Source organism: Eulemur rufifrons, chromosome 7 (assembly GCF_041146395.1).
Source record: "Eulemur rufifrons isolate Redbay chromosome 7, OSU_ERuf_1, whole genome shotgun sequence".
NCBI classification, from domain to species: domain Eukaryota; kingdom Metazoa; phylum Chordata; class Mammalia; order Primates; family Lemuridae; genus Eulemur; species Eulemur rufifrons.
Genome location: NC_090989.1, coordinates 117,505,574 through 117,577,483, shown reverse-complemented (window position 1 = coordinate 117,577,483; position 71,910 = coordinate 117,505,574). Strand labels below are relative to the sequence as shown.

The 71,910-nt window shown below is 41.8% G+C and overlaps 3 protein-coding genes and 1 pseudogene across 3 annotated transcripts; all 4 read right to left on the bottom strand.

Annotated features, from left to right (window-relative positions):
- Positions 1-18,054: 18,054 nt before the first annotated feature.
- Positions 18,055-18,846, bottom strand: LOC138385793 (proline-rich protein 23B-like). The gene has a single exon (XM_069472013.1). It carries the CDS (start codon positions 18,844-18,846, stop codon positions 18,055-18,057), a length of 792 nt encoding a protein of 263 aa, XP_069328114.1.
- Positions 18,847-29,512: 10,666 nt separating this feature from the next.
- On the bottom strand, positions 29,513-30,241 carry LOC138385792 (proline-rich protein 23B-like). Its single transcript, XM_069472012.1, has one exon. The coding sequence runs from the start codon at positions 30,239-30,241 to the stop codon at positions 29,513-29,515; it is 729 nt and encodes a 242-aa protein (XP_069328113.1).
- A 1,565-nt stretch (positions 30,242-31,806) lies between these two features.
- LOC138386640 (large ribosomal subunit protein uL23-like) lies at positions 31,807-32,820 on the bottom strand (annotated as a pseudogene).
- A 20,842-nt stretch (positions 32,821-53,662) lies between these two features.
- LOC138386639 (proline-rich protein 23B-like) lies at positions 53,663-54,454 on the bottom strand. Its single transcript, XM_069473167.1, has one exon. It carries the CDS (start codon positions 54,452-54,454, stop codon positions 53,663-53,665), a length of 792 nt encoding a protein of 263 aa, XP_069329268.1.
- Between the last annotated feature and the right edge of the window lie 17,456 nt (positions 54,455-71,910).

The window sequence follows — 71,910 nt, the reverse complement described above, 5'->3', positions numbered from 1 at the left end:
CAATCAAACAATTAAAATACAGCTAGCCATAGACCCCACCGTGCCCTATTCTATCCCACCAAGCTTTTATCCCTTGTTTACGTTACCTGTCTGCCTTTGAAGGTATTTGAGCAGCAGTCCCTGCTCAGCATGCTGCCTGTGCCCAGCTTTGTCCGGGGTGCTGTGCAGGGTACAGGGGAAGGTGGAGTGTTTTCTGACCCCATGGAGTGGACAGCCAGACGTGCCCTCCAAGAGAGCAGCCTACAATCCTGGGTATACCATCAGGAGGCCACGTGATGCCAGGCCTGAGGGTGCTGAGCCGGGCCCTGAATTGGACCTCCACAGGGGACTTGGCGAGGCTGACAGCAGGGAGGGCATTCCAGTACGGAGTCTACGACAGCAAGTATGGAGAATAAAGAAGGTGTTAGGGTTTCATGGGATGGAGAGAAGGCCTTTCTGTGTAGAGGGAATTTTGGAGGTTCATAGCTTTGAATCTATTCATACTTCAAATGCTTACTGAGAGCCTGTGAATGTCAGACACCAACTAGGCACTCTATGCACCTTATCTAATTTCATCCTTGTTACAGCCATGGAGATAGACATTTTCCTCATTTTACAGATATGCAAGTATGAGTACACAGATGAAGTATATTGAAGTTAAATGACTTTCTCAAGCCCAGTATGACTCCAAAACCCATGCTCTTCCCATACAGAAGGCTTCTGGGAAGGTGAGTTTTGGGTATACATGGGGCAGATGAGAGGCTGAGCCTCAGGAGGCATTGGAGGTGGTCGGAACTGCATAGGCAAAGGCAAGGAGGCAGGACCAAATTGGCCGTGCGTGGCAGTCAGGGAGGCAGAGATTTGATTGATGCAGAACTTCCTGCTCAGCCCCTAATACCTCCATCAGGGGCCTTGTTTGGACCACTCAAGGGCCGAGCAGCTGTTTGATATGCCTGGCTTTAGCAACATGCTGAACTCTGCTCCAGCTGGGCCCATCTGCAGACTTTCTGCTGCTGCTGGGCTCTTTTCTGGCTCTCCACCTCTGCTGCTCCCCACACCTGAGCATCATCCCCTATCCTCTCTACCTATCCGAATCCTGCCCATTCCCTATGGTCCACTAGAAATTTTAGCTCCTCCTGGAAACCCTTCCTGACCACTCCAGTTGCCCCGGTTCTTAGTTAAGGACGCTTGGGCCCCTTTCTGAAGTCTGTCTCATCTCCCCAGTTTGTAAGCTCCGCCTGTAAAGGCAGGGGCCACAAATCCTACCCACCCTCCACAAGCCCCACAGGCATCTTAGGCAGTGGTAGCCTGTTGATGAAGCATTTACTGTGGGCTGGGCAAGGGGCCAAGCCCTTGAACATATTTCCTGATTTAGTTCTCACAGTAACCCTATGATGCAGCAACAAGGCAACTATTCCCTTTTGAAGACGAGGCAACTAGAGACTTAGAGGCTAAATAGCCTGCCTGGAGGTGGAGACCACCCTTGACTCAGTCCTACTCCAGAGCCTATGCTCTTGACCTCTCTGCTTGCCTTGAGAGGTGGAACAAGCGTTGGATCTGAACCAGCCCTGGATACAGAGGTGACTTGACCAAGGTCCCTGCTCGCAGGTACCCATGGTAAGAGATGTAAATGCAGGGCAGTGTGGGCCCAGCAAGGTGGCTGGCCTCTTTGCAGATGCTCTATAGCACACCCTCCTGTTTTTCTGTTCTTTCTTTTGTATGCTGGTGGTGTGTGTGTGTGTGTGTGTGTGTGTGTGGGTTCCTATAAATCCAGCGTTGCCTTTAATCAATTTCCACTTGGAAAGTGAGCCAGGGTGGCCACAGTTTGAGGAGGGTCAAAATAAGCCCAACTGGGGTAATGAGGAGAGTTTGGGGCTCTTTCAGCAGCCCCTGCTGCCCACAGCTCAAGGGTCCTGGCCCCACTGAGGCCTTGAGGCCCCCATCCTCCTGCCCAGGCAGGATGAGTCATCCTGGAGGCAGGCGGCTGCCAGGAATGCAGCCCTCTGGCCAGCTCCTACCAGGTAACTCTGGGAGGCCCCCCAGTTCCTCCAGGCCATGGCTCTGCTGTGGAAGCTGGGGATTAGGGGCCTAATTCCACCGAGAATCCTGTTTTTCTTAGCCTCACACAGATTGCTTTTTAGGAAAGGCCCCTCATCTAATTAGCCTGAGTCAACAGCTCCATTTATTTGGACACGTGATGTTATGAAACGGGCTGCTGCCCGTGTGTTTTCGTACCGCATATCTGGGCTGCCGCTCCAGGATGGCATCAGGAGAGAGGCACTGCAGGCTGCCTGGCTGGCGACAGCCCAGCCTGAGAGGGGCTCCAGCAGAGGCCGGAAGGGAAGCCATAGGTTGCTGGGGGTGGCGGGGAACTGTGCTCTCTCAGATTTCATAACAATAAAGTGACCCACCAAGTGTGCACATATCCAGCTTCCTCTCCCATTGGTGTTTCTGAACCGAAATAAAGAAGAGATTAGGGGTCCTTTGACCAAAACGCCTTCCTCTGTTCCCTATCAGAATCAAAAGAGACTTCCACAAGGGGCTTTACTACATCCATAGGCACCTAGGACTTTTTGAGAAAAGAAAAGCAACAATAGTGACTATGATAGTATTAACCATTTACTAAGAACAATGTGTTAAACACATTACGTATTAAATCTCTCTCTCTCTCCCTCTCTCATACACACACACACACACACACACACATACATACTCACACGCACAGATACACACACACATGGTTTCCCTCTCTCTCTCTTCCCGACTCTGCTATACTTATCTGCCTGGTGAAAGTGGAAGCCCCTCTCCCCTCTCCTATGTTCAATCCCCTCCTCACTTTCTTCCTTTCCCCAACTTTGGTGTTTATCCTTCCAGACTATTTTCTATGCATCTCTATGCATACACATCATATATTATTTCTAACCCTAAAAATATTCCTTCAAGGAAGGTATTAATATCCCCATTTTACAGATGAGAAAATGAAGCAAAGAGAGGCTAAGTAACTTGTCCAAGGTCACACAGCCAGGAAGGAGCTGAGCTGGGTTTGAAATCCAGGCCTAAGTGATTGCAGAGACTGATGGGCCAGCCCTGTCCCTCTGGCACCACCCTGACCCCAGCAGGTCCTGGGCTTTGGCCTTAATGAATTGTAGTGTGCTTCTTACCTGTGTCTCCTCTTGCTGCCTCTCTCCATATGGTTATTATTTTTGCCAAATGGGTCAGTCAAGGTGGGCATTCAGTACAGTTATGCCACATGGAAGTCACCCTCTGCCCTGCCTCTGCCCTTCCCCTGACCTGGACTCGTGGCCAACCTAACAGTTTTCCTTAGACCACTTCTGCTTTGTGCATCCAGGGGCAGATGGAAATAAATGTCAGCAAGGGTGACCTTGCCACTATTTCCCCAGAGTGTGGTTGATCACTGTGCACACACCCCAAACCACTGAGCACTTGAGGCTGAGTGTTCATCCCTATTTGGCCAAATAGGACATTGCTGTGAAGAGCAACAGTTCAGCACAAAGTTTTGGGGGCACCTACCACAAGTAGGGAGTCTGGGAAGGTAACTAGTCATTGCTTACTCCTGCCTGGGAGATAAGTCCGGTAGGAGGAATGGGCTCCTAAATGTTTTCCTTTTTATAATGGGGGTTCTTGACCAGGAACTGCAATGTGTGTGTAAGATACTAAAATTCATTCTCACAACTGTTGTAGGCTGAAAAAGTGGAGGACCAGGAGAGGCAGGAGTCAAAGGCATTGCTGGATGGATTGGAAAAACAAATTCCAGTGCTGGGCCTGGAAGCTTCTTAAAAAGGTAATGGGACCTTTTTTCCTGTTGAACTTTCAAACCTTCTGACCCTGTACTTTCTGCTCTGGAGTTTATCAGGGACACAGGGGCCAGGAGTGTAGCACGACTAAAGTTACTGGGACAAAGCTGGAGGTAGGTCAGCGCTCCACAGGGGAGTCCCAAGGGCCTGCAGGCAGCCACTGCCACCAAGAACTTCTAAGGCCAAAGAAGGGAAGCCCTGAAACCAAACATCCCTGCATAGTTCCAGGCAAATGTGTTCCTCATCAAGGCAGATACAAACAAAGTTTATTAAAAAGCCTTCTAAAGGGACATTCCAAATCACCAGCAGGCCTCCTCGAGGTGACTGTCCATTCTTTGGCGAACTCTCATTTCAGCCTAGCTGGAGCTTTTCAAACACCGAGTCACCAATGTACCCGGGAAGGAAAATAAACAGGGGGCTCAGGGTGACCTGGCTCTCAGCACAAGCCTGCACTTTCTGACACCACAGCCGGCGGGGTTGATAGGAATGACCCGGGAATCGAGCACAAACAGGGCAGTGAGGCCTCTTGGCCTGTGGGGGTGGGTGCCCCCCTCTTTGTGTCCTAATGGCAGCCCACCAGGAAGAGGAAGGGCTCCCGTGGTTGCAAAAATGGTGGCTTCGTACAGTGGAATGAGCTCTGGTCCGAGAAAGTCACACGCCTTTTGCATTCTGGGAGGAGGAGAGGGCTCTGCCGCCAATCGACTGGAATTTCCTCATCTATAAAATTGGTGGATTTCCCAATAAATGGGAGTGGGGTCACTCTGGTTGGAGTGGGGCATAGGGGCCCACAGCATGTAGGGGTGCCCCGTGGATCACTAGGGCCTTGCAGAATGCAGTTTAATACCCCCCTCCCAGGATTTAAGATTCCATGATTTTAAAATAATCTGAGTGTACAAATGGACCAATAAGCAAGTTGTGAACCAGAACTCTCCATCTTCACTGCCACCCCAGCAGCCAAGCTATCGTCATCTTTGGTAATTGCTTCTTTTTATTTTTTGGTAGTTTATTCTTGCTTACATAATTGTTTGTACACTGTGTAAGGGCAGGGACTAGATTTTTTTGTATCCTCAGCATGCATCTTATCTGGCCCTCAATAAATGCTTGTTGAATATCTGAGTGAATAACTCTATTTTGAACTTTTTACTCATTTTTAGGGCTGTCAATATAATGGCTGGAGGCTCCATTCTAGCTTGCTGCTTTCCAAGCCGAAATCAGGGATGACGTGCTCAGATGACTCTGCATTCCATGAAGTCTGGGGGCATAGAGGTCTGGTCTATGCAGGCTGAATGAGGGGGTCTGAGGGAACCACATGCTCTGAGATGAGATACGGATGTGTAGCAGGGCAGGCGAGTGTACACACACCTCTGACCATCCTTGGTCAGCTCTGGCTTCCTTACTCAACAGACATTATCTTTATTTGGAGAATCAATTATGAAATCAATCCCTTACTATTTCTCCAATAATGTAGCTAATAAAAAGAAAAGCTATTTTGATGGTGTCTGGTTTTCAGCTAAAAGGAGGGTCAAAATAGCAATTTTATCAGCTGCCCTTTGAAAGTGCTTCTCTTGGTCACAGCAGTTCACAGGGGGAAACATGATGATTCCAACCCTGTTCTTGATATTGGCTCCTGCCCAAGGTGACAGATTGTGTTACCTCTGGACCAGGACATCCGTGGGTAGCCAGCAAGGTCAAGTCAAGGTTGCATCATGCTGCCTCTGTCATCAGAACATGGCCCAGTCCTCCCCCATCACCTGTTCTAGTGAATTGCCACTCAGAATAGTGGGTTCTGGGATTCTGGCAGAAGTGGGCCATGGGAAGAAGCCCCATGTCCTGGGCTCTTGATGCAAGCTCCTCTTTCAGAATCTCCTCTCCTAAGATGCTTCTCCAAGAAAACTACACCAGCCCATTGGTGGCAACTCTGACTGTTGTTCCTACCCCCAGGTAGATGGGAAGACCCTTGAGTGCAGAAATCATGGATCTTCCATTTCCCACCCTCCTCCGTCTGGGCCTTCATGGGTTCTTAGAACTTCTCTGGTGGGGCAGAGGTATGACCATGACATTGTTAGAAATTAAGTATTGGGCCAGGCATGGTGGTTCATGCCTGTAATCCCAGCACCTTGGGAAGCCAAGATGGGAGGATCACTTGAGGTCAGAAGTTCGAGACCAGCCTGAGCAAGAGTGAGACCCCATCTCTACAAAAAATAGAAAATTAGCTGGGTGTGGTGGCACATGCCTGTAGTCCCAGCTACTCGGGAGGCTGAGGCAGGAGGATCACTTGAGCCTAGGAGTTTGAGGTTGCTGTGAGCTATGATGACACCACTGCACTCTATCCTGGACAACAGTGTGAGACCCTGTTTCAAGAAAAAAAAAGTCTGGCTAAGAACTGTAGACAAGTTACTTAATATTGCTGAGCCTTGGTTTTCTCATCTATAAGTCAGGGATCATAACAGTAGTTATATTACTTGCATCAGGTTTTGTGAGGCAGATTCAATGAAATAATGCATGTAAAGCTTTCAGTTCAGTGCATGGCAAAAGGAGATGCACAATAAATACCAATTTATGGAGCTAATGGAGGGTCAAAGTGTCCCTCCTTCCTGGATTAAGGGGTCAGGGGAGATGCTGGCACACAGTGGAACCCATTGGAAGTGAGTTCTCAGATCTTCTGAGTTCACCAGTCCTTTGGATCTGATTTCCAAAAATGGAAAATAGACACCATTGTCTTTTACTGCCATCTTATTGACATGGCCCAGATTTAGAACCTACGTACATATTTTGCAGGTTAAATGTCATAAGAAGACGTAAAACAGATTGCCATGTTTCTAGCCAGCAGCCCCTTATTTGCATATGTATCACAGCTACAAGTAGTTAATTTTATTTGTTGTCCCCTTTACTAACCCTTTTTGTTTAAGTGTATTTTTTGAGACTCTTAGTCCATCAAAGAGGTGTTTAAAAGGAACTCATTAATTGTTCTTGGGCACCTAAGAGTGAACAAAAGCACAGATGCCTCATTTTCTTAGGCTAAAACTCCAACCACCCTGCTTTGATGTGCTAACAATCCCTGAAGAGTTCAGGAAAACAGCATGTGCTCCAAAGAAGTTCTTGTGCACAGGCAGGCCATCGGCCACTTGTGTGAACAAGACTGGGAGAGAGACCCTGCTGATGGAGAAGCCCAGGGCGTGGCCGGGCTCAGAAGAGCTCTGCGATTTATGGCTACTTCTTAGGCTGCCATCTTGTGGCAGTTGCTCTGAGGTGAGTCTGCCTGTGGCTAACAGGGCTCCTAACATCTCCAAAGATGCGCTCTCCTGTGATTATGTGTGCTTGCTTGATTATGTGTACGTTCCCCTGTGTGTATGTGGACTTGTGTACATTTGCATGTGTACTAAATCCAGCTGTAGGAAAAGCGAAATGAACCAGAGGAACTCAGAATAGGGCCTTCTCCAAGTGGGACCTTCAGGCCAGCGTGGTATGATAGGTATCCGGGTGGTATGTCCAGGGCAGTGTAGTGTCAGGGCAATAGTAAGAGCTACCATATATTGAGCATTCACTATGTGCTAGGTGTGGTTGAGCACTTCCCATATATTATTTCATTTAATCCAAACAATAACCTTCTTTTTTTTTTTTTGAGACAGCGTCTCACTCTGTTGCCCGGGCTAGAGTGCCGTGGCGTCTGCCTAGCTCACAGCAAGCTCAAACTCTTGGGCTCAAGTGATCCTCCTGCCTCAGCCTCCCGAGTAGCTGGGACTACAGGCATGTGCCACCATGCCCGGCTAATTTTTTCTATATATATTTTTAGTTGTCCAGCTAATTTCTTTCTATTTTTAGTAGAGATGGGGTCTCATTCTTGCTCAGGCTGGTCTCGAAATCCTGAGCTCAAACAATCCACCTGCCTCAGCTTCCCAGAGTGCTAGGATTACAGGCATGAGCCACTGCGCCTGCCTCAAACAATAACCTTCTGAGCTAAGCCCTGTTACTCCCCCATTTTACAGATGAAGAAACCAAGGACGGAGAGCTTAAGGTATCTGCCAAAGTGACAGAGGTAGTATGTGGTAGAGTTTGAACCTAAAATAAGGCCTTTTGACCCCAAAGCCCATGCTCTAAACCCCCTCTGTGCAGCCCTGGGTGGGATGTGGAGCCACGAAAACCTGGGAGCCTGTCCTGGCTTAGCCACTTGGGTTGTGTGAGCCTGGCTCACCTAACCTTTCCCACCCTGTCTGCTCATTTGCAAAATGAAGCTTCCACACAGCATAGTTGCAAGGATTAAATGAGATCACTAATATATTTAGCACAATGTTTGGCACAGGTGAGGGCTTAGTAATGTGACTTTCTTCCTCCCCCGCCCCTTGGTTTGTGAGGGAAGAAACGGGAGGGCTGCCTCTCTAGTTGGTCCTCCTACCATTTCAGCCTCTGTTCCCTACCCTGGGCTCCACAGCGCCTTTTGCACAAACACCAGAAGGTCCTTGCCCCCTGGCAGTGTGATCCATTTCTTAGTTTGCTCATCTTGGCTGCATGGAAAAGGCAGCACTGGGTAGTACAAAGAGCCCTTGACTAGAATTTAGGATTTTTTTTTTTCTAGTCCATTCCCAACTCTGAGACTTGGGTGACTTCTCTCTCTCTGGGCCTCAGTTTCTCCATCAATAAAAAGGAGGATTTGTCTATATACAGGACCAACATGCATATGCGGCACATACGCAGCCACTCCCTGGTTCTGTACCCACTGCAGAGGTGATTCATCAACTGCAGCATCTTGGTTGGTGATCCTGGATGTGGCTGTAGAGCCCTCCCCGACACATGGAGGCAATCGCTATCAACTGGTTGGAGTTGAAATGATGATTAGAACCCCTTGGATAGTTCTGGAAAAGTCTGTTGTCTAAGGACCCTTCCAGCTCTGTTATGGTGACTCTACTACCTGAATCTTTAATGATCTGGGGGGCGGTGCAAAGAGCATGGGTCTGAAATGAGAGGAATTGCTTCTAGCTCTAGTCGCATCTCCTAGCAGCTGTGTGACCTTGGTCAAGATTCTTATACTCTCTGAGCCCTGTTTTCTAATTTGTGAAAAGAGAGGACTAACATATCCTCTGGCCTCTGGCACTGTTGTGAGACTGAAATCACTGTAGCCTCCCTAAAGGTAGGGGCCGGGTCCCTGTCATTGCTGTACTCCCTGTACTTCGACTAGGGCCCAGTCTGAAGCAGGCCCTCCCTGAATTCTTGTTGAATTCAAGCACAGTAGCATATTAAACCTGCAGAGATGGAAGGAACTACAGCCCAGCAAATTACGTCTCTAGAAAGTGGTTCTCAGGCTTTACGGAGCGTAATGCTGATCAGGGGAGCCTTTTCAACATGCAGATTCCTGGGCTCCATTCCAGGGAGCTGATCCAGGATGCCTGGGATAGGACCCAGGAATCCTCAATTTCAACAGGCTTTCTTGGGAATTCTGCTGCAGGTGATCCAGCATCCACTCCGTGAGAAACATGGCTCCAGAGCTGGGAGGCTCAGAGTAAAAGTTAGAGTAAATAGAGCACAACCTAAGTGTCCATCAACAGATTAATGGATAAAGAAAATGTGGTATATATGCACAATGGAATCCTACTCAGCCATAAAAAAGTATGAAATCCTGTTATTTCAGCAACATGGGTGGAACTGGAGATCATTATGTTAAGTGAAGTAAGCCAGGCACAGAAAGACAGATATTGCATGTTCTCACTTGTAAGTGAGAGCTAAAAAAATTGATCTCATGGAGATAGAAAGTAGAATGATACTTACCAGAGGCTGCGAATGGGAGCAGGGAGAGGGAGATAAAGGGGGTTGGTTAATGGGTGCAAAAATACAGTTAGTAGGAATAAGATCTAGTGTTCTGTAGCACAATAGAATGATTATAGTTAACGATAATTTATTGTATATTTTGCAATAACAGAGGAGTGGATTTGGAATGATCCCAACACAAAGAAATGGTAACTATTTGAGGTGATGGATTTCCCAATTACACATTGTATGCTTGTAACAAAATATCACAAGTACCCCATAAATATGTACAACTATTATGTACCCATAAAAATTAAAAATTAAAAAATAAACAGAGTTCTCAGTTTGCTGCTAGTTGTTCCCCAGGAGTAGAATAGAGCAGCATTTTGGAGTTTCCAGAGCCTCTGCACCAGTAAGGGAGTCACCAAGAAGTCGCTTTCCCTCTTATCCCAGTAAATGGGAGTGTCGTGGGTGTAAATTGCCAATGCTGCTCATCCCTAACTATCCTGTGTGGACCATGTGTAGCTCTCCCCAGCTCCATCCAGGAGTCTCAGACAGGGATCCTTGAGGAAGGGCAACCAGCAGGTGGCTGGCTGGGGCTCAGCCAGGGTTCTCCAGCTCAGGTGGAATGTGTGAGTGTGTGGTGGTGGTGGTGGGGGACAGAGAGATAGAGAGACAGAGACAGGGAGAGAGAGAGGGAGAGAGAGGGAGAGAGAGAGAGAGCACTTGCTTTCTGGTGTTTTTGCCTGTCTATGCGCTTCCCAAATCAACTGAGTAGAAAGTATAAAACAAATGTAATGTTTGGGATCCTTTTTTCTGCATGTTGCTAAACATAGAGATTTTTGCAAACACTCGTGTGTAAGACGGAAATGAAAATGTTTCATCTCATGTTTCAATGTGTAATGACGCAGCTTGAATGTAGACAACTGGCAAAAAATACTTTTGGATGATGTTATTTTACTTTATAGTCATAATCATCATTGTTGTCACCATCATCCTCAGCATTCAGGCTGAATTCATGACTTAATGAGAGATAGCTGGATTTTGAATTCCCATTAAAAATCCAAAATAAATCCAAATTTTGAAAAATTATGCTTCCTTTCATTTCCTTTTTTCCCATAGCCAACAAGTTCTGTTAACTTTATGGGCTTCTTATGAGGATGAAATGAGTTAACATGTGAACTTACAATAGTGCTGTAAATTCTGATAAAATGATGTCCATTCTTCTTAACTACGACTACTACTACAGATACAATCATGTTAACATAAACCCAACTAGAGCAAGTTCCTGAATTATCCCAAACCAGTGGGGACTTCTGTCCTACAGACATTAAATTCTCAGCCAACTGAACACTTACACTTTAAGAGAGGAGACTTGTGTACCTTTAGCCATGTGGGAAGGAGGCCATGCTGGACTCTCCTGCCTTCCGAAACAGGGCTTGATGGGCACAGCCTAATTTCTCCCTGGTCTTCAGGAGTCAGAATTTATTTTATTTATTTTATTTTTTTTGAGACAGAGTCTCACTCTGTTGCCTGGGTGAGTACCGTGGCATCAGCCTAGCTCATAGCAACCTCAAAGTCCTGGGCTCAAGCAATCCTACTGCCTTAGCCTCCTGAGTAGCTGGGACTACAAGCATGTGCCACCACGCCTGACTAACTTTTTCTATATATTTTTAGTTGTCCAGATAATTTCTTTCTATTTTTTAGTGGGGGGAGGGTCTTGCTCTTGCTCAGGCTGGTCTCGAACTCCTGACCTCGAGCGATCCTCCGCCTCGGCCTCCCAGAGTGCTTAGGATTACAGGCGTGAGCCACCATGCCTGGTCAGGAGTCAGAATTTAGATCAACTGATGGTGGTTGGACAACTACATGGCCCACAGGTGCTGCTTGAGTTCTTTTTCTCCATGTTTTTGGTGATGCCCCTTCCCATTCAGATACTCAATTGTCTTTGCTTCAGAGAATTCTGCTTGCTTTTCCTTCTCATTTGCTGCACCAAATCCATCAGGCCCCAGGGACAAGCAAGACACCGTTAAAGTGGTATGAAAAGTAGCAGTAAGTATATCCTATGCCAGAGGCTGCTCGTGCTTAGTCCTAGCTTAATGATGTTCTGGACAGTTATGGCTGTCATACAGACACCTTCCAGAGAAGTGTTACCTGGGCATTGCACTCCGCTAGGACACGCTGATTTAATACCCAGCCTGTTGAACACTCTAACCAGCCTCCTCTCTTGAGCTGCCCGCCGCCCTAGCTCGTGCGCCTTTCTCACAAGTGAAACCAGATGGCCAGGGTGGGCAGCGAGGGAGACCCACAAAAAGACTCAGGGAAAACTGAGCTCCTGGTCCCACCCACTGCCCCAAACTGCTTCTGAATCGGTTCATCCGTGAACAAACCCCAGAATTCCTTTTATCTCCCAATCACCAAGAATTCGATCCTTTATTTAGTCCTGAAACTCGGAAACTAATCTTTTATTTATCTCTACCGTAATCCCACTTCAGGCTGTGTATGGAATACACCACTTGGGAACAAACCTCTAGGATTTCAGAAGGACCCTTGGTTGGGGAAGCGTAAGGGCTTATGAGGGAAAGTAAAACCAGGCCCAGGATGTTTTTGTTCCATGTGTGAACTGGAGGAAGAATGCAGCTCATTTGGGCTTGTGTGATGGGGAATGAGCCACAGGCAAGCTCCCTAATCACTAACCACAGCAGAGGGTGGGAAATGGGCTGGCATGATGTCAGGCAAGGCAAGCTGGTAGAAATGACTTCCCAGGCTCCCTTGAATGCTGGCTTGGCCCTCCAGCCAGGGCGAAGAATCATTGACAAAGAATCATTGCTGCCTCGAGTGTGCCGAGCAGCCTCAAACAGCCCTCCTGCAGCCTGATTTCCCCCTCTCTGGTGGATCGGGAGATGAGCGCATGGTCGGTGTGGCAGACGGGTGCCAGCCAGCGTGCCCAGCCGGCTCTCCCCACCTGCCCCTCCTCAGCAGACCGACTCCCGCTGGGCCCCGGAAAGGACCATCTGGCCTCTGGAGGTCTTCCCCCTCTGCTTGGATTCAAGAAATATTTTCTGAGTGTTTCCAATGTGCCAGGCCCAGGGCTGGGTCTGGCCATTCAGTGCTGAACAGACACTGTCCCTACTGTCACAGAGCTCATAGACCCTGTAGGGAAAGCAATCAGGAGGTGAATAAACTGTCATTTGATTAAAATTATGATGGAAGGAGGGGAGAGGCCACATTGGGGCTTTGGGAGATGGTAATGGGGAAATGGGCAAGCAGAGGCAAGCAAGCCAACTGTTGGGTAATGGCAGGCTTCGGCAAAGTACAGAGCTGGGGGCCCACGGAGCCTTCACAGACTCCTCCACTCTCTGTGGTTTTTTGGCTTCTCTGTGCTTCCCTCCAAACCTTAGCTCCTGACTTAGGCACTTGGCATGCATTCGGGACTCCACTTCTAGAACCTGCCTCTGGACTCCAGCCCCTGGAACCACCTCCAGAACTAGCCAGATGCTCTGTCCCTTCCCAACCCCCCTTCTGGGGAGGTGGCTGCCCAGGCTTGGTTCTTCTTTCACCAGCTCACTCTCTCATGTGTTCATACATCATTGATTCACACGCCACGTCAGCCCAATCCTATGAGGCTTTCCTAGAACCTGCTGGCCCCCAGGGGCTGCGGCCCACTTTGTTCATGCATTCTCTCTCCCAAAGCGTGCTCCTTCACTTCACTGACACTCAGCTACGGCCAGGCACTGCTCTGGGAACTGGCTGAGTGGTAAAGGGGGCCAGAAGAGGGCCTGGTGGTGGGGTGGGGGAAGTCAGCCAGGTGCATTGCCCTTCTGTCTGCTTCTACCTCTCTTGCTCTTTCCCGTGGGTTTTCTACCCTCTCCTCTGGCCTGTCATAGGTGTTTCTGGGCTTTAGCTTCAAGACATAGAGCTGAGAGAGCCCTTGAAGATCTTCTAGTCTGATACCTGCCCATTTGACAGTTGGAGATAATGAGGTCCCCAGAGGAGGAGGGATTTGCTCAGAGTGCCACAGCTCAAGGAAGTGACAGCTAGTTACTTCTGTTGTTCCAGAGTCTATGTGCCTATGGCTTACTCCTTCCCAGCCATAAAGGCTTTCTTGAAAGCTTACGCTAGTTCTCTTCTTAGTGGGACCCTGGGGCCCTCCTGACCACTCTGTCCTTCCCTACCCTTTCACTTGGTGTTGCCTGATGGTCTTCAGGGAGGGTTTTGCGGGAAGTCTTAATGTCTTCCTGCCCTTGGGCAGGGGAGCCTGGAGGGGATGTGTACCAAGATCCTCAGAGGACTGTCTCCAGAGTGGGCCCTTCTGGGCTGCTGTCCTTTGGGGCCTCACCAGAGACAGCGGCTTAGTCCATCCAGGCTGCTGTAAGAAAATACCTGAGACTGGGTGGCTTATAAACAACAGAATTTATTTCTCACAGTTCTAGAGGCTGGGGAGTCTGAGAGCCTGTTTCCTTCTTCATAGATGGCACTTTCTCACTGTGTCCTTACATGGGGGAAGTGTTGAGGAAGCTCTCTGGGGCCTCATTTATAAGGGTACTAATCCCATTCATGTGAGTTCTGTCTTCATAATCTCACCGACTCCCAGAAGCCCCCATCTCCTAGTGTCACATGGGGGTGAGGATTTCAATATGAATTTTGGGGACATACAAGCATTCAAACCATAGCAGGCAGTGAAGCTCCACTGTTAGGAGCAGTCAGATCTGGGGCACTCCACTTTAACATCCCGTGAGCCTCAGTTTTATCATCAACAAAACAAAGTGAGGCTAAGAATAGGGTTAGCAGCAGCTTGAATGAAATCATGTTGAGAAGTGCTGGGTACATAGCAGGTGCCCATCATCAATTGCTGTTATTGCAGTTCTCTGTTCAGCCCTGGCATGTATAGTCATGGCTAGAGGTCAGGGAAGGCATAAAAGCTTCTGGAATGCTGTGTCCAGAGCTTGGAGGTAGGGGGCAGAATAGGCTGATGGGCCAGGCCTCTAACAAAACCTCTGGGGAAATAGGTCTTCTCCCTCCTACCTGACAGGTACATGGAGGGTGGAGTGGAATTAGAGGGCCACAGGTTAATAAGCAATAACCTGGAGTCTTTGACAATTTGACTGGAAAAGGAAGAAAACTCCAGTAAATGTCTGAAGGGCCCTTCTACTGAACATGGCAGATACTGATGGTTCTGGTTTGTGGACAGGACTTCCATGTCCATGAAGGCATGACTCACAGGGCTTCGAGATTGTCATGACAGTAGGGTCTAGCCCTCAGCCTGATGAATAGATTTGAAAGGAACTCAGCTCAGAACAGTTCCTATTAGAGCAAGGTCTCTGTGGAAACAGGGGGACAAATGATTCCATGGCTGGATTTCCCTGGTCACACACACTGGCTAATGAACCTGCCCAGAGAAGCAGTCTCCCATATAATGTCCCATTAGAGCAGGGGAAACTAAGGCACAGAAAGCTTGGTTGACACCTAGTCTGTGAGTGGAGCAGCTTGGACTAGACTCGAAGTTTGTGAACCCATATTTTCTCCCTTTCTTTTTGTTTTTGGTAAGAAATTTGACTTTTATTCTAAAAACACTGAAAAGCCACTATCGTAAGTTGGAGAGCAATATGATCTGATTTACATTTTATTTTATTTTATTTTTTTTGAGACAGAGTCTCACTCTGTTGCCCGGGCTAGAGCGCCATGGCATCTGCCTAGCTCACAGCAACCTCAAACTCCTGGGCTCAAGCGATCCTACTGCCTCAGCCTCCCGAGTAGCTGGGACTACAGGCATGTGCCACCATGCCCAGCTAATTTTCTCTCTCTCTCTCTCTCTCTCTATATATACATATATATATTTTTTTTAGCTGTCCAAATCATTTCTTTCTATTTTTAGTAGAGACGGGGATTCGCTCTTGCTCAGGCTGGTCTTGAACTCCTGACCTAGAGTGATCCTCCTGCCTCGGCCTCCCAGAATGCTAGGATTACAGGTGTGAGCCACTATGCCCGGCCGGCAGGTTTTCAAGTTTCATCCGTGCTGTAGCATGTATCATTGCGTCACTCCTTTTCACTGCTTAATATTCTGTTGTATGGCTAAAGCACATTTTGTTTATCCATTCATTAGTTATGGACATTTGTGTTTCCACTTTTTGGCTATTATAAATATTTGTGCACAGGTTTTTGTGAGAACCTGGGTTCATTTCTTTTGGGTATATACCTAGAAGTGAAATAGCTGGATCATGTGGTAACTCTGCTTAACATTTTGAGGAACTGCCAAACTGTTTTCTAAGGTGGCCATATCATTTTACAACCCCACCAGCTTCTCTACGTTCTCACCAACACTTGTTGACTATCTTTTTAGCGTTAGCCATCCTAGTGGGTGTGAAGTAGTATCTCATTGTGATTTGGATTTGTAGACTACTTCTCTAATTACTAATGATGTTGAACATCTTTTTATGAGCTTATTGGTCATTTATATGTCTTCTTTGGAGAAATGTCTATTAAAATTCTTTGCCCATTTTTAAATCGGGTTACTGTTGTTCTCATCTTTTCTTTATTTTTTGATTGACACAGGGTCTCGCTCTGTTGTCCTAGCTAGAGTGCAGTGATGTCATCATAGCTCACTGCAAACTCAAACTCCTAGGCTCAAGTGAACCTCCTGCATCAGCCTCCTGAGTAGCTGGGACTACAGGTGCATGCCACCACGCCTGGCTAATTTTTCTATTTTTTGGAGAGATGGGGTCTCGTCATGTTGCTTAGCCTGGGCTAAAAAGAGTCAGCTATGAGACTGCAGGCTGAAAAGTAACTGTTTTAATCTAGTCTAGGTTATACTTGTCCTCTCCATTGAAAAGGTTAAAGCCATTAGATTTGATGTATGGTAAGCTGAAAGATAGTAAGATTTATAATGTATGAAAATATATAAAATTATTAAAAAAGTTACCCCTGGCACATATGAAAAATTGCATCATCTTACTAGTAATTAGAAAAGGCAAAATTTTAAAAGGAGATACTATTGGCAAATAATTTTAAGTCTGGTGGTATGATGTGGTGAAAGACTGCTAGAAATTGTTTGAACTGTTGCAATCATCCCGGACAACAAATTGGCAGTATCTAGCCAAACTGTCATGTACATATGCCACCCATCAATACAACTTCCAGGTATATTTTCTAGAGAACCCTTCCCCAGATGCCCAAGACAAGTGCAAGGATGTTTATTACAGCATTTTTTGTAATAGTAAAAATTGTAGACAAATACCCATTAATAAATCAATGACTAAATCAAATATGGCATATTCATATGATGGAAACTAAAATCTTTAGGCGAAATGAACTATACATATTTATAAGTCATAATCTCAAAAATAAAGTTGAGGAGAAAGTAAACTGGAGAATATGATGTTAGTTATGTAAAGTTTATTGTTCACAAAACAACATAAATACTGTTTATTTACGTCTATACACATGTATATGTAGCATTCATGTATTGACTGGAATGATATCTGCCAACTTCATCTTATGATGTGAATCCTCTGGGAATGGGGGAGAGCAATGGAGATCAAAGGATACGACATTATCTATAATAATTTCCTTATAGTAAAAAAAAAAAAGACATTAAGGAAATAGTATTAACAACTGCCAATTCAAGGTGGTGGACTCATGAGCATGACAAATTCCCAAAAACAAATTAGACCAAATGTCCACGCTGTGAAACTGAGTGTGTCCTAGTGAGTAGCTGCACATCTTATCATCCTGAGGGGAAATCAAGGTGATGCCTAAACTGCCCTGAAGTTCAGGAATACCTATTTGGTTGTTAAAGTACATGCAGAATATGGCATTGCACAAGCTGCTTTGGAATGAAACAGTGTCACAGCTTGTTCCCTTCCTTCCCCCATTAAATATTGCTTTCACCATTTTTTAACCCTAATGTTAGAAACATTTCCAAAAGGTCAAGTGCATTACATTTGTGTGTCATTTATTCATTTATTTATTCTATATGCATTTGTCTTGATTGACCAGGTCCAGGAAAGGTGTCAAGGAAAACAAAAAGAAGAGGAAAATAAAATTGGTAATCGGAAGCATCTCAGAGGATATTGGGGAAAATCACACAGGTAAATCCGTAATTACAAAAAGAAGAAAAAACAACAACCTGGGTTGGAGAGAACATATAGATGCATGGAGAGGTGATGAAGAAAACGGATAAATCTGAAAGAAAATGGAGATGAGTTTGAGGCAAGAGTATGGGCGAAAGTGAGAACAGAGTTGGCTGAAGGTAACAAAGGCAGAGGAAACAGCTCCTGCAGCAGGGGCAAGGGATCTCAAAATCCACCATTGGCTATCTGTGGTCTACTCTCCCTGCCGAATCTGCTTTTCTTTTTGAAGCCCTCGCCGGAAGAAACAAACACACCAAGCCAAAACAAAAAAATGCAGCTGCTCACTGTTCACAAATGAAGATGTTACCTTTCTAAGTGGTGGTATGTGCTCATAGCGGGTCTTGGAGGATCCACCAGAACCCACAGCTGGTTGGTGAGGGACTGCAGGAGGCGATTCATTCCCGGAACAGGCATCTCCGGGCCTTGCACGGAGGGCGGGCAGAGCGCGCCGGGCGAGCATGAGGACCTAGACTTGGGGAGGGAGGTAGAGGTTGGAGCGGTGAGCTAGGGAAGGGCTCCAGAAGGTGGAATTCCAGGTCGAAGATGGGGCGTGGACAGCGTCTCCCTGGAGTAGGGTTGGAGACCAGAAGACTGGGCTCTGGGACCGGGCCCTGAGGGTCGGGGCTGGCCGCCCTGCTAGCGGAGGGCTGGAGCTCAGCGCCTAAGCTGGCGGGAGGGGCCATCCAGGGTGCCAGGAACTCGGGCTCCGCGTCCTCCTCGAAGGCCTCTTTTAGGGCGGCGAGCTCTGAGACAGATGCGCGGAAGAATGCATGCTCGACGACGACGTCCTCCCCGGGAGCGTCCAGAGAAACGCCCGGTTCCAGGCCGACAGACGAGTCGCCCTGTCCTCCCGAGCCTTCGTCGACTGAGCCCAGGAGGACCTCGGGGACCAGGATGAGTGTGTGCCCTTCGAGGGATACTTGCAGGACCGAGGTTGGCGCGGGCTCCAGCACCAGGTCGACGTCGTCTAGGGCCACTCTCAAGGCACAGCCCGAGGCCAGGACCACGACGGAGGTGAGCGCGTCCGCGCCCGGGGGCCCCGCCGAGTCTTCCAGGCTGGGGACCGCGCCGGGCCGGAGGCCCGCTGGCTCCTCCAATCGGCGGCGCTTGGCAGGGCCGGGTGCTCCGGGCTGCGGTCCCCACAAGGGCGCAGGGCAGGCGCTGGGGCTGTGGGGCCGGCTGCCCATCACCTCGATGGCGCTGCGGGCGGCGCTCCTGGGTCCTGGCAGAGAACTTGGGCGGCGCGGTCCTGCACGCAGTGACAAGTGTCAGTGACAGGTGAGGCGGGCTGGGGCGATGGGGCGGAGGACCGCGCGGCGCAGGGCGAGTTCTTGGAACTCAGGGGCCTCCCGGGAGGGCCGCACTCCAGCTGTTGGGGAGTTGTTCCCGCCACTGGCGTCGGCCTCGTGTGGTGGAATCTGCAGCCTTACTCGCGCAGACCCGGATGCGCACCGGGTGGTTAATAACGTGAGATGTCAGATGACCTATGGGTGCCAAGAGGTCTCACCATAAGCCCCGCCTGCAGATTTGCTCGGCTCAGGACGTGGCCTTGAGGGAATTGGGTTGGTGCAGTGCAAGAGTGGATAAGGTTCTCAGTAAATGTATGCAGGGCAATACTTCCTGGATACCCTCTTACTTCCTGGATACCCTCTTGCGACCCATGGCCTTTATTGCTTTTATTTTGGGAAAACAAACAAACAAAATAGCCAAAACACAAGTTCATAAAATTCTTGATTCCTTTTATAAGTAGCCTACGTTTAATATTTCTTCTAAAATATTCCAGGATGCTATGAAAAAAAGCATTACCTCATACTCATTGCTCCTTCCTGATCCCACCGACATGGTTCTAGAAATTTCTGTCCTTTATAAGAGAAATTAGCAATGCAAATTTTACTTTGGTAAGCAAGGTTTTTAAAAATAATAAAATGAAAGTGACTGCAGGTTTTTGTTGGAGGCCAGGCTGTGATTTTAATAATAGTAGCAAAAGGCCGGGCGCGGTGGCTCACGCCTGTAATCCTAGCACTCTGGGAGGCCGAGGTGGGCGGATCGTTTGAGCTCAGGAGTTCGAGACCAGCCTGAGCAAGAGCGAGACCCCATCTCTACTAAAAATAGAAAGAAATTATATGGACAGCTAAAAATATATATAGAAAAAAAATTAGCCGGGCATGGTGGTGCATGCCTGTAGTCCCAGCTACTCGGGAGGCTGAGACAGGAGGATCGCTTGAGCTCAGGAGTTTGAGGTTGCTGTGAGCTAGGCTAACGCCATGGCACTCACTCTAGCCTGGGCAACAGAGTGAGACTCTGTCTCAAAAAAAAAAAAAAAAAAATAATAGTAGCAAAAAAAAAATTACTACTTAATGTTAATTTTGTATTTAAACTTGATATTTAATCTATATTATATTGAATGTTTAAAGAATTAGTTTATCCTCACAAGTGAAGCTCCTTAGAGAGAAGAAACTGTCACGAAATTAAATAACTGGTTTCTGTTGGATATGGGAATTAAATACAGTCATGTTTAGCTTTATAATAGAAATCTTTGATTTTTTACCTATATGCTTATGGCAAAAAGCTAGATGTGGAATTTCTGGGTAGTAGTGTGTGGCACCTTAACAATAATAGATAATGCTAAACTACTTTCTCTTTCTTTCTTGTTATTACTATTTTTTTTAGAGACAGACTTGTATTGCTCTGTCACCCAGGTTGGGGGATAATAGTTCACAACAGCCTGATCACACTCCTTAAGTAATCCTTCTGCCTCAGACTCCCAAATAGCTAAGACCTCAGACTGGCACCACCATGCCAGACTAATTTTTAAAAATACTTTTTGACAGAGACAAGCTCTTGCTATGTTGCCCAGGCTGGTTTGAAATTCCTGGCCTCAAGTGACCCTCCCCTGTGGGCCTCCCAAAGTGCTGGGATTACAGGCATGAGCCACCCCCTCAGCCCAAACTACTTTCCTTAGTAGTTGCCCTAATTTATATTTGTGTGAGCAGCGGGTAAGTGTTCTCTTCTTGCTATATCCTTGCCAACACTTAGTATGGTTAAGATTTCTAAGTATTTTCCAATCTGGTGGTGTAAAGTGGTATCTCATGTATTTATGTTGTATTTTTCTGATTGCTCACGAGGTTGATCATTCAACCCATTGCTGACTATTCATGTATTGTCTTTTGTGTAATATATGTTTATGTCTTTTGACCATTTTTTGTTATTGATTTTTGGAACTTATTTATTATTTATGTGTGTTGAAATACTCTTTTTCCTGTTTTGTGGCTTGCTTTTATTTACATTCTTTATAGCGTTGTTTGGAAAACAGAAATTCTTAATTTTAAAATAGTTTCAAATTCATTAGTTTTGTTCTTTATGCTTTGCAATTTTTATTTATTTAAGAAACACTCTCTGTTCCAAGATCATTTCTATATCTTCCCAATAGTCTAATCTTTACCTTTCAGAATTTAAGCTGTTCACCCAGAGGTAGTGGAAAGTTTTGCAATCATGAGATAGCAATTCAATTTTAGTTTTTCCCCAAGTGCAAAACCAATTGTCTTGACGCTTTGTGTTGAATAGCTCATCTTTTCCCACTGAATTGCATCATTTCCTGAGTTATAAGTCTTTTTGTGTGTGAATGTCTTTGATCTTTCTATTTGGTTACATTGATTTAATTTTGTAAACAGAGGCAATCTTATGTAACTAATATGTTTAATGTATTACATTTAAAATATGATATCATACCAGGTAAATTAGTATTAATATATTTTTATAAGTTTTTTTTGTCTACAAAATCTTTGTTTTATGCTCATTTAAAAATTTAAAATTTGTTTTTTTTGTTTTTTTTTTTTGAGACAGAATCTCACTTTGTTGCCCAGGCTAGAGTGCCGTGGCATCAGCCTAGCTCACAGCAACATCAAACTCCTGGGCTCAAGTGATCCTCCTGCCTCAGCCTCCCGAGTAGCTGGGACTACAGGCATGTAGTCCGGCTAATTTTTTCTGTATATATTTTTAGCTGTCTATATAATTTCTTTCTATTTTTAGTAGAGACTGGGTCTCGCTCTTGCTCAGGCTGGCCTCAAACTCCTGAGATCAAATGATCCACCTGCCTCGGCCTCCCAGAGTGCTAGGATTACAGGTGTGAGCCACCGCGCCCGGCCTAAAAATTTTAAATTCTTAACTGACAAATAATAATAGTATATATTTATGGGATACAATGTGGTGTTTTGATACATGTATACATTGTGGAATGAGTAAATCAAGCTAATTAACATACCTATCATCTCACATACTTATTTTTTTGTGATGAGAATATTTAAAATCTCTTTTAGTAATTTTGAAATATATGATACATAATTATAATTATTAACTATAATCACCATACTGTGCAATACATCTCAAAAACTTATTCCTCTTGTTTAACTGAAACTCTGTACTCTTCGACCAACATCCTCTCATTCCTCCTCCCCATACCCAACCCTGTTATGCTTTCTACTTCTAAAGTTTGACTTTTGAAGGTTCCATATATAAGTGAAATCATTATGTTTTGCTCATTGCTGAAAGATGGTTTCGTTAAGTGAAAAAGTCCAGGTCAAAACAGTTGTTTTCTATCAATACTTTGCTTCTATTATTCTGCTGTCTTCTGGCTTCCATTGTTGCTGTTGAGAAACCAGTTGTCTAACTGCCTTTTCACTGTAGTTGTCTTCTCTTTGTGCATGTAAAAAAATTCTCTTTGAATTTGGTGTTTTGTAAGCTGACAATAATCTGTCTAAATGTGTATTTATTTTTATTTATCAGTCTTGAAATTTGTTGTGCTTCCTTAATGAGGACACTATACTAATGTTCCAGAATTATATATGTTCTTGGAAATATCCCTTTTCCCCCCTCTCTTTAGCACTGAAAGGATAATTCAAAGGGTAACTTGAGGGTTTGGGGTCTGAGCACAAATAAGAAGAATTATTTTCTGAGATTGGAAAGACCTTGAGGGGAGAAGATTTAGGACAAAAATAAGACTAGTTCCATTTTGAGCATGTGCCATGTGAGGTGCCTGCTACATATCCAAGGGGAGGTGTTGACTAGGAAGTGCGGTCAGGACTCTGGATTGCGTGGGATAGAGGCTTGCCACCTCTGCCGTAGGATCATAAATACTAATATCATAGCTTTTGCCCTTGTTCATGGTAAGAATCTGTCCATCCCTCATATCCCACATTTAAATCTTCAAATACTCAGTACCTGGCATTTTCTGTCTACTTCCTACCCTTCTCCATCTCCTACAACTTTTCATTTTGCATTTTGGAGCTCATAGTCAGTAATCACAAAACTCAAAAATCTTCAACTTCCTTGATATTCTTTTTAACTTCCTAGTACTATTGAAACCTTCTTCTGTGTACCCTGCTTTCCCTGTAGGCTTCCCCGTGGAGGTTGTTTTCTTTCCCATAGCCCTAGTAATTCTAGGTGCTCTTCTTGCTCTTCATTGCTGTTTCCCAGCCATTTTTTCATCTTTCCTGAGTTTCAGGTCATCAGACTGTAACCACCCACCAACTCTTTCTTGGTGCAGTTCTCTACCCTCCTGCCAACTCCACAGCCCTTCCCCTCACTTTTTTTTTTTTTTTTTTTTTTTTTTTGAGACAGAGTCTCACTCTGTTGCCCAGGCTAGAGTGAGTGCCGTGGCGTCAGCCTAGCTCACAGCAACCTCAAACTCCTGAACTCAAGCGATCCTCCTGTCTCAGCCTCCCGAGTAGCTGGGACTACAGGCATGCACCACCATGCCCGGCTAATTTTTTCTCTATATATTTTTTAGCTGTCCATATAATTTCTTTCTATTTTTAGTAGAGATGGGGTCTCGCTCTTGCTCAGGCTGGTCTCGAACTCCTGAGCTCAAACGATCCGCCCACCTCGGCCTCCCAGAGTGCTAGGATTACAGGCATGAGCCACCGCGCCCGGCCCCCTCACTTTTTGAATGTTTTTCTACTCTTGTATTTCTGTCACTCTCTCCCACATTGATTCTGTCTTAATTCCTGGTGATTTCAAAATACACAGAGGTAGTTCTTCCAAAACACTGGTATATCTCCATCTTGTAACGCTCCTGTGCAATCCAGACTCCCCACTTCCCAGTCAACACCTCCCCTTGGATATGTAGCAGGCACCGCAAATGGCACACGGTCAAAATGGAACTCATCTTATTTTTTCCTAAATCTTCTCCCCTCAAGGTCTTTCCAATCTCAGAAAAACAATTCTTACTTGTGCTTAGGCCCCAAACCCTCAAGTTACCCTTTGAATTACCTTTGACTCTCATCTTTCACTTCAAAAAAACCCATGTTTTCTCTGTCTTCAAAATATATCAAAGAAATGCCACGATGTCATTCTTCCTGCTACTACTTTAGTCCAAGGCAGTATCATTTCTTGTGTGAATTATTGCACTCCATGAAGGTGGTGATTTTAACTGTTTTGTTCTTCGTTGTAGTCCCAGAATTTGGAAAAGTGGTACCTAATAGGTACTTTTTTTTTTTTTTTTTGAGATAGAGTTTCGCTCTGTTGCCCAGACCGAGAGTGCTGTGGCATCAGCCTAGCTCACAGCAACCTCAAACTCCTGGGCTCAAGCAATTCTCCTGCCTCAGCCTCCTGAGTAGCTGGGACTACAGTCTCGCATCACCACACCCAGCTAATTTTTTCTATTTTTAGTTGTCCAGCTAATTTCTTTCTATTTTTAGTAGAGACGGGGTCTCACTCTTGCTCAGGCTGGTCTCAAACTCCTGAGCTCAAATGATCCCCCCACCTTGGCCTCCCAGAGTGCTGGGATTACAGGTGTGAGCCACCAGGCCCGGCCTAATAGGCTCTTAATACATATTTGTTAAATGAATGAATGATTTAATTCTATCATCACATCTGGATAATTCTTGTTCATTGTCTCTGTGAATAATGCTGCTCTGAGTGTTCTCCCTCTCCACCTCCGACGGTCATGTGGTAAAACTGCTCCTTCTCCACTAATGTCTCTTAGCCTGCTCTTCATATTTAACATGTTTTTACGGTCTTTGGCTTTATGGGTGATTTCTCCATTTCAATATTTCTGTTTTTAGTTCTAATATGTTGTTTAATCCATTCATTATATTTCTCACTTTAATGTTTACATACTTAATTCCCAGAAGTCTTCTTCAGTTCCCCTTTAAAACTTCTATGTCCTTCAATGTTTTTCTTAGTTATATTTATGTTGTCTTCTTTTATGTCCTCAAATTTATTAAAAATATTTTATCACTGATAATTTTCATCAACCTTTATCATATGAGGGACAGAGTCTCCTTTTTCTTGTTTTGGCTATTTCTAATTTATTCTCACTTATAGTGGTTTTTTTTTAATGCGTTCTTTGATTTAGAATAATGAATTTAGAATCACTGCACGTTATCTGCAAGAAGATACTTAGCCCTGGGTATAAGGTGTATTCTTCTCAGAAAATTTGAAGAAAGACTTTGTTTTACCTTTTCCAGGTTCACCACCTACCAGGGAAGACCTTAAACTCTCAGCTTTCTCCCCTAAAGCAGACTGTTTGATTCTACCTGGAGCCAATGCTGGGACAGATACATTTTCGCCCCATCTCCTTTTGTATTATTTTTCCCCCCTCTTTTCCTTGTTAGCCTATCTACTGGAGGTATCACGTTTTAGAAGCCTGTGATTTTGCTTTCAGGGCTGTGTGACCACTGAATTTTATTTTCTCTTCTTCATAACTGGATCATTAAAACCAAAACTCTAGGTAACCATGGATTGTTAGGTACCTGCAAGACAAACTCTTGCTTTAGCACCCACTTTCCTCTCTGGATTCATGATTTGTCATCACTTTTTGGCTTTGGAAGATTTCTCTTACATTTTTATAAGCTATGCTGTGCCTTTAAAAATATTAATATTAAAATAATTTTTCTCCATCACTTTCCAGATTGTTTTGAGGATTTTTTTGGATTGTTTGGTTCACATATTGCTGAAAATGGGTGTCCTTAGTTTTTTCTAGTATAGATTATGAGGCTTTTGCAATAGAAGACAGTTTTGTAAACAGGGCCACCATCCCTCTTCAGAATGACCAGATAATTAGGCTGGGACTTGTGACTGACTAACTGCTGTGTTATGGGTGGAGGGAGGAGAGATGGCTGAGTTGCAGTAGGAATCGTGGACAACATGGCGGTACATGTGAATTCCCTCTAAAGGAGGCAATGAGCATTGATAGGAAATATAAAACCATATTAAATACAGACATCTACTTTTGAAAGAAAGATACAAGCCTCCAGGGATCAGAAATGTAGTAGAAAATATAATCTCTGACTGAGCAGCTGATATTTTGATGATTCCTAGAACTGAGACTAAAATATATAGTGGCAACTGTGATTTCTGCTGCTCTCAGGAAGCTGAAATTTGGCCCACTGTCAATGATCAGAGGTTTAAGAGCCACGGACCACTATTGAATGATTTCGCCTACAGTTGATCAAGAACAGACAAATTGAAACTGGGAATGAGCTGCTGTGTGACTGCTTGGGGATTAGAACCATGACTTTCTGTAGAGATAAGTTATAAGAGTTCCAAAAGCCCTGCCTCTTTTTTTTTTCTTTTTGTTTTTGAGACAGAGTCTGGCTCTGTTGCCCGGGCTAGAGTGCCGTGGCGTCTGCCTAGCTCACAGCAACCTCAAACTTCTGGGCTCAAGCGATCCTCCTGCCTCAGCCTCCTGAGTAGCTGGGACTACAGGCATGTGCCACCATGCCTGGCTAATTTTCTATCTCTCTCTCTCTCTCTATATATATATATATTTTAGTTGTCCATATAATTTCTTTCTATTTTTAGTAGAGACTGGGTCTCGCTCTTGCTCAGGCTGGTCTCAACTCCTGACCTCAAGCGATCCTCCTGCCTCAGCCTCCCAGAGTGCTAGGATTACAGGCATGAGCCACTGCGCCCGGCCCAAAAGCCCTGCTTCTGAGTTGTGGTCCTTGGAGGACTAGGAAGTGGAAACTGTAAAGATTATAAGCGTAGGATGCAGAAGATGAATTCTCACACAAAGTGTGCCTTCCAGTGAAAATTACTACGCACACGAGGCAATCCAATGTGGTTAAAAACAAATAATAGGAGATTTTACCTGTGAGAAATTAAACTATTATAATTGAGCTATTAATTAAACAATTTCAAAACATAAATGATGGAATATCATCCGTGGAACAAACCTAGGAGTTTATGATACCAAGTGGAGAAGTTTTGAAGCAAGAATGAAGTAAAAATCTTCAAAAAAAGTACAATCTTTGAAATGAAAACTTTCTTATAGAAGTATAAGCCAAATATTGGAAGCAGTTAATAAATAGGAGTTTATTGGATTAAGGAGGCTGGGCGTGGTGGCCCAGCCTGTAATCCTAGCACTCTGGGAAGCTGAGGCGGGTGGATCGTTTGAGCTCAGGGGTTCGAGACCGCCTGAGCAAGGGTGAGACCCCCGTCTCTACTAAAAATAGAAAGAAATTAGCTGGACAACTAAAAAAATATATATAGAAAAAATTATCCAGGCATGGTGGCGCATGCTTGTAGTCCCAGCTACTCGGGAGGCTGAGGCAGGATTGCTTGAGCCCAGGAGTTTGAGGTTGCTGTGAGCTAGGCTGACACCACGGCACTCTAGCCCGGGCAACAGAGCCAGACTCTGTCTCAAAAAAAAAAAAAAAAAAAGAAAATATATATATATATATATATATAGGATTAAGGAATAAAGGAAGCTGGAATTGATAAGGTGTACATGTGCTCACACATATACACATATATTAAGATGTTATGAGTTATGAGAGATTGATTGTGCAGTACCATTATATATCTAATTGGGTTTCCAACGTGGGGATGTGTGAGATATTCCAAGAGATAGAGCCTAAGATTTTGTGGGATTTCAGGCAAGGGATAATTTCTAATATTGATAGTTAACTAAATTCCATGGAGCCAAATAAAAATATGGTCTACCCCTAGACATATTACAGTAAAACTGTAGAAAAGCAAAGGCAAATAAACATTTTAAAATACACTAAAATGAACATCCAAATCATTTATAAAAGGAATAACAACTTGACAGAAGACTTTTTATCCCGCAACAAGAACAAAAAATAGCAAAACAATGGACTGAGAGCTCAGGAATTTGAAGCTGCAGTGAGCTATGATGATGCCACTGCACTCCAGCCTGGGGAACAGAGTGAGACTCTCTCAAAAAACAAAAACAAAGACAAAAACAAACCCCAAAACCCAAATATACGTGACATACATATTAGAGCATTGTTATAATAGCAAAAGACTGAAACAACCCCTATGTTCATAATTCATGGGGTGACCCTATGTCCCAGTTTTCTTGGGACAGCCTTGGTTTATACTTTTCCTCTAGAATAATTAGTAATAGAGCCCCCCTTCACTCTCAAAAGTGTCCCAATTTGGATGACAGATTGTATAGCCACCCTAATCAAAGGGACTGGATAAATAAATGATGCTATATTCATATAATGGAATACCATGCATCAGAAAAAAAGAACGAGAATGCTCTTTATGTATTAATGGGGAAATGTCTCCCAGACATAGTGCTAAGTGAAAAGAAAAAAAACCCACCAAAAACAAAAAGCAAGATTATGCATTCTGATTCAAGCAGCAGGGACAGAAAAAAGGAAGGAAAAAAAAAAAAGGAATCTTAAAAAATAAGCTAGGCATGGTACCTCACTCCTGCGCAACATAGCAGGACCCTGTCTCAAAAAAAAAAAAAAAAAAAAGGACTAATATCTTTAAAGTACTGTAGTTAAATATCATTTTAGAATTAGGAATGACTATGTAATAAAAAATTTAAAAATATACAATACTAAGAGAGTTTATCACACAAAAACATGTTCAGACTTACAGAACCAAGATAGTTTACCACACATAGAACATACTGGAAAGAAATATTAAAGGATATTCTTCAGCAAGAAGAAAGTTGAGGCTATGCTGAGGGAGTGTAGAATAAAAAGGGAGAAGAGAATTGGTAAGGCATGGTGGCAAATCTGAATAGTTATTGATGTTTTAAAATAAAATGAAATCATCTTGTTGACTTCAGCTTTACCAATAATATTTTATTTCCTTTATAAAATATGAAATGAATATGGTAATAAATTAACATTTAAAGTTAGAAGTTTGGTTTACATGAGAAAAAAACTCAGGGTAGAATTTAAAAGGTATAAAATGTAGAATAGCAGGAATGTAAACATTTTCCATCAGTATATTGGGTGAACTCACCAGATATATAGATTTAAAAAAGAAATACATATCCTAATGCATGCTGAAAACATCTGATAAGATTCAACTTAATTTTCGTCTATAACAAGCAGTAATCTGGAAGAGAACTTCAACAGGATAAGAGGTTGCTATGAAGAAACACCATACAGTCATGTATAGTAACCTTCATACAATGTGACAATTTCCCGGGAGAGCAGCTGGAAACACCAATAAAGAGAAAAGCCATGGCTAAGAGTCTTCATAAATTCCTGGGAAAACACAAGGAAAATTGTAAGAAATCCAGTGATTTCTTGGTTTGGGGAGAAATGGGAGCAGCGGTATGGTGCTAAACTGGATTTGAGACAAAATGAGGAGGAACCATCTTGTGAAGTCCAGAAATCTGAAAACACCTTTTCTGGTACTCCTGGGTAGCTTTTCGATTTCAAAGATGAGGTCTAGGATCTGCTGTCTCTTACTGACGTTTTCATCTTCTACTATGGTAGTATGCAAGGACAATGCAGTTGTCTGCACACGAGGTGCCCAATTTCCAGGTCGTAGGCTATTCAGTGATAGGGATTCCGGCAATCCCATATGGCCGCCAGGGGAGTGGCCTAGGTTGTGGGTGTGTGTGGCCCGGGCGGTTCATTCCGGAAACAAGCATCTCCGGGCCTTGCACCCAGGGCTCGGAGAGGGCTCGGGGAGTGCAGGGGGACCTGGACTTGGGGAGGGAGGTAGAGGTTGGAGTGGTGAGCTGGGGAAGGGCTCCAGCAGGTGGAATTCCAGGTCGAAGATCGGGCGTGGGGAGCATCTCCCTGGACTAAGGCTGGGAGCCAGAGGACTACGTTCTGGGACCGGGCCCTGAGGGTCGGGGCTGGCCGCCCTGCTAGCGGAGGGCAGGAGCTCAGCTGCTGAGCCGGCGGGAGGGGCCATCCAGGGTGCCAGGAACTCGGGCTCCGCGTCCTCCTCGAAAGCCTCTTTTTGGGCAGCGATCTCTGGGACCAGAAAAACGCCCGGTTCTAGGCCGACAGACGAGTCGCCCTGTCCTCCCGAGCCTTCGAGGAGGACCTCGGGGACCAGGATGAACGTGTGCCCTTCGAGGGATACTTGCAGGACCGAGGTTGGCGCGGGCTCCAGCACCAGGTCGACGTCGTCTAGGGCCACTCGCAAGGCACAGCCCGAGGCCAGGACCACGACGGAGGTGAGCGCGTCCGCGCCCGGGGGCCCCGCCGAGTCTTCCAGGCTGGGGACCGCGCCGGGCCGGAGGCCCGCTGGCTCCTCCAATCGGCGGCGCTTGGCAGGGCCGGGTGCTCCGGGCTGCGGTCCCCACAAGGGCGCAGGGCAGGCGCTGGGGCTGTGGGGCCGGCTGCCCATCACCTCGATGGCGCTGCGGGCGGCGCTCCCGGGGCCTGGCAGAGAACTTGGGCGGCGCGTTCCTGGACGCGGTGACAAGTGTCAATGGCAGGTGAGGCGGGCTGGGGCAGACGGGGCGCCGGACCGCGCGACGCTGGGCGAGTCCTCGGTGCCTCGCGGAGGGCCGCAGTCCAGGCTGCGGGGGAAGTGGCGTCCCCGGCTGGGGTCGGCCTCGCGTGTTGGAATCTTCGGCCTTCCTCGCGCAGGTCTGGACGCTCACTGAGGGCAAGTTATGTTTCAAGCGACGCCAGCGGAACCGAAGTCGCAAAACATCACGCTAAGTTCCGCCCCTTCGAGGCTCCGCCTAGAGACGGAGGTTTGTGCTGCCCAATAGCCTTGGCTGTGGCTGGTAGGTCCCTGCGGGGGAAATACTTCTATAGGCCTCCAGGGGGCAGAATGACTTGTATAACTTATTAGGAAAAAAATGATATGCCACGAATAGAATTTCAAAGATGGCTCACCTTTAGAACTAATGTTTTCTTGTGATGGGGATTCTAGAGAAAAGACCACTCAAAAAGATCCCTTCCCCCAATCTGACCCACCCAAGTTCTACATGCAATTCCATTAACGCTTGGCAGATATTTCATTTTAGGTGTAAATGGAAAATACAGTTTTTTTTTTTTGTTTTTTTTTTTCGGAAGCATGCTTTTTTAATATTAAGTGAAACATTTCTGGCAGTCTTTTCCGGGATGGTAAGGCTGTTATAATTTTATTAATTATATCAAGAAAATTAAAAAACTATTAATAGAATTAATTTTTTTTTTAAATGGAGGCAGGGTCTCACTCTGCTGCCCCGGCTAGACTGCAGTGCAGTGGCGTCATCATAGCTCACAGCAACCTCAAACTCTGGTGCTCAAACAATCCTCCTGCCTCAGCCTCCTGAGTAGCTGGGAATATAGGTGAAAGCGACCACTCCCAGTTAAGTTTTATATTTTTTATAGAGACAGGGTCTCGCTTTTGCTCAGGCTGGTCCCGAACTCCTTGCCTCAAGCGATCCTCCTGCCTCAGTCTCCCAAAGTGCTAGGATTACAGATGTGAGCCACCATGCCGGCCACAATTAAATTTTTTATTGAGTTATATGTCCGCCATTCTTGAGTGTTTTAAAAAATGTTATTTTTAATCGTCACAACAGCTGAGATTCAGAGTGGTAAAGGAAATTTTTCAAAATGAGATGCCTAGTTTCTGTTGGATGTGGGAATCAAATGCAGACATATATGGCTTTACATCAAGGACTCTTTCCTTGTATGCTTATGAGGAAATATATGCTTAGGAGTAAATTGCTAATTGGCCCTGTGTGTGCCTTTCAAATGAACAGGTAATGCCTACTCCCTCTTTTTTTTTTTTTTTCCAAAATGGCTTTCCATGTTTACATTTCTGTGAGCAGAGTATGTTTCCATTTCATTATATCTTTGCAAATATTTCTTATTGTTAGATTCTTGAGATTTTTCTAATCAGGTGTAGTAAAATGCTACCTCATCGTGTTCTCTCTCTCTCTCTCTTTTTGGTGAAAAGATATATATTTAGAATTAGCCAGCTGGACTCAGTTTAGTTGATCCCAATTTTGTTGGTATTATAACATCCAAAGCATCATAATTAGGAGCCAGTGCAACATATTCTTTCTTTGCTTCATCGGGACTAATCAGTGTGTTGACCTTGGCCACATCAATATCACAGAGCTTCTTCACAGCATGTTTGATCTGGTGCTTGTTAGCTTTAACATCCACAATAAACACAAGTTTGTTTTTGTCTTCTATCTTCTTCATGGCAGACTCAGTGGTCGGGTGAACTTGATGATGGCCTAGTGGTCAAGCTTGTTTCTCCTAGGGGTGCTCTTCTGGGGGTATTTGGGCTGCCTCTGGAGCTGCAATGTCTTGGGCAGTCAAAAGGTGGATGATGTGCAGTTTCTCCTCTTCCTCCTCCTCTTCTCTTTCTCCTCCTCCTCCTCCTCCTTCTCTTCCTCCTCCTTCTTCCTTCTCCTTCCTCCTTCTTCCTTCTCCTTCTGCCTCCTTCCTTCTCCTCCTCTTTCTCCTCCTCCTCCTCCTCTTTGTTGTGGTCTTCCTGTTCTCCTTCTTCTTCTCCTTCTCTTTCTTCTCCTTCTCCTTCTCCTTCTTCTTCTTCTTCTTCTCCTCCTCCTTTTTCTCCTTCTCTTCCTTCTTCCTTCTCCTTCCTCCTTCTTCCTTCTCCTTCCTCCTCCTCCACCTCCATGCCTGTACTTGTACTTCTTTCTTCTTTTTCTTCTTCTTCTCCTCCTTCTTCCTTCTCCTTTTTCCTTCTTCCTCCCCCTCCTCCTCTTCTTCTTCACCTTGTTTTTCTTGTTCTCTTTCTTCTTTCTTCTTCTCCTCCTCCTCCTCTTCTTCTTCACCTTGTTCTTCTTGTTCTCCTTCTTCTTTCTTCTTCTCCTTCTCGTCCTCCTTCTTCTCCCTTTTTTGGTGGCTGTGGATGCCTTTCAGTGCTGCCTTCTTGGCCTTCAAAACTTTTGCTTTTGCTTTTTCTTCTGCTTTGGAAGGGGTAGGAGCTTCCTACTTTGCCTCTGGAGTCATTTTGTGAAAAGCTCTCATTGTATTTCCATTTTGCATTTCTGATTATCAATGAGCTGAATCATTTTTTCATATGCTTATTTGCTATTATATCTTCTTTGAAATGTTCCTGTCATTTATTTTTTTACTTAAAAAATGAGTTTCACATAGATTCACTGCAGGAACTAAAAAAAATGGGGTTTCATAATACTGTATACCAGTTATTTATCAGATGTATGTGTAGCAAATGTCTCTATCACTTTCCCACAATCTTTGAAGATTTTAGCACCTGAGGCACTATTATTCTCACCCATTCTACTTCTGGTATAATTTGTGGTTATTTTAATATTCTTTTAGTTTTCTTCCCTCCTGAAATCCTGGCCTTTTAGTTCTGTTTTCCTCCAACAATTTGTCCTTCCTACCTCACTGACTCATACTCTTGACTTTGTCATTACCCCAAATTGTAACCTTTCCATAATCACAATTTCAAACATTTTATTCTCAGAGCACCACCTCCTAACTTTCTAGCTCAGTTTTTTCAATATCCAAACACTATCAGTTCTTCAGCCTGTGTGGAAAAATCCATTTATCCTACCACCTTTTCATTGAAACTGACACCATCAGGTCCTTACGTCTCTCCTTACCAGAAATAAATTCCATGCACAGTCATGATAATCACTGCCATATTTATATCTTTATCTCCCTTTCCTGTCTACTGCTTTGCTGGTTAAATCTGTTTGCCTACTCTGTGCCTGTACTTGTGCAGCTGAATGTGTCTGGAGAAAAACACTTAACCCCATTGACTGGTCTCCCTTTATATTCATGATCACCAGCCACAAATGAGCTCCTAATATTGCCAAGTGATCTTGCTGTATTGTTCTACTCCATTTCCTCTCTCACTCTTCCAGGTGAATGTTGCATGTTTTTTCCTTTCTTTTCAAACCTCTAATACCTCATCTCTTATTTTTACTCATAGATGATCACCTTGCTTCTTTTTCACTGAGACAACAGAAGCAGTCAGAAGATATTTTCCAAAATTCCCATATTCATATCTGCCCATGAGGCTGAATTGGGACCATATATTCTGCCTTCTTTCCTGTTCTGATAGACGAATTGCTTGAGCTTATTGCTTATTGGTAGAGCTTATTGCTCTACCAAAGTCTACTCCTTCCACTTGTGCAACTGATCTCATCTCACCTTGCCTCCTCAAGAACATCACTTTAGCAGTTCTCCCATCTCTGTCCCACATTATCAAATTTTAGCTAACTCATCAAATTTCAACTGCTGAATCAATATCTTCAATATGTAATTGAGAGGTAAGCTCTTCCATCTTAAAACAAACAAAAGCTCCTTGACTTGACTTAAACTCTCCAGTTTCTGTTCATTCCGTCTTTCTCCTTCCTTATGTGCCAAAACTCTTGAATTAGTCAACTGTACTTGCATCCCCTAATTTCTCTCCTCCCTTGCTTTCTTGAGCTCATTCTAATCAGATTCTGTCCATGGAAGTCATCTATAAGCCCTCATCTGATGGTTACTTCTCAGTCCTCATCCTGAGTTCTGAGCAACATTTGACAAAGTCAACCACTCTCTTCTTTAAACATTTTCTCTCTTGGCATTCAAGATCTCACACTCTCCTGGTCTGTCTCTGGCTTCTTCTTATTTTCTTAGCTGCCTCCTCTTTATTTTGAAGGTTGGAATATCTCAGGACTCAGTTCTTGGCCTTTTTTTTCCTATCAACTTTTACTCTCTTACTTTAAGTGCCATCGCATATTAGTGACTCTCAAATTTGTGCCTCCTTCCTATACTTCGCCCATGAACATCCAACTTCATTGTCCACCTTTTCTTGTCTTGTCTTGTCTGTCTGTCTTTCTTTCTTTTTTTTTTTTTGAGACAGAGTCTCACTTTGTTGCCCGGGCTAGAGTGCCGTGGCGTCAGCCTAGCTCACAGCAACCTCAGACTCCTGGGCTCAAGCAATTGTACTGCCTCAGCCTCCCAAGTAGCTGGGACTACAGGCATGTGCCACCATGCCTGGCTAATTTTTTCTATGTATATATGGTTTTAGTTGTTTGGCTATTTTCTTTCTATTTTTAGTAGAGATGGGGTCTCACTCTTGCTCAGGCTGATCTCGAACTCCTGAGCTGGAGCGATCCTTCTGCCTTGGCCTCCCAGAGGCTAGGATTACAGGTGTGAGCCACCATGCCCGGCCTGTCCACATTTTCTTGATCATGGTATCTCCCCTGCCAGGTAAGTATGATTGTCCACATTTTCTCTTAAATATCTATTCAGTTGAATCATATGCAACTTTCATTTTTCTTCATCAGAATGGTTGAATATTTCTCATTTTATATATAAATATTTAACCTAAATAATAGGCAGTTCAAACCTCAGGTCCAAATTTGAGCTCTTCATGTTTCCCCAAACCTAATTTTCTCAAAGTGTTGTCCATTACAGTAATTGGTAACTCCATTATTCCTGCTGTGTAAACCAAAACCTTGGAATTATCCTTGAGTGTCTTCCTTTTACACTCCATATCCATTCCATCAGGATATCCTAGATCATACCACTTCTTACCATCCCTCCTGGTACCATACTGCTATCACTTTTATTCCTTTAGTAAATTACTGCAGAAGCTTCCTAAGTGGTCTCCTTGTACCTCTCCTTTGTCTTTTCAGACTTGTCTCCACACAATAGCTAGAGTGGTCCTGTCGAACCATAAGTAGATCATGCCACTATGCTCAAACACCTCCAATTTCACTCAGGGGAAAAGCCAACTTTTTTTCTTCTGTTGATTTAGGGGGGTACAAATTTTTTTTGCTACATGGATGAATTGTATAGTGGTGAAGTCTGGGTTTTTAGTGTACCCATCACCTGAATAGTTTACATTGTACCCAGTAGATAATTTTTCATCCCTCCCCACTTCTGAGTCTCCAGTGTCCATTATGACACTCTGTATGACCATGCATACCCATAGCTTAGCTCCCACTTATAAGTGAGAACGTGCAGTATTTGTTTTTCTATTCTGGATAACTTCACTTGGGATAATGGCCTATAGTTCCATTTAAGTTACTGCAAAAGACATTATTTCATTTTATTTTATGGCTGAGTAGTATTCTATGGTATGTATGTAGCACATTTTCTTTATCCACTCATCAATTGAAGGGAACTTAGGTTGATTCCATATCTTTGCAACTGTGAATTGTGCTGTGATAAGCATAGAAGTGCAGGTATCTTTTTGATATGATGACTTCTTTTCCTTTGTGTAGATACCCAGTAGTGGGATTGCAGGATTGAATGGTAGATCTACTTTTAGTTCTTTGAGGAATCTCCATACTGATCTCCACAGAGGTTGTACTAATTTACATGCCCACCAACAGTGTATATGTGTTCCTTTTTCACTGCGTCCATGCCAACATCTGTTGTTGTTTGACTTTTTAGTAATGGCCATTCTGGTAGGGGTAAGGTGGTATCTCATTGTGGTTTTAATTTGCATTTCCCTGATGATTAGTGATGTTAGCATTTTTTCATATGTTTATTGGCTGTTTGTATCACTTCTTTTGAAAAAAGCCAGGCTCATGACTGTAATCCTAGCACTGTGGGAGGGTGAGGGGGGAGGATTGCTTGACCCCAGAAGTTCAAGTTTGAGAAAAATGACTGTTCATGTCATTTGCCCACTTTTTACTGAGGTTATTTGTTTTTCTTTTCTTGCTGATTTGTTTGAGTTCTTTGTAGATTCTGGATATTAGTCCTTTGAGGGTTGTATAGTTTGTGAATATTTTTTCCCATTCTGCAGGTTGTCTACTTTGTCAAAGATTAGTTTGTTTTAGGTGTGTGGTTTTATTTCTGTGTTCTCTATTCTGTTCCATTGATCTATATGTCTACTTTTGTACCAGTAACATGCTGTTTTGGTTACTTTAGCCTTGTAGTATAATTTGAAGTTGGGTAATATCATGCCTCCAGATGTGTCCTTTTTGCTTAGGATTGCTTAAAAGCCAGTGTTTTTATATGGGCCTACAGTGTTCTATATGGCCCTCCCACCCCCATTATCTGTCAGACCATACTTTCTATCACTCTCTCTCTCCCTTGCTCCTTCTATTACAGCTCTCCAGCATCTATGAGTTTCCTAAAAATTAATAGACATTCTTATAGAATTTGCAATCGTTTTTCTTCTGCTTGGAACACTCTATACCATACCATCATCTGTATGTTTCCTTACTTCTTTCAGACTGTGATGCAAACAGCTCAATTTCTGAGGCTTTCCCTTAACACACTATCTAAAATGGCAATCCCTGACCCTTTTACCTCCCCTTCCTGCCTTAATTTAATCCTTAGCACTTGTTAGTATTTAATATGTTGTGCGTTTTATTTATCTTGTTTACTGTCTACATTCTCTTCACCAGAGTGTAAATTCATGATGGCAGCAAATTTTTTTTTTTTTTTTTTTTTTTTTTTTTTTTTTTGAGACAAGGTCTCACTCTGTTGCTTGGGCAGAGTGCAGTGGCATCATCATAGCTCCCTGCAACTTCTAACTTGTATGCTCAAGCGATCCTCATGCCTCAGCATCCTGAGTAGTTGGGACTACAGGCACATGCCACTGAGTCCAACAAACTTCTGTATTTTTTGTAGAGACAGGGTCTCACTATGTTGCTCAAGCTGGTCTCAAATTCCTGGCTTCAAGTGATCCTCCTGCCTCGGCCGCCCAAAGTGCTAGGATTATAGGTATCAGCCACCATCCCAGCCATGATGACAGCAATTTTTAACTTCAGTTTTTGTTTTGGTCTTTGCTATACCCCCAGTTTTGGAGCACTCTCAGATCTATGGTGGACACTCAAAAATATATGTTGGATCAATGAATAATTTTTTTCCATCAATTATGAGCAGTTCTCATTCATTGTGAATCTCTTCAAATATTGCCCTCCACCTTTTTTTTTTGGACAGAGTCTCATTCTGTTGCCAGGGCTAGAGTGCCGTGATGTCAGCCTAGCTCACAGCAACCTCAAACTCCTAGTCTCAAGCAATCCTCCTGCCTCAGGCTCCTGAGGAGCTGGGACTATAGGCATGAGCCACCATACCTAGCTAATTTTTTTCTATTTTAACTAGAGATGGGGTCTCACTCTTGCTCAGGCTGGTCTTGAACTCCTGACCTCAAGCATACCCCATTTTTTTCCCCTATTTTCTCCCTCTGCAACTCCAACTAGTCATATGTTAGAACTTCTTCCTTTCTTCTAATAGCTCTTATTCCTTTTTTTTTTTTTTTTTTTTTGAGACAGAGTCTCACTCCGTTGCCCAGGCTAGAGTGAGTACCGTGGCGTCAGCCTAGCTCACAGCAACCTCAAACTCCTGAGCTCAAGGGATCCTTCTCTCTCAGCCTCCCGAGTAGCTGGGACTACAGGCATGCACCACCATGCCCGGCTAATTTTTTCTATATATATTTTTAGCTGTCCATATAATTTCTTTCTATTTTTAGTAGAGATGGGGTCTCGCTCTTGCTCAGGCTAGTCTCGAACTCCTGAGCTCAAACGATCCGCCTGCCTCGGCCTCCCAGAGTGCTAGGATTACAGGCGTGAGCCACTGCGCCCCGCCTTCTTATTCCTTTTTTAATTATTTTTTATCTGTGTTTGTGATAAATTATAGGTAGTTTCTCCAGATCACTAATTCTCTCTTCACCTGTTTCTAATCTTTTGAAATGTATAAATTAACTTTTTATCTAAATGTTTATATAGCATATCTCTGGAGGTTAATTTTAACCAATTTTTAAAAAATCAGTTATGTCTTTTTTGATAGTTCCTTGTTCCTTAGCCTCATTTCCCCCTTACTTTATTTTATTGAAAAATTTATAAGTACTTTTACAATATTATGGATCTGGTAAATATATTCATTGTTCGAAGGATCAATTTTACTGTTTCTTGTTTTAGCTTTCTCTTATTTATGTTGGGTTCTTTCTAAAATCTCTACTTTGGAACGGGAGGGTATGCTCACTGGAACTTTATGTTTGTGAGAACTGTAAGGCCTAAGGATAAGGAATATTTTCTCAGAGAGAACTTGAGTTGCTTTGGGAAGTTCTCAGAAGGATTTTCAAGCAGTGAACCCTTTTTAACTAGGCTCCCCTTCTCTTTCTCCCTTTCTCTCTCTTTCTCTCCCATCTGTTACCTTCCTTTACCTCTCCTTTCCTTCTTTCACTTTTCCTTCTTTCCTTTTCTCTTCCCCCCTTCCTTTCTTCTTTCTTTTTCCATAAAGACAGTGTGAATTCTAGATCAAGCTCCCCTTCGCTTGCAGTTTTGTTGGTCTAAATGGCTTACCTGGTGGGGTGACCAAGAGCCTCGTTCTCTGAGCAGAATGAGACCCTGGTAACTAGTGAATCACCTGGGTCCAAACGTATTCTGCCCTGCCCTCAGAGTGAGATTTGCAGAGGAGCCGTTATTTCCCCTCCATTCACAGCCAAATTTGGTTAGACAAAGTTTCCTACCATCTCTCTTTGGAGACTGGGTATTTTTAGTTCACTTGCTGATGCAGTCATATTTGGGGGTCTGAGATCTATGCAGGGGTTCTCCAACCCTATATGTATGTATACACTGAGGTTTGCCTCCTGATCCATCCCTATATTTGGTTCATAAAACCAAAGCTCTAGGCCACCATGGACTTCTCATCATTTCGATCTCTCATTATTTTCTTTACTTGACAGCTCTTTGATGATTTCAAAGGATATTTACAAAAATGTATCCAGCACTTTTACATGTTTTGTTCATGAGGATTTTTTCTGGCTATTCTAATCCAAAATGGATGTCTTCAGTTATTTTTTTTTTTATGTGTAAAGTGTGCTCTGAAGAAATAGAAGTCACTGTCTGTAGAAATAGAATCAGCATCCTAGATTGGGACTTGAGGCTGATTAACTGCTGATTCTTTTTTTTTGTTTGTTTTGAGACAGAGTCTCACTGTCTTGCCTGGGCTAGAGTGCTGTGGCGTCAGCCTAGCTCACAGCAACCTCAAACGCCTGGGCTCAAGCAATCCTCCTGCCTCAGCCTCCCTGGTAGCTGGGACTACAGGCATGCACCACCATGCCCAGCTAATTTTTTCCATTTTTTTTTCAGTTGTTTGGCTAATTTCTTTCTATTTTTAGTAGAGACAGGGTCTCGCTCTTGCTCAGGCTGGTCTTGAACTCCTGACCTCAAGCGATCCTCGCACCTCGGCCTCCCAGAGTGCTAGGATTACAGGCGTGAGCCACCGCACCCGGCCAACTGCTGATTCTTTATTCTGTGCTACATGGGGGGAGCTTGTGATATAGTGTGTGTGTGTGTGTGTGTGTGTGTGTGTATGTGAATTGTAGTCAAAATAGTAGTCAGTATGAAGAGGGGTATTCTTTATTTCCAGTAGGCCATTAATATTGACAGGAAGAAATATTAAACATAACTGTCAATTCTCAAAATAATTAAACAACTTTACAGGGTTCAGAAATGGAATGAAAGTCCAAACTTTAAGTGTACAGTTTTGGTCAATCAAAATAAATAAATCAATCAATTTTAAAAAGTTACATTTAAAATTTAAAAACATAGCCTGGCCCTTGGTAAGCATTTAATAGTTACCAGCTTTATTAATATTATTGCATACATTTACTATAACACAACAGGCATTTAGTAAAATCTTTGCTGAATACATGAATATGAAGAGGTAATAAGGAACCAGAAGTTGAGGTTATGGCAGTCACTGGAGCAAGAGATTTAAGGTGGTAGAAGTGGTCAGCTGTGCTAAGTGACAAATCAAGGACTGAAGAAAGACTGTCAGCTTTGGCAATCAGATGAAGTGACAGGAGCTGCTTGTGTGAAGTTGTGTGGATGGGAGCTGGACTGTGGTGGTCTAGGAGAGAATGGAAATGAGGAAGAAGAGATAGGAAAGTAGAGATTATACAGCTATGTGACAGCAAATACTGAGATAAAAATGAATACATTTGGTCTGCTCCTGAATTTTAAAAATCTGCTCACCAAAAATATCAGGTTTATTGAAATATTGGGGTATCTGATAGATTTTCCACTTATCTTTGGCTTTTTGGTGCCAGGTAAAACTTCAGTGGTTAAAATTCAAGTCCAGAGTTGGTAGGCAGAACCTTCAAGTTCAAAACCATGACATGATTTTTGGTGGTGAAGCAGATGGTGAAGCAGATGATGATGTTTGTGATGATAAATTAATGTTGTTTCTTAAAACAAATAAAGCAACTGCCATGTTTTAGAGTGGGTCAAAAATCATAATTTACAGTTCTATCAGTATAAAATATTGGCTATTCAGAATTCAAGTCATTTTTGACAAATGAACTTTTTTAGTAGCCCTGAGCTTGCCCATTAAGTTCCATGTAGCCAATTTGTATGAAACTTTTCTACCATACTAAAATCCTTCCTGCTTTATAAGACCTTTGTTGAATCCAAAGTCAGCATTCTGATGGATCCATGCAGTTTGATGAATGGGTGAGATGTGTAAGATTGAGTCTTCCTTCACCAAATGATGCCAGATTGCCCAGACCTTTTGTTTTATTTTTTTATGTGTTCATTAATCTTCTCTGTTGCTGTCAGATTGTTGTCTCTTACTTTTTGTGGTTGTTGGTGTGACAACTAGTAGGGATCAGTGTCTTCCTCTGATTTGTTGTAGGACTGGAAACTAAGTAACCAATCCCATTAAAAGAATAAATAAACCAAGAGCATACAGGCTCAGAATGAGGACCTGAGAGGCTGTGCAAACCTTTGTGTCATCTCTTTTGACTTCTCTTTCTCGTCCCTGGAAATCACTATTCTGCATTCTGTTTTTATGAGTTTGACTACTCTTGATACTTCATGTAAGTGAAATCCTACAGTATTTGTCTTTTTTATGATTGGCTTATTTCACTTAGCATGATATCCTCAAGGTTCATCTACGTTATAGCATGTGTCACATTTTCCTTTTTTTTTTTTTTTTTGAGACAGAGTCTTACTCTGTCGCCCTGGGTAGAGTGCAGTGGCGTTGTCATAGCTCACTGCAGCCTCAGACTCCCGGGCTTTCTGTCATTCCTCAGCCTCCTGAGTAGCTGGGACTGCAGGTGCACACCATGACAACTGGCTAATTTTTCTATTTTTAGTAGAAACGGGGTCATACTCTTGGTCAGGCTGGTCTTGAACTCCTGAGCTCAAGCAATCCTCCCGCCTTGGTTTCCCAGAGTGCTAGGGTTACAGGCGTGACCCATTTCTCCTGGCCCTTCTTTTTTAAAAGCTGAATAATATTTCATTTTATGCATATGCCATATTTTGTTTATCCGTTCATCTTTTGTTGGACACTTGGGTTGCTTTAACCTTTTGGCTATTGTGAATAATGCTGGTATGGACATGGGTATAGAAATATCTTTTTGAGACCCTGCTTTCAATTATTTTGGATATACACCCAGAAGTGGTATCTCTGGATCATATGGTATTCTATTTGTAATTTTTTAAGGAACTGCCATAGTGTTTTCCATGGTGGCTGTGCCATTTTACATTCCCACCAACAGTGCTTAAGGGTTTCAGTTTCTCCATATCTTCACCAACACACTTACTATTTTCTTATTTTTTTTTCTCAGCAGCCTTCCTAATGGGTATGAGGTGACATTTCATTGTGGATTTGATTTGCATTTTCCTAATGATTAGTGATGTTAAGCATATTTTCATACGTTTGTTGGCTATTTGTATGTTTTCTTTGAAGAAATGTCATTTTAAGTCCTTTGCCCATTTTTAATTTGGTTATTTTGTTGTTGTGTTGTAAAGAGTTCTTTATATATGCTGGACATTAACGCAGTATCAGATATATTATTTGGAAATATTTTCTCCTATTCTGTAAGTTATCTTTTCATCCTATTGATTGTGTACACAAGTTTTTAATTTTGATGCAGTTTAATTTATTTTACTCTTGTTGCCTGTGCTTTGGTGTGTCATATCCAAGAAATCATTGCCAAATCCAATGTCATGAAAGGTTTCCTCTGTATTCTTCTATGAGTTTGATGGGCTTAGGTCTTATGTTTATGCAAACATTTTGTGGGTTGCCTTCTTACTCTGTTGGTACTTTTTTTGATGCACAAATTTTTAAAATTTTCATGAAGCCCAGTTTACTTATTTTTTCTTTTGGTGCCTGTGCCTTTGGTGTTATATCTAAGAAATTGCTGCCAAATCCAATGTCATGAAATTTTGCCCTATATTCTTATAAGAATTTTATATTCTTAGCTCTTGCATTTAGGCCTTTGATCCATTTTGAGTTAATCTGAGTCGATCCATTTTTGTATATGTTATAAGGTAAGGGTTCAATTTCATTCTTTTGCATGTGGATATCAAGATTTCTCAACAAAATTTATTGAAAAGACTATCCTTTCCCCATTGAAAAGTCTTGGCATCCTTGCTGAAAATCACGAGAACATAATATGTGAAGGTTTATTTCTGGGCTTTCTATTCCATTGCATTGGTCTATGTACTGTCTTTATGCCAGTGCCATACTGTTTCCATTACTGTTGTTTTGTAGTCAGTTTTGAAATCAGGAAGAGTGAGTCTTCCAAGCTCTGTTCTTCTTTTTCAAGATTGTTTTGACTATTCAGGGTCCCTTGAGAATCCATATAAATTTTAGGATGGATTTTTCTATTTCTGCAAACAAAAAGTTATTGGGATTTTGATAGGGATTGTTTTAAATCTGTGGATCACTTTGGGGAGTATTGACATCTTCACAATATTAATTCATAATGGGGTGTCTTTTAATTTATTTGTGCCTTCTTTAATTTCATTCAGCAATATTTTGTAGTTTTATAGTTTTCAGTGTAAAAGTCTTTTGCCTCCTTGTTAAATTTATTCCTGATTATTTTATTATTTTTGATGCTGTTGAAATCAGTTGTTATTTTAAAGATTTCCACATCAATGCTGATTTAAGATAGTAACCAATTTGTCTATAGCATGATGAATAGTTTCATGGAGAAATTTAGCTAATACCCATTTGAAATCTGGTAACATCAATTGGCTGTATTGAGAGCACTAGAAATTATTTGAGTGAAAGATACAACTAGATTTTTTCCGTTCTTCCTTTTCAAAATCAGGAACTAATGAATGACTTTATGTAATGGCCTTCTTGATTGTCTCCAGAGATTTATTCTCCGAGGGTTTAGAAGGTTCATAACTTTGGTGAAAGCTGCTTGTTTGGCACAATGATCTGCCAGACCATTTTCCTGCTAGAGCTTATTTATTATCTATTTTTGCATGAGCTTGAACATTTTATAGTAGCCACCTCTCTAGAAAGTAGGAGCACATCTAAAAACTCCTGAACTTGTTCATTTTTGGTGGGGATTCCAGCAGGGGCAAGAAATCCCCTTGTTTCCAAAGCATCCCAAAGTCATGTACTACTCCAAAAGCGTACATGCCTTTTGTATATATGTTTACTCTCCGGTCTTGGCTATTTGGCAAGCTGTAGTAAATGCAATAAATTCTGCCATCGGGGCTGATTTACCCAAAGAGAGTTTAGATTAGTGAATGCATATCCTGCTTCATAATCACCAGTTTCAGTTTTGAAGTATGAATCATCAACAAATAATGTTAGGTCAGAGTTCCCAATAGGAGTTTTTAATACATCTGACAGAGGAACAGAGAGTTCCATAACGGAGGGAAGACAATCTTGAGGCTCCCCTTCTTTTGGAAGTGGCAGGAGAATAGCAGTTTTAAGAGTGTTGCAGTGGTGAATGGTAATGTGAAAGGGAGTGAATAACAGAATCTCATAAGGTATTAATGGGTTAGCTGAAAAGTGAGTAGTGATGTCTATACTACATGAGGAACCCTGAAGTCAAGTGGGAGGCTGGCACTAGCTCAGCAGAAGCTTCAGTAAGTTTTGCATCTATTAGGACACCTATTGTCCTAAGACAAAAGGGATCAACCTTTCCAACTGAGTCAAGGGTGAAGCTATAGTAAGTGATGTTTCTGTTTGTTTTGTTCTGTTTTTAAGAGGTTGGGGTAGTAGAGGACACAAGTTGGGATATCTGGTTCCTGGTATCATGAACAAGGCACACTAAACACTGAGCGGGCCATTTTAGTGATGTATAGAACTTACCTTAAGTAGACTTCTAACAAAGTCCTCATTTATTGTAGATTAAGCAAGTCCCCTTTCCTTTATGCTGTGAGGACATCAATCTCATTTTTAATGTAAACATTACAAAAAATCTTATCTCTGAAGTTAACTTCTCAAAAGGATCTTTTTTCTTCCTTACCTTTAAAAATATTAATAGATTTATTTTTAGGACAGTATTAGTTTTACAGAAAATTGAGCAGACAGCACAGAGTTCCCACATACTGCCCCTCCCCGACATAGTTTCCCCTACTATGATATACTTGTTATAATTAATAAATCAAAACTGATACATTGTTATTAACCAAAGTCCACGGTTTATATTAAGGTTCACTCTTTGTGTTGTACAGTTCTATAGGTTTTGACAAGTGCATAATGTCCTGTATCTACCATTATAATATTATATAGATTTTAACCACCCTAAAATTCCTCTGTGCTCCACCTATTCATCCCCTCCCCTCCTTCTAAACCCTTGGTGACCACTGATCTTTTTACTTTCTACACAGTTTTGCCTTTTCCAGAATGTCATATCGTTGGAATCATAGAGTATGTAGCCTTTTCAGATTGGCTTCTTTCACTTAGTAACATGCATTTAAGTCTTCTCCATATCTTTTCATGGATTGATAGTTAATTTCTTTTTATGGCCATTTTACATTTTACATTGTATGGATGTACCACAGTTTGTTTAGTCATTCACCTATTGAAGGACAGCTTGGTTGCAATGAATTTTTGGTGATTCCCATCAAGTTAAGTTAAAACCCAAGGGCTTGTCCAGATTGTTTATGCACTAATAGACAAAGGAGCTTTTTGTAGTTAGGGATGCTAGAGAAAGAGGCTGTTGAACAGCCTTCTTCAGTTTACAGAAAGCCTGTTTACATTTGGCTTCCCAAGGAGAGCGTTTCTTAGTGAGGACTTAGTCAAATACTACAGAGACTTTTCAATCTGACAAAAATTCAGCACCCATTATCTGTAATATCCAGTTAAACCCCAAAATACTATGAATTGTCTTTTGTGAGGGGTCTAGGATATTTTAGTCTTTAGTCTATCAGGAGAGAATGGTTTCCACCCCTCAGATAGGTAATGCTCTAAATAATAGACTGTGATTTGGCAAACATTATAACATAGCTCTTGAAACTTTATGTCTGTTTTCTGTGAAGGCTGGGGGCAAGTAAGTGGAGTCCCTTTTACAGGCTTCTTGGTTATCTAAACAAAGTAGGAGACCGTTTACACATTGTTTCGGAACTTGATCACAAGGGGGAATTTTAGATCTTTTAAGTCTTGATTGAAGACCCAGGAAAATTGGAGGAGGCTCCAGTGAACTTCGGAGGTATGACTGTTCAGGTACATTATTGCCCTTTCTAGGTGAAGGCAAAAAGGTGTTGACTGTCCTGGTCAGGAAGAATAGGAAAAGGCAGAGCAGAGATCCACTACAGGGGAAGCAAATGGCTTCAGGTGGAAATTGATGACAGGGTGGTATTTGGGTCAAGTTCTATCAGGAAGTGATGTATAAGGATTTTATTGATGGCCTTGAGGTCTTGGATGGATTGATATTCTTGTCTGTTTTGTTTCTTTACTAGCAGGATGGCAGTGTTACAAAGGCTAGTGCAGCGTTTGAGAAGACTTTTGTATATAAGGCCTTCAACCATAGGTTTGAACCTTTCTTTTTGCTTCAAGGGTTATTGGAGAAGTTTGGGTAATGATTTGGTAGGATCTATCTGAACTTTAATAGATTCTGCCCCAATTATTTTTTTCTATGTCACTGGAATTTCTAGCCCATAGGAAGTCAGGCATAGTGTCAGCATCTTTATCTGAGTTATGCATCAACTATAATAGAGAATGCAAAAGTATATGCAGAACAGACACAACTTAATTATGAATAGAGGAGTCCTCTGAAAACTCAAAAAATAGTCTCTCTGATGTGCATTTAATATTTCAGTTCCATGTGCAAAGTAAGTCTCTGCCTATTAAATTTGCAGGTGTGTTATCATAGAGTAGAAAGGAATATTTTCATATAAGGGCCCAAGCGTTAAAGTTAAGGGCTGGGAGTTAGGGAGAATCTGTGTGTCATTTGAGATACCACTTGTGTAGCACAGTTTCTCCAAGGAAGAAGCTACACAAAGGTAGCAGAATTTAATATAGAGGTAGTGCCTGGCATGGTGGCTTGCACCTGTAATCCCAGTTATGGATATAGAACATAGATATCCCAGATATAGATGAAAAGATTGCTTGAGCTCAGGATTCTGAGGCAGCAGTGAGCTTTGATCATGTCACTGTACTTCAGCCTGGGTAACAGAAGCCTTGTCTCTTAAAAAAATAAAAAAGAAATAAATAGCAGTGCTTTCATAGGAAATATCTTGGATATTACTTTTCGGAGACTTTGCCTTACTTTTCAGGCTTTTCAAAGGTTTATTATGGATACACAGATCCTGTAGGGACCTTTCTGGACCAGTCCAGTCAGCTTTTGCCATCCGGGATTTAGCATCTGTAGTTCTGACCAATATGTGTCTGAGTTGATTTAAGTCAGGTAATTCTGTGTTGGATGTGCCCAAAAGAATTCTAAATTCTTCTATGACTATTTGCTGTTCCTGTCTTGATTTAAGGGAACTTATAACTCTTAATTCAGCTCAGGTCTAAGGGTTACATTCGACAGTACCTGAATATGCGGCTCCTGGAGGGATGGATCTCATGGAGGCAAATGGCATTTTAGGTTTTTGGGAAAGTTGTTGGGCAAAGGTAGGGGTCCTGAACAAGGACAACTGGAGGGAGGAGCTGATGGAGGTAAGGAGGGAGAGGGATTGGAAGGATAAGGGGCAGAGGGAGATCTAGATACAGGAGGGAACTGGAGGACAAGGACCTAATTTAAAAATGCTGCCAATTGAGCCAGAGAAATCTTATTCTTTTTTTTTCTCAAGTGCCTCACAAGTGGACAATTTTATTTAAGTTAAATATTCTCCACAGTGGCCACTAAAGGCCCAAGTCATCCATGGTGAAATTATGCCATTTAGAGAGTCAGGCACAAGAGTAAGGATTGCAATGAAAATACATGTAAGAAGCAGGCATTTTTCCTGGAAGAGGAGAGGATTTAAATTTAGATGACCCCATAAAAGCTGGCAATGGTCAGTAAAATGTGATGCATAATGGTTGGGGCCTCTGAATGTAGGCCTGACAGTCTGCACCCCATGGCAGATGGAAAACCAGAAAGAAAACTCTTTCTCGATCAAAGCCAAACTCTAAGGACAAAATATCAAAACAGTTCTTTCCTGTGATATTGAGTAGAAAAAAAAAAAAAAAGAAGAAGAAGAAGAAATAAAAAAGAAAAAATCAAAAATTAAAACAGGAGAAGCTCATCCAATTTTAACAGATGACCCACAGCAAAGTTTTTCCAAGTGGATGCAGGGCTGGTGAGAACTGCAAACCCAGCAAACTGTGAGGCCGGCCCAAACAACAGGCTTATAGGGCTCATGACTGTGTTCTACCCTGTGATTTTATTTCTTATGACAAACAACACTTTTGGATAGCATGACACAAAATGGAAACACAAAAGCGACCAAAAGGGGATGAAAAGAAATGGCTTGATTGAACCAAGGATGCCAAACAAATGGAGCTGATAACAAAACTTGGGTACCAAACTGAGAATAAATAGAAAAGGATCTCAACATAGGAAGAGTTCAGACCTGGTGGTGACTTACCACATTGGGCTATCTGGACCATATCTCACTGGGGCCTCCAGGAAAACTCTAAATAAACAAAGTCCACTCAAATGAGAACAAGCAGAGGCTGTTTATTCAGAGCTTGCTATAGCAAGGGAGTCAGCCCCAGCATTTGCAATTGACAGAGACTTATAGGCAGGTAGGAGAGTAGGAAAGGTTTACAGTGAAAAAAGGGAGAGCTTCAGGTATGTCTGTTGGAAGTTGTTGGCTCAGAGAAGCTGGAGTAGGCTAAGTAGAAGTGGGGCATCCTGTGTGATTGGTTAGTTTTGTGCACCTTGTGTCTTAGGCATAGCATCTTTGGCTTTTTCTGGTAGGTCCTGAGTTGGAAGTAGAGGTGAAAATTAGAAAAGCTTGCAGTTATTGACCAAGTCTTGACCATTTTGGGGCCAGTTACTGCAGACATTATGTTGTTTCTTGGGATGTTTGCTGCAGGGGTTGTGGGTTAGAGTTCTATTAATACTATCATGTATGGTCTGGCCATTGTTCACTTGTATTTTTAGTGTCTCAGATCTTATTATCCCCACGGCTACCAAGGAGTCCAGCTCTCTAATGGCATCTCCTGGCCTCACCCTGGCCTACTGAGATTCTCAATGATACCAATGTCTCTGCAGTGCATTCGTTATTGTTTTGTTACACAATGTCCCTTCAGGTTCTCCCACATATCATAGTAGCTGATGTGCTTTATGCCATAGGTGGCATATCCACTGTACAACTTCTCTGAACCATCGATCCCTTCTTCTTCTGTCTACCTTGGCAGTTTTGGCATTCTTACTTAGTGTCGGGCATCCTTTACTCCAAGCTTCCAGGAGTCACCTGCCAGAATGTTAGCCTTGTCTTACAGGGTCCTTGCCAGGGTGTTAAATCCTGTATCGTGGGAGAGTGCTTCTAAATTGATAAACTTTCTTTAGGCTGACATTTGGCACTATACCTGACTCCTGCTGGTATATGTTGGGTGAATCCTGCAGCTTTTTCAGGGTATATACAGTCCCCTTTATTATTTACAGGCCCAGCATTTCCCTGGCAGGGTTATACTGTGCTTACCTTCAGTTACTGGCCTTGTGGAGGTGAGGGTAGATCCTCAGGTGGGTGCAGGCCGTCTTGCTAGGCAGAAGTTTCTGCATCATCTTACGCAACGGAGGAGTGCCAACATTTAACAGAGAGGAGAGGGCCACTTCTGTAGGCCCAGAGGATTGAGAGGGTTTTAGTGACTCAGGATGTTCAAGTATCTACCAAGTTGTCTTCATACAATGTCTCAGGACCCAATCAGGCCCGGGACCTCACCTTTGTAGACTGCCTAGTTTGAGAATTCAACGTTTTATGATATTCCACTATCCCTACAGTAAATCTTGGGCCAGATCCTCTGTTGTTTTTTATTCCTCTTTAGCTCCAGGAGATGAAAGGCTATTTGTATACTGCCAAGGAGACTGTCTGGATTTCATGTTTAGGTTTTATTGGTAATCACTCTCAGCCTTTCATTCTCTTTCTCAAATACATTGATTATCCCAGAAATAGCCATTCAATTCAATTCCACATTATTTATAAATATTACTTCTTACAATTACTCTGTGCCCCAAATTTCTCAAATGCCTGGGATATTGCCAATGGCAGTGTATTTCCTTCTGCTAGTGTCCCAATTAGTTCAACATTGATTAAGATCTTATCTGCTTTGCTGTAGCATGCCATCGGTTATTCATGCTCCATGATTCAGCTCTGAAATCCATTTTAGTGACTGCTTCCTATGGCAACTCCTGGCACCAGCTATTTTAAATTGGTTTGGGAAGACTTTGAGATGAAGATTTGCATGGAGGAACTTGGGGGAACACAGAAAATATGACTGGGCAGATGGAGGAGTTGAACTGGGATGTAGCTGCAACAAGACCCCAGCCAACTTACTGAGAGTCCTAGAATTGGACTTCTTCAGAGTTGTCTTGACTTGAAGCAAGTGGGATGGACTTGTATACCCCCTGGTTGAACAGTATTTGGAGTGAACTACCACAGATGTTGAGGGTGATTCCTGGAGAGCACTGAGTCAGCAGCTAATACTCCCAGCAGTCCTGATAGGAGTATGGACAGTCCAGTCCAGCATCACTACTGCTGTGAAATTGGAAATTGGGCCATGTGTGATTGTTTAAGGAAGAGAACTGGGATTTTTGAATTGCAAATTGTATGAGCTCCATGATGTTTGGCTCTAAGTCTTAGATCTTAGAGAACTAAGAAGGGGCAAATGTAAAACTCAAATATGGGGAAGAAAATAAATTTCCATTCAAAATGCATGTATAAATCAATTGTTTTGTGGTTCCCCACCCCCCCCAGGAAGAAATAATTGGAGATTTTATGCCTGGGGAACTGTAATTATTGATCTAATTAACATAGAATTTAAAATAAGAATGTTTAAATGCTTCTAGTGACAAAGGAGGAGTCAACATCTGTGAAACAAATTTATGTGACATTGACAAAAAGTTGTGAAATAAGAGCAAGTAGATAAAAAACCAAGTAAGTAGCAGTCTTCAAAATGGAAAATGCAGTCTTTGAAATGAACAGTCTTATAAAAAACATAAAATTCTGAAAACAATGATAAAATCAGTTAATTGGAAGAGAGAAAGTATGTTATGATAAAGGGTATGAAAATGTAATACAGATATCAAGAGACATGGTGGAGGGCATCGATCAAGTAGCACCACCATTTCCCTATCAGGAGTTCCAGAGATTAGAGAAAGGTTCAAAGGCCAAGAAATAGTGACTCTTTTTTTTTTCTTTGAGATTCTAAGAAAGAATCTGTTTTTCCAGATTTAGAAAGCTCGCTGAGTTGCAGCTGGCAAAAATCTACCACTTAAATACATCAGGTGGAAACTATTGTACATCAAGGTCAAGAAAAATATTAATGTAAGCAGCCTAATCCTGAAAAGGAATGATAATACAAATGACAGACTTCTCACCTGTAGCAATAAATAGCAGGGAAAATAATATACTAATATCTTTAAAATAGTGAGAGAGTATAGGATTTATTTCAGAATTCCAGACCCAGCTAAAATATTACCAGTTTGAAGGTATAATTTAAATATGTGCAGACAAACAAAACTAAGATTTGCCACACAGGCCATAGCTGAAAGAATTCTTAAAATGTATACCTTGGTAAGAAGATAAATGGGGACAGAATGAAGAAGTAGAATGCAAGAATAGAAGGAGCAAAGAAACTGGTAAATCATGTTCATATTAATAAATCTAAATAGGTGGGGGGAGGTGGGGGCAGGGGACAAAAAGAAGAAAATAAATCTAAATAATAATTACTAATGTTCAACAGAAAAAAAAAACTAGCATCTCAATGATTTTAGCTTTATCAGTAATAATTTATTTCCTTGTGAAAATATGAGGCAAATCTGGCAAAATAAGGACATTTAAAAATTAGGAGTGGTATACATGGTTATTTGGAAAAAAACAAAACAAAACAAAAACAAAACAAACAAAAACCAAAAGCAAAAAACAAAACAAAACACAAAACTAAGGATGGAATTAGAATTGTATAAAATAATATGGAATGGCAAAAATACAAAGGTACTTAGAAGTTCTATTAGCACAAACCACATGAACTGATTAAAAGCGAAACTACAAAGTCACCTTATGCATAAGAAAAATATTTCTTAAAATTTAACATTTAAAACCTTAATGGGACCCTGCAGTTACTGTCTTTCTCCTTCCACCCTTTTCTTCTCAGGTCCTCTGAAGGGCATCCAATTTTTAAAATCCCAAGCCTGGTATCATTTGCTCTCTTGTCAGGTTTCTGTATGTACCCCAATGGCCCAAAGGTTCTACGTAGCTATTTTATGTATACATGCAAACAATTAAATGCCAACATCTAAAACAATTTGATAAAGTTTTTGTAGTCACTTAGCCCCAAACAAAACAAAAACCCAACACTTTTTCCTGATCAGAAAGACTGGAAATTAACTGCTTCAGGAAAATAAGGATTATCTACCAACCATGTATACTAAAGATCACACTTTATAGTAAAATTTAGAAGCATGAAAACAAGGAATAAGACAGGAATGCCCCTATAGGAATGCTCCTATCAACCATACTGTTCAACCTGGACTTGAGGTATTATCCAATATCGAAGAGTAAGGGGAAAATAAGATGTAAGAAGCTTGTAAAAAGATACAATATTCCCATTATTTGGAGTTATTATTGTCTTTGTCAACCAACCAAGATAATCTATAGATAAACCATTAAAGAAATTCAGTAATTTTGTTCCATACAAGATCAACATAAGAAACAAATCATTTCTATATGCCAGTAACAATGTACAAAATATATTCAGATCTTAGAACTACAAAAACACAGAATTATAGAATTATAAGCTTTCCCAGGACAAGAGAATTATATTAAAAATATTCAAGAAGAAATGAATGGAAAAGAGCTGTTACTAAAAGTTGGGGAAGAAACCCCACAAACCCAACAACATAGTTAAACTGTTTGCTAACATTATCATTGAAAAAAGGAGGGCGCATGATCATTTTTCCGAGTTCTGTGTTTGTTTTGTAAGTGACAAACATTTTGTCCACGTACAACCATTCCCTAGATCTCCCAGAACGGACTAGGGCCACCATAATAAAAAGGTCCATGGTGAGAAATGGTCATAAACTAGTAAGGGCCAAAGCCCATTAAACAAAATAAATTTAGTGATTAATTTGGGAGAAAAGGGATGCAGTCGTAGGATGCTGGGGAAAGGGTACATTTTTAGAGAAAAGTGCTGGAGCTGAAGTTTAAAGCAAAACTAGGGGGAATAGAGCTGCCTAAGGGTGATGTCTGAAAAAAAAAAAAAAAAAAAAAAAAAAAAAACCGGCCGTAGGCAGCAATCTCAAAGTCTGAAAGTAGACTGTTTTTCAAACGTTGTTTTTTTTTTTGCTAAGGTGATCTTCTTTCCAGACATTCTAGTCTGCCACTCACCTAAAATTTTGCAATGCAGCCTGCATCAAAAACGCATCTGTTTGTCATCCATGGGTGGAGGTCCTTGTAGGTTGTGCAAAGGTATACACGAATGCTCGCCTGGACCTCAGCAGGGTGGCAAGGGAGTGTGGGACAGTTCATTCCTGGAACAGGCGTCTCCGGGCCTTGCACGGAGGGCGGGCAGAGCGCGCCGGGCGCGCATGAGGACCTAGACTTGGGGAGGGAGGTAGAGGTTGGAGCGGTGAGCTAGGGAAGGGCTCCAGAAGGTGGAATTCCAGGTCGAAGATGGGGCGTGGACAGCGTCTCCCTGGAGTAGGGTTGGAGACCAGAAGACTGGGCTCTGGGACCGGGCCCTGAGGGTCGGGGCTGGCCGCGCTGCTAGCGGAGGGCTGGAGCTCAGCGCCTAAGCTGGCGGGAGGGGCCATCCAGGGTGCCAGGAACTCGGGCTCCGCGTCCTCCTCGAAGGCCTCTTTTAGGGCGGCGAGCTCTGAGACAGATGCGCGGAAGAATGCATGCTCGACGACGACGTCCTCCCCGGGAGCGTCCAGAGAAACGCCCGGTTCCAGGCCGACAGACGAGTCGCCCTGTCCTCCCGAGCCTTCGTCGACTGAGCCCAGGAGGACCTCGGGGACCAGGATGAGCGTGTGCCCTTCGAGGGATACTTGCAGGACCGAGGTTGGCGCGGGCTCCAGCACCAGGTCGACGTCGTCTAGGGCCACTCTCAAGGCACAGCCCGAGGCCAGGACCACGACGGAGGTGAGCGCGTCCGCGCCCGGGGGCCCCGCCGAGTCTTCCAGGCTGGGGACCGCGCCGGGCCGGAGGCCCGCTGGCTCCTCCAATCGGCGGCGCTTGGCAGGGCCGGGTCCTCCGGGCTGCGGTCCCCACAAGGGCGCAGGGCAGGCGCTGGGGCTGTGGGGCCGGCTGCCCATCACCTCGATGGCGCTGCGGGCGGCGCTCCCGGGGCCTGGCAGAGAACTTGGGCGGCGCGTTCCTGGACGCGGTGACAAGTGTCAATGGCAGGTGAGGCGGGCTGGGGCAGACGGGGCGCCGGACCGCGCGACGCTGGGCGAGTCCTCGGTGCTTCGCGGAGGGCCGCAGTCCAGGCTGCGGGGAAAGTGGCGTCCCCGGCTGGGGTCGGCCTCGCGTGTTGGAATCTTCGGCCTTCCTCGCGCACGTCCGGATGCTCACTGAGGGCAAGTTATGTTTCAAGCGACGCCAGCGGAACCGAAGTCGCAAAACGTCACGCTAAGTTCCGCCCCTTCGAGGCTCCGCCTAGAGACGGAGGTTTGTGCTGCCCAATAGCCTTGGCTGTGGCTGGTAGGTCCCTGCGGGGGGAAATACTTCTATAGGCCTCCAGGGGGCGGAGCAACTGTGCCGCTCTAGGGCCTGGTTTCCAGGGTAGGGTACTAGGCCCTGCTTGGGTTCACCTCAGTTGGGGAGTTAAGGACTGTTTGAGGTTCAAATCAAGCTAATAGAATGCCAAATCGGGACGCTGATCTGTAGGCCCCGCCTCTCTCCCTGGCTACTCTCCGGAAGTGCTCTGATATTTTTGGCCAATAATGGCTGAATTTTTGCATTCAGCTAAGTTGTAAATCACTGCTATGTCCTTTTTCAGAGGTTTTGAACCGGAAAGTGAAGCTATCATCCTGTATGATGACAGCAGCCCCTGCATTATCTGTTTATTACGACAGTCAGTCTATAGTAATTACAGTGGTCCCTTGGTATCCCTGAAGGATTGGTTGTAGCACGCCCGCATACCAAAATCTGCGGGTGCTCAAGTCCTTTATATAAATGGTGTAATATTTTCATATAACCTATGCACTCCTTCCTATATACTTTAAATCATCTGTAGATTACTTATAATACCTCAACTATGCAAATAGTTGTTATACTGAATTCTTATTTGTATTGTTTTTATTGCTTTTCTTAAATCTTTTTTTCCCCCAAAGATTTTTGTTGTTCTGTTGGTTGAATCTGCAAATGCGGAATCTGTGGATCCTGAGTGCCGACTGTATTATGCTACAATTAGTTGATGTTTGCGTTAATTTAATCTAATTTGACCTGAACTGCAACTCCAAGCTGTGTTTATCCTTAGCCCAATTTACAGATGTTGAAAATGTCATGCAGAAGGGTTAACCAGGTTGCCCAGGAGCCCGAAACCAGCACAGCTGAGTGTGGCTTGTTTTGCTTCACTTAAGATGAAACAGGGTTACATCAGCTTAAAGGCACCTCTGCCTAGTGTATCAAGGTGGCTAAAGGGAAGGTGTGACTTAATTCCTCATAGTGTTAATAGGAGAAAATACCCAAGACTGATTTTGGAACAGATAATATTTTCACGTGGTTACAGAAGACAACAAAGCCTTTCTTCCCATCCTTGTTTCTTAACCATGTGATTTCTTGGCAGTAACCATTATTATAATTTACCATTCCAGAATATTTTGTGCATTTAAAAGCAAATCACATGCATATTATTTATCTTCCTTTCCATTTTTACAAAGTTTACTTTTTTTTTTTTTAGGGTTGCATACCATTTCTTTGTATAGTCTTTTTTTTTTTTTTGGAGACAGAGTCTCACTCTGTTGCCCAGGCTAGAGTGAGTGCCGTGGCGTCAGCCTAGCTCACAGCAACCTCAAACTCCTGAGCTCAAGCGATCCTCCTATCTCAGCCTCCCGAGTAGCTGGGACTACAGGCATGTGCCACCATGCCCGGCTAATTTTTTCTATATATATTTTTAGCTGTCCATATAATTTCTTTCTATTTTTAGTAGAGGTGGGGTCTCGCTCTTGCTCAGGCTGGTCTCGAACTCCTGAGCTCAAACGATCCGCCCACCTTGGCCTCCCAGAGTGCTAGGATTACAGGCGTGAGCCACCGCGCCCGGCCTGTATAGTCTTTTAATTTAATTTAATTTTTGTTTTTTTATTCTTTTCAGACAGAGTCTCACTCTGTTGCCTGGGCTAGAGTGCCATGCGTCAGCCTAGCTCACAGCAACCTCAAACTCCTGGGCTCAAGCAATCCTACTGCCTCCTCCTCCTGAGTAGCTGGGACTACAGACATGTGCCACCATGCCCGGCTAATTTTTTCTATATATTTTTAGTTGTCTGGTTAATTTTCTTTCTATTTTTTAGTAGAGACGGGGGTCTCACTCTTGCTCAGGCTGGTCTCGAACTCCTGACCTCCAGTGATCCGCCTGCCTTGGCCTCCCAGAGTGCTAGGATTACAGGCATGAGCCACGGCGCAGGGCCTCTTTGTATAGTCTTTAAATTTAAATTAGGCCTCTCTCTTTCTTTCCTTTTTTAGAGATGAATGTCCTTATGTTGCCCACGCTGGAGTGCAGTAGCTATTGACAGGTGCCATTCCACTACTGATCAGCTTGGGAATTTTGACCTGTTCGCTTTCACTTACTCTGTTTCCATACTGGGTGGATTCACCCTCCTTAGGCGACCTGGTGGTCACCCCTTCTGGGAGGTCACTATATTGGTGCTGAACTTAATGAAGACACCCATTGGCATAGTGTACACTACAGCCCAGAACTCCTGGACTCAAGCGACCCTCCTGCCTCGGCCTCCAGAGTGGCTGGGACTACAGTCGTAAGCTACCACGCACGGCAGGCTTCTGTTGATGGGCATTTAAGCTAGTGGTCTGTCACTTGATGGCATTGGCATCCTTTGCAGCTTCGTGGAAAATGCAGATTATTTGCCTCATCCCAGAGCAACTGAATCAGAATTCTTAGAGCGTGGGGCCAAGGGAATCTGTGTGAGCACCTCCAGAAAATTCTGTTTTAGGCTAAAAGTTAAAAATCATTGAACTTATTTTCATTTCGTAGCTGAGGGATTCAGGAAGGGAGAGGTTTATGCTTGTGATCAGGACCCTGCTTGTTGGTGTCAATGTTATGGAGGGAACTCAAACTTACTGGGCCAGGTTGGGCGCGTTTCCTACACAACCAGGCCCGGAGTCTTATGATCCGCTCTTGGGCTGGATTTCCGGTGTTCCTGGGTGCTGGGCAAGATATTTCCCGGGGGTGGCACGGCCTGGAGCGGGGCACTGGCCTGTCCGCAAGCAGAGGTTTCCACGGGCACCGCCTCCCACGGGGCAAGTGTGGGTGCGGTTGGAACCCACGGCCCTGCTCCCAGGCGGCTGGAGAAGGTCCTAAGTGCCGGGCATGCAGGCAGAGGGCGGGGGTGGGAGTGGAGCTTGCAGAAACCGACCTGAGTTTTGTGTGAGACCCTTGAACATTCCACTCACAGAGCACAATGGGGGCGCCATTCAGGAGAGAGGGTGGACGTGTCATGGTGTAAGGGGCAAATGGGCGAGCACAGAGTCAGCCAGTATACAGGGAGGCCCTCGGGCTTGGGACTTCTGGCTAGGCCCCCAGCTCGGAGCGGGGTGGAGCCTGTTCTTAACTGGTGCCACCTGTTGTCTACCCTTTGCCTGACCTCGGCGGGCGTCCGGGGCCTTCTGATTTAACCCAACTCTTCATTCGCTCAGAATTCTCATTGTGAATTCTCCTTCCAAGGGAATGTGGGTCTGTTCCGGGACAGAGGTATTTAGCAGGGGTTCTGGAGTAGATGCATCCGGTTTTCTTTACCGTTCTGCTACTTTCTGATTGGGTGATTGTGGGTAAGTCACTCCACATCCCCTAAATTTCAGTTTCTTTACATGTAAAATAGGAAGGATGCCATCTACTGTGCAGGGCAGTTGTGAGATAATGTATGTACAACGTTTCTGGAACATAGCAAGTACTTAGTAAATAGTAGCTATTTGCTGTTTATTATGTTTATAATCTCTCTCCCACTTGACAGTGCCAGCCCGGTTCTACAGCGTTATATAGCAGGTGCTCAGTGAATGGTAAAAACAAACAAACAAAACTCCCCCAAACCCCACCATCATTATCCTAAAAAGGGGTTTCATCTGTTAGAAAATACACTTCCGGGTGTTTTCATGGTACAGTTTCTATATGGTTAGCTGCGCTGGCATGGGATTAGGTATTTTACAATCCTGCCTGATTTTACCTTCCTTTTAAGACCACCCAAAGACTGTTGAGTGGATTATCAGGCCCACTCATTGGGCTTCCTTAGTGTCAATCAATTCTTTCTAACCAACCAACATGAAGTATTCGAACCTCGGCGCGCAAACAATTTAGCACAAATGTCTTCAGGGTCTGGGCAGGCTGCAGGGCGGCCACGGAGGGTCCTCCTGGGAGAAGAAAGCTGAGGAAACTTGGGTGCAAGAAGCTGGGTGCAAGAAGCTGGGTGAAAGGTGGACATCAATGTATGGGACTGAAGAGTTTCCTTGGCGTCGGATTTGTGGAAACTGTGACTAGGTGTTTCTTCATCTGGGACTCTGAGGCTCAGGCCTAGGGCATGGGACCCGACAGTGCTCTTGGCGCTGGCTGTGTTGAGGATCATACTGTTATTCTCTATAATGCAAAAGTAAGTGGCTTTTAAAAATTCCTAATTATTTAATAGTTTTATACACACAGGTAATAATAACTGAATATGTTTTCAAAAAAAAATTCAAACAGTGTAGCTAAAGGTAGTCTCCCCTCAACTCCCTATGAAACCCCCAATCCAGGTAGGTGTGATAAGATCCTTTTCTATTATTTACAAACACGACATAGAGTTTTTGTTTTCTTCCTAGAATGGCAATATATAGTGGGTAGTGTTCTGCAGTATGTTAGAGCTTACTGCTATTTGATATTGCCACCTGCAACGTACATTATCTCTTCTATCTTTTATTCAGGAGTCCCTTTTTAACATGCAATACTGCTTTCTATCTTTTATATATAAAATTTGAAAATTTTGTATAAGTACAAGAAAAGGCAACTTCAAAAATTTCTTCTGCCGCAAGTCCTTTGCTATGCCTGAAAAAGAGTGATGAAAGTGTCCCATTCTCTTTCTGCTTTTCACCTAGTAATTCTGGTGTATCTGCTGTGCAGTCTTTACTTCCTGAACACATAACTGGGGGGCGGGGGATGCGCTAATGACATTGTATTACTGATGCCGTTATAAAGATTAGCTATGACGATGGCCTATGTGATCCTAAAATCATTATAATCCCTTACTATTTTAAGGCTGCCAAAACTGACATTGAAGTAGCTATTTGACTATTAGGCCTTTAAAGGCTGAGGCTGAAGCTGATTTTTACCAAAATAGCAGATTTTTACCAAACACTTAGACTGAAGTCAAACTTTAAAGCTTTCGTGTTATAACTGAAAACTAGTGATTTCTGTATATTAATTTTATATTCAGCTGTCTTATGATATTCTGTTATGTTTTTCAGTTATTTTGTAGGTTTTACAATCGTATGGTCTGCAATGGTAATATATTCTCTTCTTTTGAAGTTTTATGCCTCTAGTTTCTTTCTCTTTCCTAAGTCTGTAGGCTACTACCTCCAGTACAATGTTAAGTAATAGTGGGAAAGTGACATCTTTTTCTTGTTCTAGACTTTGGTGAGGATGCTGCTCATGTTTGTCCTTTAAGCATGGTACTGATTGTTGCTCAGAAGTAAATGTCATGTTAAAGAAGTATTAGTCTATTTTTATTTTATTGAATTTTTAATGGTTTATTTTGAAATAATTCCACAAAGAACTCCCATTTATCCTTTATCAACTTTTAACATTTTGCCACATTTACTTTATCATTCTGTGTCTCTCAGAGAGACCACATGATCTCTATCTATCTATCCCCTGAAACATTTGAGAGTAAATTGTATGCATTAGGCCCCTTTCCCCCATTATATTTCAGTTTACATAATATTTCTTAAAAACAAGAATACTTTCATATATATCTTTAGTATAGTTATCAAATCAGGAGCATTTGACATTGATGCCACACTTTAGTCCATTTTCCAATTTTGTCAATCCTGCCAATAATGTCTTTAAAATAGCTCTATATCTATTTATCTCTACATTTCTACCTGCTTTTTTTTTTTTTTTTTGGCCTACAAGGTGCAGATCAGCATCATCTGTTGCTTTCAAGTGTCATGCCTCTAGTCACCTTTTATCTAGAACAGTTTCTTAGACCTTTGTGGTCTTTCATGTCATTAATATTTTTGAAAAATACAGGTAGTTATTTTATAGAATGTTCCTTATTTTGGGATTCTTTGATGTTTCCTCATGATAAGATTGAAGTTATGCATTTTTGGTTTGAATACTACTAAGGGATCTTGTGTCCTTCTCTGGAGGCCATCGTATTCATTTGTTCCTTACAGGTGATGGTATTAGGTCATTAAATATGAAATGTCTGATTTTGAATGAAAAATGTAGTTTATTATCTCTCAAACAAGAAACTGTACAATTCATCAAAGTATGCACCTAAACTATGGACACAGTTTGGCCATCTTAATGGTAGCTTGTTTATACCAATGGTGAAGAAGCCTGGAGAGCGAGTGGCGATGAAATTATGAAAGGTTTTCCATAGCTTGTTGAGAATTAAATATTTTTCCTTACAAAGAAGTGGTCCAAAGCCTAGAAGAAGTGGTAGTCAGTTGGTGTGAGGTCTGGTGAATACGGTGGATGATGAGAGTTTCCAAGTCCAGCTTCTGTAGTTTGAGCAGTGTTGTTTGTGCGACATGTGGTCGAGCATTGTCTTGCAAGAGGATTGGCCTGTTTCTATCGACCAATCTGGGGTGCTTAATTGCAAGCATCCTCATCATTTTGTCAAATTGGTTGCAGTAGACATCTACTGTAATTGATTGACCAGGTTTCATGAAGCTGTAGTGGATAATACCAGCGCTGGACCACCAAACAGACACCATTAACTTTTTTTTGGTGAATATTCGGTTTTAGACTGTGTTTTGGCACTTCATCTTTATCCAATCATTGTGCCAAATGCTTACGATTGTCAAAAAGTATCCATTTTTCATCACACATAACAATTCAGTGTAGAAATGGTTTCCCTTTATGTTGTGACAGCAGAGAACAGCAAGCTTCGAGACAATTTCTCTTCTGACGCTGGTTTAATTCATGCAGAACCCATCTATCCAGCTTCTTTACCTTGCTGATTTATTTCAAATGGTCCAATATTGTTGGAATAGTAATGTAAAACCTTGCTGGTAATCCACACGTAGGTTGAGAAAGATTCGTTTCCACTACAGCTTTCAGCTCATCATTATCCATCTTGGTTTCAGGTAGCCTGCGTGGCTCATTTTCAGTATTAAAATCACCAGAATGGAACTTCTCAAACCATCAACTGTGCATTCATTAGCCACATCCTTCCCAAACACTTCGTTGATATTTCGAGCTGTCTGCATTACATTGGTTCCATGACAGAACACAGATTTTTGACTTATCCATGGATTCACAAAAATTACTCTAAAAATATTTGAAAGATAATCACAAGCCAAAAATGTGTGTTTGAAAGAATGAGGGTGTACTTTCACAATAAAAATAAAACAAGAATTGTCAAAGTGGAATGTCAGAGGTACCAACTGTTAAACTTAGTACTTAAGGAAATCAGACATTTCGTATTTAATATCCTAATATAATAGTTTTATTTTTTCAATTTAATGATGATTAGTAAATTTATGTAGTTGTACAACCATTACCACATCCAGTTTTAGAACATTTCCATTACCTGAAAACTTCCTTCATGCCTGTTCGCATTTAATCCCTGCTCAAATCTCCAGACCTAGGTAATTGCTGTTGCCTCTGTCTCTATAAATTTGCCTTTCATTAGATATTTCATATAAATGGAATAATAAAATATAAAGTCTTTGTGGCTGGCTTCTTTCAGTTGGTGTACTGTTTTTGAGACTTATTCCTGTTGTAGCAGTTGTTATTTATGTTGTACCCATGTTGTAGTATGTTGTATCAGTATTTCATTCATTTTAATTGCTGAGTAGTATCTATTGCATAAATATACTACATTTTGTGTATCTGTTTACCAATTGGTGGACATTTGGATTATTTCCAATTTTTATCTATTATGAATAATGTTAGTATGAACATTCACATACATGCCTTTGTGTGGACATTATGTTTTCATGTCTCTTGGATAGATTCCCAGGATTGGAATTGCTGGGTCAAATGGCAAGTTTATATATATATTTCACTTAAAAACAAATCCCTACCAAATGGCTTTCCAAAGAGACTGTACCATTCCAGATTCCTACCAGCAATACATGAAGGTTCCAGTCTCTCCATATTCTTACTTGTGTTGTCTGTCTTTTTAATTATAGCCATTCTAATGGGTGTGTTGTGGTATGTCATTATGGTTTTAGGTTGGATTTTTCTAATGATAAATGATGTTGGATATCTCATAATTTTATTAGCCATACTAATCTTCTATGGTTAGATGTCTATTCAAATCTTTTGCCCATTTTAAAATTCAGTTGTTTGTCTTACTGAATTATAAAAGTTCTTTATGTATTCTGGATACAAGTCTTTTATCAGATATATGATTTGTGCACATTTCCTCCCAGTTTGTGGATTTTTAAAAAATTTTCTTATTGGTGACTTTTGAAGTGGAAAATTGTTAAATTTTGATGAAGTTCAAAATATTAGTTTAAAAAATAGATTGTGCTTTTGGTGTTGTAGCTAAGAATTTTTTGCCTAACCAAAGTCATGAAGATTTTCTCCTATTTTTTTTCCTAGGAATTAATAGTTTTAGTTTTTACATCTAGGTCTATGATCCATTTTGAGTTAATTTTTAGGTATGGCATAAAGTAATGATTTAAGTTTATTTTTTGAATGTGTATACTCTATTTTTAAAAACACTATCCTTTTTACATTGAATGAGTACATTGGCCTAGCATATAGTCTATCCTGGAGAATGTTCCAAGTGTGGTTTAAAAGAATGCATGTTCTGTAGTCATTGGATAGACTTTTCCATATATGTCAGGTTGAGTTGGTACTTCGCACTTTTGTCAAAAAATAAACTGACCATAAATGTAAAGATTCAGTTTCTTTGATCTGTATTCTTGGGTCAATATCCCCACCCTATCTTGGAAAAGAAGAATTTTCCACTTCTTTTTAAAAATTGGCGTGGTGATTCTAAGTCTTTTGCATTTTCATATGACTTTTAGGATCAGCCTGTCAGTTTCTACAAAATGCTTACTGGATTTTTGTAGGGATTGTGGTAAATTTATAGATCAACTTGGGAAAAACTGACAATATTGAGTCTTTCAATCATGAACATGGAATATCTCCCATTTATTTAAATTTTCTTTAATTTCTTTCATCAATATTTTATTATTTTCAGTACATGAGCCTTGCACTCATTTTGTCAAATTTATTCTCAAGTATTTTATTTTTTTGGTGGTATTGTGAATGAAGTTTTTTGTTTTTTAGACAGAGCCTTGCTCTGTCACCCTGGGTACAGTGCAGTGGCATCATGATAGCTCACTGCAACCTCAAACTCCTGGGCTCAAGCGATCCTCCTGCCTCAGCCTCCCGAGTAGCTGGGACTACAGGTCTGCACCACCACACCTGGCTAATTTTTTCTGTTTTTGGTAGAGATGGGTTCTTACTCTTGTTCAGGCTGGTGTCTTGAACTCCTGAGCTCAACTCCTGCGCTCCTCCTGCCTCGGCCTCCCGGAGTGCTAGGATTTATAGGTGTGAGCCACTGCACCTGGCCTGGACTTGTTTTCTTAGTTTAATTTTTAGCATATGCCACTTGTGTATAAAAATACAATTAGCTTTTCTATATTGATCTTGTATCCTGCAACCTTGCTAAAGTTGTTATTAGTTCTGGAACTATGTTGGTGGATTCATTGGGATTTCCTACATGTAAGATCTTATTACTTGAGAATAAAGATAGTTTTACTTCTCATTTTCCAACCTAGATGCCTTTAACTTTTTTTCTTTACTTATTTCACTGACTTGAACTTTGGGCAATATGTTGAGTAGAAGTAGCAATTGTGGAATCCTTGCCTTTTCCTGGTCTTAGGGAGGAAAGTACCATTCCTCCTTTTACCATTAAGTATGATGCTAGCTGTGGGTTTTTCTTAGATGCCCTTTATCAGATTGATGCAATTTCCTTCTATTCTTAGGTTATTGAGCATCTATATCATGAATAGGTATTCGATTTTGTCAAATGTTTTCCTCTGTGTCTATTGAGTATATTGCATGATTTTTGTTCTTTATTTTATTAATATGCTATATATTACATTAACTAGTTTTGGATATCAAACAAACCTGTATTCCTTAGATTAATTCCACTTGCTCATGATGTATAAATCCTTCCTATATGTTGCTGCATTCTGGTTTCTAATATTTTGTTAAGGATTTTTGCATCTGTGTTTGTGAGAGATATTGGCCTGTAACTTTCTTTTCTTGTGATATCTTCATCTGGCTTTGATATTTTTATTTCCTGTTAGGGTAACACAGGCTTCATGCAATGAATGAGAAGTGTTTTATCCCCTTATATTTTCTGAAAGTTTGTGAAGAATTGATATTATTGTTATTCTTTCTTTATTTTTTTATTTATTTTTTTAATTATTATTTCATCTTGTTATGGGGGATACAGAATTGCAGGTTACATACGTTGCTCCTGTACCGCCTTTCCCCCCAAGTCAGAGCTCCGGGCGTGTCTGTTCCCCAGGTCGTGCGCATTGCACCCATCATGTAGGTATATATCCCTCCCTTCCCCACCCCCCCTTCCCGAGTCAGCACCTTCAAGTGTTACCATTCCCCAAACGGTGCGCAATGCGCTCATTGTGTAGGCATATCCCCATCCCCTCCCCCACCCCCCACCTCAGTCTGATATCCAATTGGTGTCGTTCCCAGATTTGTATTTAGGTGATGGTCAGGGAAACCAATTTTCTGGTGAGTACATGTGATGCTTGTTTTTCCATTCTTGGGATACTTCACTTAATATAATGGGTTCCAACTCTCTCCAGGAGAACCATAGAGATGTCGTATCTTCATCATTCCTTATAGCTGAGTAATATTTCATGATATACATATACCACAGCTTACTAATCCAATCATGTATTGATGGGCATTTGGGTTGTTTCCACATCTTTGCTATTGTGAATTGTGCTGCTATAAACATTCGGGTACATGTGTCTTTGTTAAAGAATGACCTTTTTTCCTTTGGGTATATGCCCAGTAATGGGATTGCTGGGTCAAATGGCAGGTCTACTTGAATCTGTTTAAGATACCTCCATAATGCTTTCCACAGGGGTTGCACTAGTTTGCAGTCCCACCAGCAGTGTATTAGTGTTCCTGTCTCTCCACACCCACGCCAACATGTGTTGTTTTGGGTTTTTTTGATAAAGGCCATTCTCACTGGAGTTAAGTGATATCTCATTGTGGTTTTGATTTGCATTTCTCTGATGATTAGGGATGTTGAGCATTTTTTCATATGTTTGTTAGCCATTCTTATATCTTCTTTCGAGAAGTTTCTATTCATGTCCTTTGCCCACTTTTTGATAGGGTTGCTTGATTTTTTCTTGCTGATTTTCCTGAGTTCTAAATAGATTCTTGTTATCAGTCCTTTATCTGATGTGTAGTATGCAAAAATTTTTTCCCATTCTGTAGGTGGTCTGTTTATTCTCTGGACTGTTTCTTTGGCTGTGCAGAAGCTTTTTAATTTAATCATGTCCCATTCATTTATTTTTGTTGCTGCTGTGATTGCCTTGGGGGTCTTCTTCATAAATTCTTTTCCTAGGCCAATGTCTGTAAGAGTCTTTCCTATATTTTCTTCTAGAATTCTGATTGTATCACGCCTAAGGTTTAAGTCTGTTATCCACCGTGATTTGATTTTTGTGAGAGGTGAAAGCTGTGGGTCCTGTTTCAGTCTTCTACAAGTGGCTAACCAATTCTCCCAGCACCATTTATTGAATAGGGATTCTTGTCCCCAGAGTATATTCTTTCCCGCTTTGTCAAAATTAGGTGACTATATGAGGATGGTTCTAGATTTGGATTTTCTGTTGTGTTCCACTGGTCTGTGTCCCTGAACTTGTGCCAATACCAGGCTGTTTTAAGAACCACGGCCTTGTAGTATAGTTTGAGGTCTGGCAAATTAATACCTCCCATTTTGTTTTTGTTGCTTAAAATTGCTTTTGCTATACGGGGTCTTCTTTGATTCCATACAAAGTGTATAATTATTTTCTCTACGTCTGTAAAGAATGATGTTGGTAATTTAATAGGGATTGCATTGAATCTGTAGATCACTTTGGGTAGTATAGACATTTTAACAATGTTGATTCTTCCGATCCACGAGCATGGTATATTTTTCCATCTATTTGCAAGTTCTGCTATTTCTTTTCTCAGTGTTTCATAGTTTTCCTTATAGAGGTTCTTTACCTCTTTAGTTAGATATATACCTAGATATTTTATTTTCTTTGTTGCTATTTTGAAGGGTATTGAGTCTTTAATTTGGTTTTCCGATTGACTGTTAGAATTCACTAGTTATCTCGGCCTGGGACTTTCTCTGTGGAAAGATTTTAAATTGTTAATTCAAGTTTTCTTTTACCTATTATAGATCTATTCAGACATTCTATTTCTTTTTGATTCAGTTTTGATAATTGTTATCTTTCTAGTAATTTGTAGATTTCATCTAAGTCATTTAACTTTTTGGCATAAAGTTTTTTGGTTTTTTTTTTTTTTTTTGAGACAGAGTCTCACTCTGTTGCCCAGGGCTAGAGTGCCGTGGTGTCAGCCCAGCTCACAGCAACCTCAAACTCTTGGGCTCAAGTGATCCTCCTGCCTCAGCCTCCCAAGTAGGTGGGACTACAGGCATATGCCACCATGCCCGGGTAATTTTTTCTATATATTTTTAGTTGTCCGGTTAATTTCTTTCTATTTTTTTAGTAGAGACGGGGTCTTGCTCTTACTCAGGCTGGTCTTGAACTCCTCACCTTGAGTGATCCTCCTGCCTCGGCCTCCCAGAGTGCTAGGGTTACAGGCGTGAGCCACCGTGCCTGGCCAAGGTGTAAAGTTGTTTATAATATTTTCTTATAATCCTTTTAATTTTGTTTTTATCCAGTTCAAAATATTTCCCAATTTTCTTTGTGGTTTCTTCTTTGACTCATGGGTTATTTAGAAGTTTGCTGCTTAATTTCTAAATATTTGGAAATTTCCTAGAGTTCTTTCCCTTGTTGATTTGAAGTTTAATTATGTTGCATTCAGAGAACATACTTAGAATGATTTCAGTCTTTTAAAACTTACTGGGACTTGTTTTATGGCCTAGCATATAGCCTGTCCTAGAGAATATTCCATGTGTGCTTTAAAAGAATGCATATTCTGCAGTCAGTGGATAGAGTGTTATATGCACACCAGGTTGAGATGGTTGATAGTGGTGTACAAATGTTCTCTATTTTTGATGATTTTTTGTTCTGTTATGTCGATTATTGAGAGTGGAACATTAAAATCTCCAATTATAATTGTTCAATTGCCTATTTCTTTTAAAAATTCCATCAGTTTTTGCTTTATGTATTTTAGGGCTCCATTAAATGAATGTACACTTATAAATATTATATAGTCTCAACTTATTGACCTTTTATCATTATGAGGTATCTGTCTTTTCTGTTAATAATACTTCTTGTCTTAAAGTATGCTTTCCCCCCAATATTAATATAGCCACTCTGGCCCTCTAATGGTTACTGTTTACATGATATATTATCTTATCATTTCAACCCATTTGTTCTTTGAATCTTAAATCTGTCTCTTATAAACAACATATAGTTGGATCTTGCTTTTTATGTAGTCTAAAAATTTCTACCTTTTGTTTGGGATGTTTAGACCATTCATAATTATGGTAATTATTGGCATGGTAGAATTAACATTTGCCATTTTTATCTTTGTTTTCTGTATATCCTGTCTTTTTTCTTCTGTTTCTCCTTGACTTTGTTGTGTTAAATATTTTTTAGTGTATCATTTTAATTTTTCTATTGATTTTTAAACTATTTTATTTTGAATTTTTTCTTAGTTGTGATCTAGGGATCACATCTTAACTTATCACAATCTATTTAGGGTTAATACTAACTTAATTCCAGTAATATATAGAAGCTGTGTTCCAATATAGCTCTATTCCCTCGTCTTTGTTCTGTATTCTCATCTGTATTTATGTATGTTATGAATCCAATAAAATGGTATTATAATTATTGCATTATATAATCTTAAGTCTTTTAAGGAAGAGAAGAAATGAGAAAGAAAATACATTTACAGCATTTAAAAATAATAGACTTTATTTTTTAAGAGCATTTTTAGGTTTATACCAAAATTGAATGGAAAGTAGAGAGTTCTCACATACCCCCTAATCCCACACATGTATAGCCAACCCCACTATCAGCAACATCCCACACCAGACTGTTGTATTTGTTATAATTGATGAACTTACACTGACACATCATCATCTCTCAAAGTCCACAGTTTACATTAGGGTTCACTCTTGGTGTAGTACATTTTATAGGTTTTGATAAATGTATAATGACATCCATCTATCATTGTAGTATTATACAGAATAATTTCACAGCCCTAAAACTCCTCTGTGCTCTGCTTATTCATCATATCCTCCCACCCAACCTCTGGCAACCACTGATCTTTTTACTATGTCCATAATTTTGCCTTTTCTAGAATGTCATATATTTGGAATCATATAGTATGCAGCTTTTTCAGTTTGGCGTCTTTCACTTAATAATATGCATTTAAGGTTCCTCCATGTCTTTTCATGGCTTGATACATCATTTTTTTTTAGCACTGAATAATATCATATTGTATGGATGTATCACAGTTTATTTATCCATTCACCTACTGAAGGATACCTTGGTTGCTTCTTGTTTTTGTCACTTATAAATAAGCTGCTATAAATATTCATGTGCAGGTTTTTGTATGAACACAAGTTTTCAGCTCCTTTGGATAAATACCAAAGAGCACAACTGCTAGATAGTATAATAACAATATGTTTAGTTTTGTAAGGCACTGCCAACTGTTTTCCAAAGTGTCTTTATAAGCAGTGAATGAGAGTTCCTGTTGCTCCATATAATTGCTAGCATTTGGTGTTGTCAATGTTTTGGATTTTCCCCATTGTAATAGATGTGTAGTGGCATCTCATTGTTCTTTTAATTTTCAATTGTGTAATGACATATGATGTTGAGCATCTTTTCATATGCTTATTTACCATCTGTATATCTTCTTTGGTGAGGTATCTGTTCAGATCTTTTGCCCATTTTTTTAAATCAGGTTATTCATTTTCATATTGTTTTTAAGAGTTCTTTGTATTTGGATAACAGTCCCTTATCAGATATTAATATATCTTTTGAAAATATTTTCTCCCAGTCTGTGACTCACCTTCTCATAATTTTTTTTTTTTTTTTTTAAGACAGAGTCTCACTCTGTTGCCTGGGCTAGAGTGCTGTGGCGTCAGCCTAGCTCACAGCAACCTGAAACTCCTGGGCTCAAGCAATCCTACTGCCTCAGCCTCCTGAGTAGCTGGGACTACAAGCATGCGCCACCATGCCCGGCTAATTTTTTCTATATATTTTTAGTTGGCCAGATAATTTCTTTCTTTTTTTTTTGGTAGAGACGGGGTCTCGCTCTTGCTCAGGCTGGTCTCGAACTCCTGAGCTCAAATGATCCGCCTGCCTCGGCCTCCCAAAGTGCTAGGATTACAGGCGTGAGCCACTGCGCCTGGCCTTTCTCATGCTCTTGATAGTGTCTTTCACAGAGCAGAAGTTTTTAATTTTAATGACTTCAGCTTATTAATTATTTCTTTTCATGAATTTTGCCTTTGGTGTTGTATCTAAAAAATTATCGTCAAACTCAAGGTCATCTAGATATTCTCCTATGTTAAAGAGTATAGTTTTGTGTTTTACATTTAGGTCTATGATCCATTTTGAGTTAATTTTTGTGAAGGGAGTATGTCTAGATGAACTTTTTTACATGTGGCTATCAGTTGTTCCAGCACCATTTGTTGAAAAAAAAAAAAAAAACCAAAACAAAAACCAAGCACTATGTTTTCTCCATTGTATGCTTTCACTTCTTTATTTCTGGGCTTTCTATTCTGCTCCATTGATCTGTTTGTCTATTCTTGTGCCAATACCACATTATCTTGCTTATTGTAACTTTGTAGTAAGTCTTGAAGTTAGGTAATGTCAGTGCTCTGATGTTGTTCTTCTTTAATGTTTTGTTGGATATACTGGGTCTTTTGCCTCTCCATATAAACTTTAGAATCAGTTTGTTGATATCTACTAAATAACTTGCTGGGATTTTGATTAGGATTTTGCTGAATCTATAGATTGAGTTGGGAAAAACTGACATCTTGACAATATTGAGTCTTCCCATCCACAAACATGAAATATATCTCCATTTATTTAGTTCTTTGATTTCTTTCATTAGAGTTTTATAGATTCCCTCATATACATCTTATACAGATTTTGTTAGATTTATACCTAAATATTTATTTTTGGTGGGTACTAATGTAAATGGTACTGTATTTTTTAAACTTCAAATTCTAGTTGTTCGTTGCTGGTATATAGGAAAGTTAACCTTTATCCTGCCACCTTACTATAATCATTTGTTGGTGCCAGAAATTTTCTTTTGTTGCTGTTGATTCTTTGGTACACTAATGTCATCTGTGAACAAAGATGATTTTATTTCTTCTTTCCCAAATTCTATACCTTTTACTTACTTTTTTTTTTTTGGTCTTATTGTATTAGCTAGGACTTCTAGTACAGTGTTGAACAGGAGTGGTGAGAGGGGATGGTCTTACCTTGTTCTTGATCTTAGCAAGAAAGTTTCTAGTTTCTCATCATCATGCTGTTAGCTATAGGTTTTTTTCTAGATGTTCTTTATTGAATTGAGGAAGTTCCCCTCTATTCCTAGTTTTCTGTGAATTTTAAAAAGTCATGAATGGGTGCTTTCGATTTTGTCACATGCTTTTTCTGCATCTGTTGACATGATGATGTGATTTTTCTTTATTCTTTTGATGTGATGGATTGCATTAATTGATTCTTCAATGTTGAACCAGTCTTGCATACCTGGAACATATTTGGTCATGGTGTATAATTCTTTTTATACATTGTTGGATTCTGTTTGCTAATTTTTTGTTGAGGACTTTTGCATCTATGTTAATGAGAGATATTGGTCTGTAATATTCTTTTAATATCTTTGTCTGGTTTTGGTAGTAGGGTAATGTTGGCCTTATAGAATGTGTTAGGAAGGATTTCCTCTGCTTCTATCTTCTGGAAGAGATTATAGAGAATTGTTATAATTTCTTCCTTAAATGTTTGGAAGACTTCACCAGTAAGCCTGTCTAGGTCTGGTGCTTTTGTTTTGGAAGGTTATTAATTATTGATTTGATTTCCTTAATAAGATATAGGCCTATTCCGATTATCTATTTCTTTTTGTGTGAGTTTTGGCAGATTGTGTCTGTCAAGGAACTGTCCATTTCATCTAGGTTATCAAATTTGTGGGCATAGAGTTGATCAGAGTATTTATTTA

Bases quoted from the DNA above. Each gene is read 5' to 3' on its own strand.
- LOC138385793 (XM_069472013.1), bottom strand. From the start codon at position 18,846: ATGGGCAGCCGGCCCCACAGCCCCAGCGCCTGCCCTGCGCCCTTGTGG.
- LOC138385792 (XM_069472012.1), bottom strand. From the start codon at position 30,241: ATGGGCAGCCGGCCCCACAGCCCCAGCGCCTGCCCTGCGCCCTTGTGG.
- LOC138386639 (XM_069473167.1), bottom strand. From the start codon at position 54,454: ATGGGCAGCCGGCCCCACAGCCCCAGCGCCTGCCCTGCGCCCTTGTGG.